Below are 60,948 nucleotides of genomic sequence, written 5' to 3' on the forward strand. Positions count from 1 at the left end.
AAGCCTAACGACAAATTCCACAAAAATGTGTATCTGCTACTCAAGCCTCACGACAAGTTCCACAAAAATGTGCATCTGCTACTCAAGCCTCACGAAAAATTCCACAAAAATGTGTATCTGCTACTCAAGCCTAACGACAAATTCCACAAAAATGTGTATCTGCTACTCTAGCCTAACGACAAATTCCACAAAAATGTGTATCTGCTACTCAAGCCTAACGAAAAATTCCACAAAAATGTGTATCTGCTACTCAAGCCTCACGACAAATTTAACAAAAATGTGTATCTGCTACTCAAGCCTCACGACAAGCTCCACGAAAATGTGTATCTGCTACTCAAGCCTCACGACAAGTTCCACAAAAATGTGTATCTGCTACTCAAGCCTCACGACAAATTCCACAAAAATGTGTATCTGCTACTCAAGCCTCAGGACAAATTCCACAAAAATGTGTATCTGCTACTCCAGCCTCACGACAAGTTCCACAAAAATGTGTATCTGCTACTCCAGCCTCACGACAAGTTCCACAAAAATGTGTATCTGCTACTCAAGCCTCACGACAAGTTCCACAAAAATGTGTATCTGCTACTCAAGCCTCACGACAAGTTCCACAAAAATGTGCATCTGCTACTCAAGCCTCACGACAAATTCCACAAAAATGTGTATCTGCTACTCAAGCCTCACGACAAATTCCACAAAAATGTTTATCTGCTACTCTAGCCTAACGACAAATTCTACGAAAATGTGTATCTGCTACTCTAGCATAACGACAAATTCCACAAAAATGTGTATCTGCTACTCTAGCCTAACGACAAAATCGACGCAGCCAACGGACTCGTTGAAGTAGTGTAATAGTATATATTTATATTAAACACGAAGACAAATAAAAGGTGTAGATGCTATAAAATGACATTTAACGATGATAATTAAAAAAAATCATAAGAGAAATACAAAATGATGAAAATTGGTTGATAACAAGTAATAGTTAAAGCTGCCCTCTCACTGATTGACTTCTTTTATTTTTTGTCTCAGAATCAGCTGATATATATTTATTTATATATATATATATATAAGCAAATGATAAAAGATTCATATGATAATATATTTACAAAGATTTGCAAAATCGATATAAATAGATTGTGTTAACACGAATACTCTTTGTTGTTTTCAAAACCATAATGTGTGTACACTGCTGCGAGTTTTTGTGATACACACGCAGTTCCTGATCTTAAAACGTTTAGGTTTTACTGTTTAAATATTAAATGTAAATAATTATGATATCGTTTTTTTACATTATTCTATTACCTCAGTGATAAAAACTTGGTTACAAACCAAGAGATTGTGACAAATATTGTACCATATTGGAAGGTTTTTCTTTGCTCGTGTTTATACATTACATTTATACATTATGCTTTATATCAGAATGGTTATTAATAGTAAAGAGCGATTTGATAAATAACAACGTTATTCCAAATATATACAATACACACAGATTATGAAATACTTCATGCATAGTTTGATACTAAGATTTAAAGTTAAACTTTAATGACAAAAATGGATAAAGATTTCATCACAATAACATAAGATTTTTTTGGGATTAATATAGGCATTAACATGAAATTCCATTTAATGTTGGTCTCACAGAAACTGAGATTATTTTTTTTATTTTTCATTATTATTATTATTATTATTATTATTGTTGATAAACGTTTCATATTACTATCTTAAAACTATAAAGTGTGAAAAATAATTACATTGACATCTTGTAATAATTTCAACTACAAAGAAGAAGAAACATACAAATCAGCAACAGATGTTACACATTTGTTTTCAGATGTTCATCCGCGTTGTACACCTTTACGTAGATGTTTTCGATCGACGTGCAAACATCTCTCAGCTGCAGGATTTCCCCTTCCAAAGCCTCTGATAAAAAACAACAAAAAAACATTTGATTATAGTGGGTAACTATTAATAGAAAAATGACGGTATTGTAAGGCTTATGCTGACTGTACGGTTCTGGTAACTGTGCATTGAAAACGCATCATAACTAGGGCCATTCTTCTTTATTATAGGTACCAAATTTCATGGAAAACATGGTACAAGTGTCAAAACTCTCTGAGCTTGCGTTTTTCCTCTGTTCAAAATAAAACTGTGAGCCAAGGCGCAGGCATAATTTGAATCATTTTGATAGAGGATTATTATCCTATGATACATATCAAATGCTTTATTTATGAGGCCTCGTATTTATTGCAAGTTTCGAACTCGAAAATTCCCAGTCAGTTTATACATGAATCTGCATTTTCCTCATTGATCAATATTTGTATACATTTAGCTAAAATATGATATACAGATAATAATTGCTTGACCTAAATATTTTTTACCTGGTAAGCACCAAAAGATATACTTTACGATGGACGTTTTCACTTTTGGTGCAATTAAATTTAACAAACAAACATTTATTATTTTTAATTCGTATGTATATTAAAATGGTAAGTGTACAACTACTGATTAATATTATTTTGGCTGACAAATTTGCTCAGTCTATTATGGACAATTTTAAACTGTTATGGACCTCTTGCCATACAATGCTCATTTATCATTATTGTGCCATTCTCGTACGCTATACAAATACCATATGGCAGCATGTGTGACATTGATATTGGTAACTTGAGAGCAGAATGTGTGACATTCTGTTTCGACAGGGTTGACAATACCAATGTCACACATGCTGCCGTATGATATTTATATAGCATGTTTCTTACATTTTGTTCAAATGTACAATATAAGTACAAAATATGTGCATGAAACCTTTGCATAAACTTGTGTTCTATGTCTTTGGCGTTTGCCCATTGCCACTAAACCGGGTTTATGTTTAAATTTTTTGCTACTGAACATGTTTCTGTAGCTTTTTGCATAAATATTGCAAGTCATAGCCGTTTAAGTTCACAATGACGGACATGTTTAAAGTAAACTGTTGCTATGGTGAAATTAAACGACCATCTTGGCCGCCATCATGAATAAAAACACAATTACCAAAGGTGACGCGAGGCCACCAATCGGAATTTGATAAACTACCATATCAGTATGGGCTAAAAACATTTGGCTGCCGGACTACATCAATTTGTGGTTGGAAATTGCGATATTAATTGTTATGGCATCCGTCAATGTTAATGCGGGAAGTGGCATACAAGAGGGTGCAGTAAATGTTACATAAAGATCAGATATCATAAGGTTTTTGTAGCCGTGACGGTTCTTGGATATTAGGACGACATAACTATATACATTTTTCATTTAAGCCCATCGCTTTAGAAGAAAAGATCTACAAACATGTATTATTAAATAGTTTACTGTGAACACAACACGAACTATTTCGCTCATATAGATTCTAAACGCAAACCAATATTCATATCGAATCGAAACATTTAATTTACGTACTTATCATTTCGAGTTTTTCCTTTATTTGATCATTTGCTCTCCGAAGCTCGTCTTCTTTTCGTATTTTTTCTTCGTGTAAACCTAGGCCCTCCTTTTGAACTCCAAAGGCACTCTGATATAAGATTGTTGCCGCTTTTCTACAATCCTCAGCACTCTGATATTGAGTCCATGCGTATGCACCTACACCGGCGGCCATAGGAGCAGTCAGCGCGAGGCTTACTCCTACTAAAATATAATGTGCTTGTCGGTATTTCTGAATTTTAAGTGTTTGTCTGTAACCCAAATTGTAGATAAAAACTTATTAAGCTAATATCATTCAATTAATTTAAAAGTAGTTGAACTCACTTATATTGATAATGTAAACCATCTGGCTCTTTGTCAGAAAACGAATGTTAATTAAATTCCATGACTTTATTGCCTCCTTAATTTGAGATTGGAATGGCGAAAATAAAATGGAAAGTACAGAAGCAAAACACTTCTACAATAAAACATACATGGTAAGTACAATAAATGTATATACATAAAAGGTAATACATATTATAAGGAACACAGTCAGGGTAATCAAACATGTGCAAAGAAAAAAAACATGTTCAAAAAATTAAGTAAACAAATAAATGTATTGCATCATAAACAGCTAAGGATAAAATAATGATGGTTGAATCCGTACTATTTAAGAGTTTATTGTAGTTTTATTGTTAAACCTAACATAGTCCAACAGTGACAGCGTGATTATTGCGCATGTACACATTAATTAACATCTTTCGACTCCAATCAAGCTTGCCCTATTATTGAGTGTAACTAATATAACCATCTATATAAGGCCCACAATATATCCGGAATTTGCGTACCAAAGAAGATGATATTATAACATCCAAAATGTCAACAGAGTCATATTTTACAGTATTATTTCACTAGATGATATTATAATAACATATAATATCAAATGGTAGAAAATTCGAGGTATAACAACAAATCCTATGTTTTACGCTCTTTGGAAATTTCCCATGTGTGTTTTAGATTTAGAAATGATTGAAAATACGACTAAACGAGCAACAATTCTCTATACCTTTGTCATCACTCATAAATCAATACAAAAATACATAAAAAAATAATGACTTAAGGATTGAACACATGGTCGGACCCCGTTCGCACGAACCCACAGAGACCGGAATATACATCGAGCCTCGGGAAATTCGAGCCAAGCGAAAATGCTTACATACAGTAAAATAAATCGGTCCTTTACATCCAGATCGAGCCAACGAGGAAATTTTGCCAAGCGATGTCGAGCCAACAAGGTTCGACTGTATTAAAAACAATTGAGGTAATAATTATGTGACTTCGGCACAATGATTCTGAATATAATGCTTGCTAAAAGTAACTATGGGCATACTTACACGTTGGAGCGGCTACCAACACACCTAGTCCAATTGTGCCACCAGCAACAATACTCTGTAAAGCGTTTCTTTCATGTCTGTTTTTCTTCTTATCCATATCTTGAGCTTGAAGTTCAAGCTTATTCACTTCGATAAATTTACTCTTATAATCGTTTTCTTTATCTTTTATTAATTGAGGAAGGATGCGGATTCGCTGCTCCGTTTCTTTGATAGTTCCTTCCGCCCTACTGATATCACCTTTATATCGTATAACCTTTCTCTGCCAATCGTCTAATAATGTAGCCAGTCCTGTTTTTGCATAAGCGACATCAGACTGAATCCCTCTTAGAAGATCTTGTTGCTGGGCCATCTTATATCACGATATTTTCAAACTATTTCAATATGAACTGAAACATATTATATTTAAAATAAGTGCAATATACAATTTGAGGAAAAACATATTTAAATTGCAATGGCATCCGAAATCCATTTTAAAAGTAGATATATGTAAATCATATATATTTATCAAGTCCATTGAATTACGTTGGAGCGGTGAGGGTATATACTCCCGTTGAACAATGTGGCAGAAAATGATAATGACAAAGAAATTTGAAACATCTTAAATACACCATTACGTTTAATGTTGATAGAGGCCAAGACGGATATTAAACTGGATCTTTGCATATATCAAAAGGTATTAATTCAAAAGCTTCATTCCCCCCCCCACCCCGGATTATGTCTTGCGAACATACTAGAAACAATATAAGTGGTCCAATAATTATGAAACTTAATGATAATCCAAACCCAATAATTGTATTGAATGGTCAGACTTTGTTTAAACTTTGCTCAGAAGGTTACCCTTTATGTAGTCTTGGTAGACTTTAAAAATAGGTAAAATGGGGTCAAAAAAACTAGGTCAAAAGGTCAACATTAAGTGTAAAATTGGGATCACATAGAAGCAATATATCTCTTTCTATCTTCATGAAAGTTTACCAGCGTAGTTGCCAAAATAAAATCTTTGATAAGTTTGAAACAAGGTCACAAAAGGTGAAAAAACTAGGTTACTACGTCCAATCTTAAAACAAACATCATTGTCATCCCTCGTAGAGGCCAAATTTTTCGTGTTTTTGGTCCAATTGTTATAAAACTTCATCACAAGGTTTGCTGTGGTGAATTATTTCATAATTTAAAAACTGGTTATTGATAAGTTTTCCAAGTAAAGTCTAAATGATGCACTATCAACACTATTTTTAAAATTGTGAATTAAACTTATTCAAAACACTCAAGTTTATAAAATACTCGTGCAAACACTATCACTATGTCAGAAACTGACCTCCTAACTGATGCAAATTTCGAATAACAAAGAAGCAACAATTCCAATAAATGCATACAACATGATAATCCCCTACTTAAAGTATGTTATATTATAATATACTATATATTAACGAACTTTTCCAGAAATTCCCAATTTCAATTATTTCTTTCAATTCTTTTACCCAAAAAACTTTCATAAAATTACATTGCTTAAATACTTAAGTTATATTATACTGTACAATAATACCTATTAAATAAGTTATTTCTGGTAATTTTATTGCAAAATTTGGTAAAGTTACGATAATTTATTACAACAATCAGATTTTGCACTATGTGATTGTTCTGTACTTTTAAGTATACTTAATGCGGCTAATATGCACAAATTCTCAAAACAAAATCCTTTTTTTAACTCAAATTTTATTTTTATTTTCCATGAATTAAAAACATTCCTGTATAATAATTTTATTGCTTGAAATCGGTGCTATTTTATTAAAAAAGTACCTCAAAAGTTCAAAATTAAGATGGAACTTACTTCTTCGCTTAAACTTGTATTCGTGTGAGGTAGATACCCATTGAAATACATATCATATGATTATTTCCACACTTTCAATACGTACATAAACTTTGATATATGAATTTATACTATTATTAACTCAATCATACCTTAAAATTATCAAGCAGTAGAAAAATGAAAAAAAAAACGTATTTCAAATGTTTATACCTTAACAAACTCAAACTGTCCTTAAACAAAACTCTTTTAGTGCACAAACTACTTTTAATATTGGAAAATTAAATGAATACGTGATCTGGGACCATGTTTACAAACAGTCTCAAGGTTGAATTCAGGATCGAGCTCTTCATGTCATCGTTTTAATGATAAGACATTCTAAATTGTATCATGTTTTGAACATGTAAACCTATTAACATTTGTTTTTGTTAAAGGAATGGAAATATTCGTGGCTTTTTGTTGACTATCAAGTTGTAGAAAGTGAACTATTTTATTTTGAGACATATATTACTCAAACTAAAAATAAGTCCTACTCCGTGTCAACGTTAACCTCTTTCTGAATAATTATTTAATGTTTTAACTAGCAAATAACCCTTTTAATAATATTATACAGTGGGGCTTCTTAGAAAGACATGTTTGAAAAATATCATCCATTTTGTTTTCTTTGCTGTATTGCAGAAGTTTCTGCTTATTCATGTTCAATCAATAACGTGCCAAATGTTGAGCATATTTGTAAGGCCTTACTTTCATCTCCATGTGTGAATACGCATTCCGGACGTTTTTCATGTAATGTGCTACATTACCTTGTAGAAATGTTGAGAGCATGCGCATCTTATTAACAAAACCAATGTAAATTGCATTACATATGTCGACCGTATGGCAGATTACTCAATAATAAATCACGTTTCGTATCGACATTATATATATACAGTGTGGAGAAATTAATGTTCTCGTCTAGATAGCAATAAATAGTTATTCAATAATTGATAAAATAGGCGAACAAGTATAAGTTGATAAAGTATTATACCCTACCTGTTTCAATCTGTACACATTTACTGTTGAAAAAAGAACAATTCAACATCTGAAAATGAATATGAAGACCAATAATCGTTTATTCAAATGGCGTATAAATGAAATACTGAAGGGAGTTTATAATTTCGTCGACTGTTTATAAAATGAATTTCTATTTTTACTTGTAATTATACAAACACGCACAAATCAATTAACCATGAACGAAGTAGTAAACAGCACTTAGATTGACTCTATCTAATCACCTCTGACTGTTACAATTCAACGTTTGAAATATATGAACACGTGAAATGTGTGTTTTACACGACATCTGGCTTTATACTAAGTTATCGGATTCTCGAAAAACGGATATATCGAAAGATAATTTCAAACAATCATTACAAATAAGTATAATGTATTTTATAGGAATATTTAAGACATAATTTATTGATTGTAATTGTATGAAAAAGTTTGAATTCCAGGGCGTACGTTTGCAGTTATGCCTAATCGAAAGAATTAAACGACGTAGAAGATTCAGTAGCCAGTAATGTCATACACAAAACTAAAGGATATGCAGGAAGTGACCGCTTAGGAATATGTTTAAAAGACAGGCTGTCGTATAGAAACCGAAAGTCGCTGTTTGATGGCTGATTAAAACTGAGGAATTCCATTTCTGTATTGATAATAATTGTATTATTGTATTGTCTTTTATATATTTGTAAAATATGAAAAAGCAGGAGTTAATGCTATTGTAGAATAAAACTAAACCTATTACAGAAATTATAGTGTCTCGTAGTTTTTTTAACATTTTACCTCACCGTACTTTCAAAAGCATTGTAAGAATGTATGCAGTTCGGGCAAATGATACATATCACGCTATTTAAATGGTATTGTCATACGTTTGTTATCTTAATGACGAGAGAAAGCTTTAACGTGATTTTTTTATATCTTACAGAGACCATTTGTACGACAAAAGTATGAACATGTGCCAACATATAGATATTCTCTGAAAGGACCTCTAGGAAGAGAGATGAAGAAAGGGAAGATGCATCTCTTCAAAGATTCCAAAACATATAAGGACATTATAACATTATCCTTTTCGGTAATTCAAAGCTTTTTCTTGCACTTTCAATCATCGGTCAAAGCTGCACTCTCACAGATTTACCCTTTTTACAACTTTTTTATTTGTTTTCTTGGAAAGAGCAGTTTTTTGCGTAGATACCTGCAAACCAATGATATAAGATTGCTGACAAAAGCTCAGATCGCAGATTTTCATACTTCCGTTCGAAAATAAATGTTTTATGACTTAAACCGTTACTTACGGTTTATGAAAAATGCATAAAACATCAATTTTAACTTCAATCATTTAGATAACAAACATAGTGTTTTATTGAAAACTTCTTTGCAATATGTGTGTATGTCATTAATGTAAACATATATATCTTCTAATATCAAATATTAAATATGATAAATATGGAAAAATATATCAGACGTATATCATTTTATATTGTTTGTATTTTTCAAAACATTTACGGGAATTAAAAACTGCACTCTAACATCAATACCTCCTTATCTGTCACACTAGAATCAATACCTCATTATCTGTCACACTAACATCAATTCCTCATTATCTGTCACACTAACATCAATACCTCATTATCTGTCACACTAACATCAATACCTCATTATCTGTCACACTAACATCAATACCTCATTATCTGTCATCGCCTAGTGTCATTCATCCACTCTAACTAAACGATTGAACAACGTCATCTTTTTATAACCGACTAATTGGTCGAATCCAAATATAAACAAATCAAAGTAGCAAATTACAGATGTAATCACTTTGAATCAGAACAAAATCAGAAAGCTGTTTCATTAGGTAAAGTATCCGAAATTGTCATGAAAAAGTAAGCCTACTTTATACACTTATTTTAGTTCGCCTTATTTATCCATTCTTCATTATTTATTTTCTTCTACTTATGTTTAAACCTTAGCTAATGTAAACTTTTCTGTACACCTTTTAGATATCTTGTCGGTATGCATGTTGAAGTATACTTCACATTCAGGATGAAAAACAAATCGTTTCGCCAATTTTACCATACTAATGTAATATATGCTCTAAATTGGAGGTTTACTGCAAAGTGATCACATCAAAAACAATTATAACCAGATGTGGATAAAATGGGCCCAAACATATGAGCATTATAATTTGACACACTTCACTTTTAACTTTATCTTAACAAATAGCATTTCATTACCGGCCGTGTGTAATGAGAACCAAGACAATTAAGGTGGATTTTAAGACGGCCGCAATAAAAAATTAATTGGGTATTTTCTTTTTATATGGCACACATTTAAATTAATAGGGATAAATAGTCATTGAATATTGCTCATGTTTCTACTATGACTAAAATTAACGTGTTTCATAGCTGCATAAACGTTTCAAGCTCAAGGTACAAAAATGCAACACTATTTTCTTTAAATCATTTCTAGTATTTGAAGTTTGAACATCAGCTTACCATGTAATGCATTGTAAATATTATTTTAGTAACTACTTGGGTTATGGTAAGGTAAAGACCTTCTCATGATATATTGCCACCAAATCCAGTATGGAGCTTAATTATAATGCTGAAAATGGGCTTGCATGGCTCTGAATGGGCATAATGGTTGCCGGAAAGTGTTGGATAAGAGTGAGGTTTGTGTACTTAAACTGGTTTAAACCCCCAGTAAATTTACAGTTTACTGACCGTTCAAAGGCGGTACCTAACAATCCTTGATAAACAAACCTAGTTTTTTTATATATAGTGTGTATGTACTGTGCTGTTTGTGGAGTTTTGTGCTGTTCTTCCATTTTTCTTGTTTGTGATTTTATGTTCTATGTCTTTGGCGTTTACCCAATGCCATTACACAGGGTTTATGTTTAAATGTGTTGCTACGGAGCTTGTTTCTGTAGCTTTTAGCATAAATATTTAATTTTGCAATGAGAAGGTCTTATCTAAGAATCACTTTTGGTTATTTGACTCTGACTCGGCTTAATTGATGCAGAAATATGGCTATTTGTAAACTGAACTAGAGATGCACAATTTATTTTGAACTCTTAATGGGCTTTATGGTTAGCAAAATTTGATCTATTTGACTCCGAGCAAACAAATATACAGCAGCTTATTTGTGTTTTTTTTTTGCATTTCAATGATCTTTATGTTTGCAAAATGTAGTCAATTTAGCGCTGGATATGCTCAATAAAAGCTGTCTGCATATTGATATTCTGGCTTTTAATAGACCTAATGGTTGCCAAAATGTGGTCAGGCACTGAATGGGTGTATGTTTGGGGGGTACAACTGTTATCAGACATAATTTTAATTAGATTTAGTTCGGTGCGTTTCATTATTATACAATAATGAGATAATGATACACGTACACATTGTAATTTGGACAGGATTACTAATAAGATAATGCCGAATCAATCACAAGAAATGATACAAGTACAAACCTACTTAACTTACAAATATTTGAGCTTGATATTCAAGATTTAAATTTATGTATTGAAGCGCTCGTATCGCTTAATATTGAGCTGACACTCATGCAATAAAGATATTAACGAAATATTTGAATGTCGATACTACAAAATGAACTGCCACATGCAAATTGTCACGTATTCATTGCTTTTATCTGTTATGAAGATATCCAAGTTTGATTGAGTCTAATCAATTTGATTTATGCAATGTGAATGCATTGACCTGAACTGATAGCAATCCGCAAACTTTATTTCGATGTTTAAAGAGAGAGAGATTAAAATGAAATGGACTTAAGTAAATAAGTTGATTAAAAGACCCCCTTTTCTTACCCCCCCCCTTATTTTGTCCCGTCTGTTATGAAAACTGTTGTCAATAATTATTGAGATTCATTAACGGCTTGACACTTTATTCGTTGAAACTATTTTAATAAAAACACTTTAAAATGTAAAATTGTTCACAACAATGATACAAACCTCAAACTAGATTTCGTAAGATACCTGACTCGGAAATGGCATGTCAATGATGCGGCGGCTACAGTTACATTGGCTCGTTATGAAACTATGCACATTTGAACATCCTGCATACCTTCGGTGTTTTAAGCGATAACAAAACAATGGTGTCTGTCAAAACTGTACGATAAACCATCCGGTACAAAGAAAAAGAAAGCGTAAAACATACACATAAAACGTGACTTTGAAAGATTGAGTAAACTGAACAAAAGTAACTTAGAAGCTAAAGTGTATAATCAGAATGAAGCAAAGCACAAAAGCACAGTTTAAACACGATTTAATGAGGTTTGAGTTAAACATTTCAGTTTTGTTATGAAACAGTCGATCGTTACAACTTCCAATATATAGACAAAGGTATGCATACGCTTTACTTGTAATTTGCGGTTACTAGGGAGCTAAAGCATTATTCATTCTTCATGTTAATAACATCAGCGTACATTATACATACGCGTTATACTGTCTTTATTCTCATCAACTTGGTCATTATCTAATGATTATCAGTAATGCATGTGCTCAAATGACGATAAAGTGATAACAAAGTAGCGATTTGTCAACGTAATATTATCATGTACACAGTTGATTCAAGAACATTTCCTTTCATCAAAATAGTCTTTTTGGCTTCAATTGATATAAAATAACATTATGAGTGAAGAAAATAACGAAAATCAAAAGGTCACTAAGCGGGATATTACAGAAGAAAAATGCAAACAGCATCCGACAGAGAGCGCTATATTTCTTTGCAAAAAACACGAGTCCATGATTTGTGGCAGATGCCTTCATTCAGGACATCTTCCCTGTGGTAAACTTGTCGTGGATTTACTGCATGAAACAGTTACCATTGATGTCGAGAAAGTCAAAACGATGAAGTCAGCTCTAAATGAGCTTAATGATGAAATTCTGCTTTTGCATGATGAATCAAAAAATAAGAAAATAGGCTCTAAGAATAATGCTGAAAAATGTGTGCAAGAATGCATGGAATTAGGAAATAAAATTAAACAACGTGTTGATGAAATGACAAGTGATATAAGAGACGGAATAACAAAGACACATGACGAAAACGTAAGAAAACATGCCCGCATAGCTGAGACATGTGATGGGAAAACCAAATGGTGTGACAATGAAAAAAGTAAAATTGATGAATTTGTTGACAATAATATGGCTGGGTACTTGTACCTTATGTGTAGACATTTTGATAAAGAGGTTTCGGACGTTAGATCCCATCTTAAAGAAGTAAAGCACAAACAAACGTTTAACGAGTTTTACTTCAAACAAAACAAAGTTGTTTTGAAATGTGTGTTTGAAGATTTGGAGGAAGTTTGTGAACTACAAAAAGACACTACAGGGAGCGACGATGGAAATGTCAACGGCGTTGTCGTATCCAACGCAGATATAAACAAGGTATGGCGTATGTTGTTGGTTGTTGAAGCGTTAAATACAGTAATACTTCCCACCAGCATGATGTCGGGTTGCATCTTCATAGCAAGTTTGCCCCAAACAGTATTTTGAATTGCTTCACCAATATGGTATTACTATATAGTTTAAAAATTAAATTTGTATACTTAACAGTATTTTTCCGGCATGGCTTTTATTATAAGGTTTGGCTGCCAAATTTACAAATCGACAAAGCTTTACCAATTGAAAAATCATTACATCAACTTGCATCCGTTCTAAAAGCACATATTCTGCTGTACGCTTGCATCTGTTCTAAACGCACATATTTTGCTGTAGGCTTGCATCTGTTCTAAAATCACATATTCTGCTGAAGGCTTGCATCAGTTCTAAAAGCACATATTCTGCTGTAGGCTTACATCTGTTCTGAAAGCACATATTCTGCTGTAGGTATGCATCTGTTCTAAAATCATATATTCTGCTGTAGGCTTGCATATATTCTGTTTTAGGCTTGCATCTATTCTTAAAGCACATTCTGTTTTAGGCTTGCATCTGTTCTAAAAGCACATAATCTGCAGTAGGCTTGTTTCTGTTTTAAAAGCACATATTCTGATGTAGGCTTGCATCTCTTCTAAAAGCAAATACTCTACTATGGGCTTGCATATATTCTTAAAGCACATATTCTGCTGTAGGTTTGCATCTGTTCTAAAAGCACATATTCTGCTGTAGGCTTGCATCTGTTCTTAAAGCAAAAAAATAGCTGTTGGCTTACATCTGTTCTAAAAACACATATTCAGCTGTAGGATTACATCTGTTCTAAAGCACATATTCTGCTGTAGGCTTGCATCTGTTCTAAAAGAACATATTGTCTGCTGTAGGCTTGCATCTGTTCTTAAAGCAAAAAAATAGCTGTTGGCTTACATCTGTTCTAAAAACACATATTCAGCTGTAGGATTACATCTGTTCTAAAGCACATATTCTGCTGTAGGCTTGCATCTGTTCTAAAAGAACATATTTGCTGTAGGATTGCATCTGCCTTAGATGCATATATTCTGCTATAGGCTTGCATCTGTTCTAAAAGCACATATTCTGCTGTAGGCTTGTATCTGTTCTAAATGCAAATATTCTGGTGTAGGCTTGCATAGATCTGTTCTGAAAGCACAAGTTCAGCTGTAGGAATGCAATCTGTTCTAAAGCACATATTCAGCTGTAGGATTGCATCTGTTCTAAAGCACATACTCTGCTGTAGACTTGCATCTGTTCTAAAGCACATATTCTTTGTAGGCTTGCAACTGTTCTTAAGCACATATTATGCTGTAGGCTTGCATCTGTTCTAAAAGCAAAAATTTAGCTGAAGGCTTGCATCCGTTCTAAATGAACATATTCAGCTGTAGGCTTGCATCCGTTCTAAATGAACATATTCAGCTGTAGGCTTGCATCCGTTCTAAATGAACATATTCTGCTGTAAGCTTGCATCTGTTCTAAAAGCACATATTCTGCTGTAGGCTTGCATCTGTTCTAAAAGAACATATTCTGCTGAAGGCTTGCATCTGTTCTAAAAGAACATACTCTGCTGAAGGCTTGCATCTGTTTTTAAAGCACATATTTTGCTGAAGGCTTGCATCTGTTCTAAAAGAACATATTCTGCTGAAGGCTTGCATCTGTTTTTAAAGCACATATTTTGCTGAAGGCTTGCATCTGTTCTGAAAGCACATATTCTGCTGTAGGCTTGCATACTATCTGTAATGTGTTTGCTGAAACAGGTTATAAGAGATATGCACATACCGATGACTACATATTCTGTATCTTCAGTATCTTCTATTGAAAATCTTCAGTTTTAAAGTTGTATTCGTACAACACACATGCTTTTAATATTCCTAATTTTAGTAAAATCTTTCATCTGCATTAAATTAATACTAGCTAAAAACAGATGGGAATATTACAATATAGTGCGTTTGTTAAAATACTTTCAGACGCGGCGGGAGCTTGCTGCACTGTTTAATCAGGCCAAACAAGACTTAGATAACACAGAACTGGTTTGTAGACGACTGATTGCTTACATTTTAGTAACGCACGTACTCTTTTACTTTTTCACAAAGTATTTATAGTATCATCTTTTTTAATTTTATAACTGAATTTGTGAAATTATGTTTAGGTTATGACCTTGGAAAATATTGTCACATACTTATTTGTTTTTAGTTGTTTCGTTGGTACTGTCGAACCTCGTTGGCTCAAACTCGCTTGACTCGAGTTCCTCGTTGGCTCGATCTGGATTTAAAGGACCAATATTTAGATACTAAATGTATGCAATTCAGCTTGGCTCGAATTTTTAGAGGCTCGAATTATTTTCGCCGTCCCTAGGAGTTCGAGCCAACGAGTTTCGACTGTATATAGTTCTACTATAATAATCGTCATGTTACATGGCCTTGACATATTTCCAGGCAAGGCAGAAACTGAGTAATGAGCTGAAACAAGTGAACCAAGATCTAGCTCATTCAGAAAAGGTGAGACCTCACACAAACAATTAATTGAATCCCAGGATCAAAGGAAAGAAAAACATCGTAAACCATGAAAATCAGGCTGTAAATAAACACCATACATTGGGCTAGTGCAATATAATATAATATAATAATATTTAGTAAATTTATATAAATGTAATTCGATAAACGCCTATATTTAATAAGTCTATGTGTACTGAAAGTATAATTAAAAATGCTATAATTAAAATTTCGCTTTGATGCTTTCAGTCAAGAAAAACAAACGGACAAGAGTTACACAAAGCGAAACAGGACATAGAGAAATCAGAACAGGTAGAGTAAAATGCTATTACAAACTTATGTATAATCTGTTTGAGGTTATATTCAATTAAATGATGCACAAACCATTTATGATGCCAAAGAAACTTTAGTAGAACGGACAATATAAACTCAATTAAATATTAAATAAAGTATTTAAATAATGATCTTATACGAAATTATTGTTTAATCTTAAACACAGGTATGAATGGTTTAGCCAGATAATATCCGTCTTTATTTTAGCGAGTTTAACAGCGAAAAACTATATATGAATAGGCTTAATTGTCATGTATATTATATTCATGTAGGCAATTTCAGCAAATTTGTATATAATCGACTTTTCTAGCACACCGGATAGGTATTTCCGGTGAATTCAGCCGTGCTGAAAAACTCCATCTGGCATTCCCCCATGTCAGATGAGTCACGCGCTGTGACGTAATAATTTCAATTTCTTTTATAATACAAGTTATGTAATCATAATTATGAAATTTAAATATATGAGTTCCATTAACATTAACTTTACAAAAATAAACTTTAAAAAACAAAACAAAATAACCCTTAAAAGACGTAATGTCAAAGGAACTTATTGACGTATGCAGTGAATACAAATTACTGCGCGTCATGACGTCAGTAAATATCATCGCTCGCGCTTTTTGGTGATATGTACAAAAATGCGCCTTTTTTATATATTTTCTTCACAAAATATGTTATTTAATGTATGCTAGCAAAAAAAAATATATCATGTGTGTCCGTTTCGGATAGAAAAATCCGACCCTCGGGCACGCTGCGTTGCCGGTTACTCGGCAAGCCTCGTTACCTGGCAACACAGGTGCCCTCGGGTCAGATCTATTCTATCCGGAACGGAAACACATGACAGATATTGTTAGTACTAGGTCTAAATACTGATTCTATGTTTCACAAGCAGTAATTCTTCATTCAGGTTCCTGTTTGAATAGGTTTATGTTATGTTATATAGGACCTAAACAACATAAATATGTGAAGTGTTTTATTTACTTTACATATTAATCAGTACTTAAATCGAACATCCGAACCAAATTTTTAGAATGTTCATAGAAGATCTATTTTACAACATATATCTGGATCGTTTTTGTCAGTTACAGCTATAATGTGAAAACAATTAGACCACCGATGTGCATATAATAAGTATAAGCGTGGGCGGGCAACACTTTAAATGATGAGATATATGTTGCTATGTATTATTGCACGATGCTCCTACCTTAAACATACGCTCTGTGTAAGGTCTAAAAAACATTTGGTTCGGTAACCCAACCCTTTCAACGAAATGGGCGCCGAACCTACCGTTTTTATAGTCAGTTTAAAAAAAAAATGAAATACTAAAAATTAAGTGCCTTTCAATATGTATTTTATACCTTGAATGCATTATACAGAAGATGACTTTAACATTGGTCTCAACAAATAATGAAATCAAAATTCTTTTTTAAAGCCAAATAATAAAACTTAAAGCCTACCCTGCCTACATGTTTTTGAAAAAGATGTAACCCTTACCAAACAATTTGTAAGGCCCACACGGGTGTGAAAACGTCCGAAGGCAGAAGTCGTGCAAAAATCTGCTCCGTGGTTTTACTTGAAAAAGTTAGGCTTATACAAAGCAACAACGGATATATTTATATGTGGATGAAGTGTTTTGTGTGGACTATTGGAACATATAACTTAAATACTAGAAATGTGGAATATAAGTGTTTTAATTAACATTTTTGGTGTTTTTCTTTGTTTAAAAATTTAGTTTGAAAGTGTAAGTTTACGTGATAAGTGTTCACTATTTAATGGATTATAACACATTAGACGCCATGGACAATACCAGTACCCAATTATCGGATATTGCTCCAGGACAGTGTGATCAGTCGATTGTTCAGTCTGACACCGAGACAGTTATATCATTTAATGAGGGTCAGTGGTCAGACGATCATGCATCACGTGTTTTAGACAACGGTACCGGTCATGCACGTGATCACAACAGTTGTCATGGTGATTCTGATGACCATGATGGATTGAATGACTTGGAAGACGCTGACTTCCGGGTCGTCGAAGAATACCGGGTGCTTGTGAAACTTTACCGGGAGTACCCAAAAGATATGTGTGTCCAACGCATAGTACGAGAATACGCATCTTGTGAGAGTGACCTAGACCGAATCAGATGCCAGTATTTTGAACACTTAAAACAAACAAGTGAGGATTTTCCATTTGACCAGAATGCAGAGTTGAAACGCCGGATGACATCGCGCACAAGTGAACCAGTTGCTGTTCGGCTAGCCCAAGATATTTTTTACATTCTTGAAGTGACTGAGGGCTGGGACTTTAGTGTGTTGAAAAATATGATTAGTGCTGGGAAAGTGCGTCGTGCATCCGTTGCCCAGCAGCGAAACAAGAGTTGTTCGACTACAAACCAACAAAAAGAGAAGTGCACATGTGCAAATGAGTTAGCTTTACTCAAAGACACTGTTTCGTCACTACAAGCTGGTTTACTTCTTTTAAAGCAAACTACATATGCTAATGACAAACTGAGATCAGAGCAAGTTATCTCTTCTAAATGTAGCACTGAGAAAATTAAGGCGGACTTGATTGAGTGTAGTAGCTCAATTCGATTGTTTACATCTTCGACACTTGATGCCATGAGACATCTTACGAGTTCCCTGGTTGGAAGGATAACAGAATTTGAGGATAGGGTGAGACATTTGGAGGTGTTCCTAGACACCGAAGATATAGTGACCGTGGCACCACTTTCAGATGGACGCGACGTCAACTTGCAGCAAAATGACATAGATTCTTACCACTGTTCAACGGTATGTAATGACCAGGCTTGGGATACCGAAAATATTGTGATTGATTCAAACACAGATACCGGAAGTGACGTACATATGTTTTATGATGTAGGAGTTTCTGACAAACGTGGGTTTACAACTGACAGTAACCCTATTCCAGTTATCGTGACTAAACGTGAAAATGATGGATTTCAATTCGTTCATCGCAAGCGCACGGAGCGGTTCTGTATCCAAGGTCTCAGTGCGAGCGTGAATACGGAAGTGTTAAGTTCCGTTGTCGATAGCAAAGGACCTACAGTTAAGTCCTTACGAGTTTTCCCACTACGGAGAAACCGCCATAGGGTATTGATTAAATTAACGTTGATTGCTGATGACTGTTCAGATCTTGTTCTAACTGAGGGATTCTGGCCTGATTACGTAACGTGCGAGCCATGGCGATCACGTGAAACGCTACGCCACTCTGGACGCCAGATGACATCACATCGTAGTAGGGTCGATAGCCTGCCGACAACGCGGGGAAACAGAGCGCCAGTGAACACACCGGTACGAACGCACCGGGAGGTCCCTCCTAGGTTCCAGATTGCGGCTCGACGACAGGCGGAGGAGCGACTGGCGGTACGGAAACGGGCGACCGGACGGCAGGCGGATATGGTACTGACGTTTGACAGCGGGCAATTCGTCGAGGAGCTACCCGGGAACCGCTTTAGTATGCTGTCAGTGAATGTAGATTAATTGGTGACAATGTATAGAGAAATGTTATCATAATAGAATTGAAAATGGCAGTTACACATTGTGCTTTTCTTCTCATGGCTGCGTTATGTTTAAACATGCTGACGTGGAATATCACTGGTATTATTCTAGTGCCGCCCATCTAAGTGATATCTTGACAGAAGGTGGTATTGACATCTGTGGAATATCAGAACATTGGCTAACGTCAAACAATTTACATTTCATGGATTCAATCTCATGTGACTATAAACACTATACAATATGTGAAAATACCCCCTTACACAAAAGAGAGGTGGAGTGTCTATTTTATGGCATAAACGTCTGGACAATTTCGTTGTACCTTTAAATATTGGTGATGATAGAATTATAGGAATTCAGTTGCAAATTATGCCAGGAAAATATTTATTTATTTTTCAGGTATATCTCCCTTGTATAAATCACCCGATTGAATTTTATTATGGGTATTTAGATAAGATGTATGATTTGTATAACATGTACTGTGACAAAGGTATGCCTATATTTATGGGTGACTTTAATGCCAAACTAAATGCACAAATGTTTAGAACTAGAGACCGTAGGTTATATAATTTTGTTTCTGACTGTAATCTGTGTGCCGTGAATTTGCTTGATACATGTTTTGGGTCTATTGATACTTATGTGTCTTATGACGACTGCGCTTCGTCAACCCTTGACTACATTTGTATACCAGTTGAATTTGTTGATTGCCTCATACATTGCGAAGTGGCTGATGATTGTTGTCTAAACATGTCAAGGCATAGACCTATTTTATGTTGTGTGAGTATTACGTGTGATGATAGCCCCTATGATAATAATGCAGATTCAACGAATCGTATTAATTGGAAAAAGGTGAATAACGATGTTAATATGTTATATTTGTATAATAGTGCATTAAGAAATGATATTGAAGTACTTAACAACTCATTATCAGATATAACGGACGTTGATCGCTTCTATGAATCGTTATGTGAATCGTTGCGTCAAAATGCATTTGATAGTTTGCCTGTCAAAAAGTTTCGAACATTCTTAAAACCGTACTGGTGTGAAGAACTTACAAAAATCCATGACCATATGAAATTAACACATGATTTGTGGTGTCAAGCTGGACGGCCTCGGAACCCCCAGGATCCAATAACGGCGCGTTATAAAACCGAGAAAACATTGTTCAGACGAAGACATAGATTTCACGCTGAACAGTATTTAATACTCCTGAACAATAGACTAGAACATTCGGCGGAAACAGATTCCGTCTATTTCTGGAAAACGGTAAAAGCTAGGAAAGAACAATCAAAGATGAAAGTAGGAGACGGAATTATATTTAACGGTGTTACATATCGAAACCGTGAGGATATTGTGAAACAATGGGGCGAGTATTTTAAAACACTTTACATGCCGTCTGAAATAGCAGACTTCGAAAACGACTGGAAACAAATAGTTGAAGATACTGTTCATCAAGCAATAACAGATATTACTCTTGACCCTGACGTTAGTGTATCACCGGAAGTAGTTGCTGAGTGTATAAAAGCTTTACCACCTGGAAAAGCCTGTGGTCCCGATGGAATTAGTCATGAACACTTATTATATGAACATTACATCTATTGAAGTACTTATCGATTGTAAAAAACTTCAATTTTTCGGTCAAATGTGCAGACTTCCGTGTCAATATTTAGCGAAGATCATCTTCAACAATAGACTAATACGCTACATCAACTTTGATAGACAAACTGTAGGTTTTGTACCTGACATTTATCGCTTGTGCCAAAAATACCTTTTAGTCGATTATATAACGCAATATATAAATACTGGGCAATTTCCATCCAAATATGAATGGAAAAAAACTATTCATAAAAGCGTGTTACTCCCAGCTAGACAAACTCATTTTGAACGAACCGTGAACGAAAATCGAGCAATGCAAAATATGATATCTTTTAATAATTGTTCGCCACTATGGATTATTGCAAGAAATAAACCCAAACTGCGATCAATCTGTAAGCAGATTCTGAGTGATTTTGGTCTATTTGTGTCACGCTCATATTTAGAAATTTGTAAATGCTCTAATTTAAGGACAGACAATATTATTGTTCATCTCTTACTTTATTGTCATGCTAAAGAAGAGTACCGTAATTCCCTTTGGGATACAATTTACGAACAGTGTGGGATCGACATTTTTAAGTCGATAATGACAATGACATGTACTGATCAATGTGTGTATCTATTTTCACTTAGTACCGATATTCATGATGAAAGTTTTGTCAACTATCCTGTCACAGTTGCAATAGCCAGACTCTTGCGGAGGGTGTAACTTTAGATTACTAAATAGCTTCAAAAACGGTTTTCACTATAAACTGTCTTAATTTTCGTTTTGTGTAAGGCAACCTTAGTGTTTACTTTGCTTGGCTATTACTAATCTGGACAAATGTGCTTTACTTGTATTTTACACAGAAAGCGCCATGTAGAGATTGTCTGTAATACATCTTGAGTAGATAACTCTGAATAATTATCGTTCATATATTTTGCCAATTTACATCTGACTATCTATACATAGTTGTATGTGCATGGAAGATGTTGGTTGTGTAAATGATTACTGGAAATGTTTAATGTTCGTAATGTCCATCTATATTATATCACAATGTTCTTTTGATATTCGTGTATATCATATCATCGATGTGTGTATATATTTTTTGTTAATCTGTATATATGTTACTCTCTTCACTTATGGAGGAATAAAAAGTATCTATCTATCTATCTATCTATCCGTTCTAAATGAACATATTCAGCTGTAGGCTTGCATCCGTTCTAAATGAACATATTCTGCTGTAAGCTTGCATCTGTTCTAAAAGCACATATTCTGCTGTAGGCTTGCATCTGTTCTAAAAGAACATATTCTGCTGAAGGCTTGCATCTGTTCTAAAAGAACATATTCTGCTGAAGGCTTGCATCTGTTTTTAAAGCACATATTTTGCTGAAGGCTTGCATCTGTTCTAAAAGAACATATTCTGCTGAAGGCTTGCATCTGTTTTTAAAGCACATATTTTGCTGAAGGCTTGCATCTGTTCTGAAAGCACATATTCTGCTGTAGGCTTGCATACTATCTGTAATGTGTTTGCTGAAACAGGTTATAAGAGATATGCACATACCGATGACTACATATTCTGTATCTTCAGTATCTTCTATTGAAAATCTTCAGTTTTAAAGTTGTATTCGTACAACACACATGCTTTTAATATTCCTAATTTTAGTAAAATCTTTCATCTGCATTAAATTAATACTAGCTAAAAACAGATGGGAATATTACAATATAGTGCGTTTGTTAAAATACTTTCAGACGCGGCGGGAGCTTGCTGCACTGTTTAATCAGGCCAAACAAGACTTAGATAACACAGAACTGGTTTGTAGACGACTGATTGCTTACATTTTAGTAACGCACGTACTCTTTTACTTTTTCACAAAGTATTTATAGTATCATCTTTTTTAATTTTATAACTGAATTTGTGAAATTATGTTTAGGTTATGACCTTGGAAAATATTGTCACATACTTATTTGTTTTTAGTTGTTTCGTTGGTACTGTCGAACCTCGTTGGCTCAAACTCGCTTGACTCGTGTTCCTCGTTGGCTCGATCTGGATTTAAAGGACCAATATTTAGATACTAAATGTATGCAATTCAGCTTGGCTCGAATTTTTAGAGGCTCGAATTATTTTCGCCGTCCCTAGGAGTTCGAGCCAACGAGTTTCGACTGTATATAGTTCTACTATAATAATCGTCATGTTACATGGCCTTGACATATTTCCAGGCAAGGCAGAAACTGAGTAATGAGCTGAAACAAGTGAACCAAGATCTAGCTCATTCAGAAAAGGTGAGACCTCACACAAACAATTAATTGAATCCCAGGATCAAAGGAAAGAAAAACATCTGAAAAATGCCATGAAAATCAGTCTGTAAATAAACACCATACATTGGGCTAGTGCAATATAATATAATATAATAATATTTAGTAAATTTATATAAATGTAATTCGATAAACGCCTATATTTAATAAGTCTATGTGTACTGAAAGTATAATTAAAAATGCTATAATTAAAATTTCGCTTTGATGCTTTCAGTCAAGAAAAACGAACGGACAAGAGTTACACAAAGCGAAACAGGACATAGAGAAATCAGAACAGGTAGAGTAAAATGCTATTACAAACTTATGTATAATCTGTTTGAGGTTATATTCAATTAAATGATGCACAAACCATTTATGATGCCAAAGAAACTTTAGTAGAACGGACAATATAAACTCAATTAAATATTAAATAAAGTATTTAAATAATGATCTTATACGAAATTATTGTTTAATCTTAAACACAGGTATGAATGGTTTAGCCAGATAATATCCGTCTTTATTTTAGCGAGTTTAACAGCGAAAAACTATATATGAATAGGCTTAATTGTCATGTATATTATATTCATGTAGGCAATTTCAGCAAATTTGTATATAATCGACTTTTCTAGCACACCGGATAGGTATTTCCGGTGAATTCAGCCGTGCTGAAAAACTCCATCTGGCATTCCCCCATGTCAGATGAGTCACGCGCTGTGACGTAATAATTTCAATTTCTTTTATAATACAAGTTATGTAATCATAATTATGAAATTTAAATATATGAGTTCCATTAACATTAACTTTACAAAAATAAACTTTAAAAAACAAAACAAAATAACCCTTAAAAGACGTAATGTCAAAGGAACTTATTGACGTATGCAGTGAATACAAATTACTGCGCGTCATGACGTCAGTAAATATCATCGCTCGCGCTTTTTGGTGATATGTACAAAAATGCGCCTTTTTTATATATTTTCTTCACAAAATATGTTATTTAATGTATGCTAGCAAAAAAAAATATATCATGTGTGTCCGTTTCGGATAGAAAAATCCGACCCTCGGGCACGCTGCGTTGCCGGTTACTCGGCAAGCCTCGTTACCTGGCAACACAGGTGCCCTCGGGTCAGATCTATTCTATCCGGAACGGAAACACATGACAGATATTGTTAGTACTAGGTCTAAATACTGATTCTATGTTTCACAAGCAGTAATTCTTCATTCAGGTTCCTGTTTGAATAGGTTTATGTTATGTTATATAGGACCTAAACAACATAAATATGTGAAGTGTTTTATTTACTTTACATATTAATCAGTACTTAAATCGAACATCCGAACCAAATTTTTAGAATGTTCATAGAAGATCTATTTTACAACATATATCTGGATCGTTTTTGTCAGTTACAGCTATAATGTGAAAACAATTAGACCACCGATGTGCATATAATAAGTATAAGCGTGGGCGGGCAACACTTTAAATGATGAGATATATGTTGCTATGTATTATTGCACGATGCTCCTACCTTAAACATACGCTCTGTGTAAGGTCTAAAAAACATTTGGTTCGGTAACCCAACCCTTTCAACGAAATGGGCGCCGAACCTACCGTTTTTATAGTCAGTTTAAAAAAAAAATGAAATACTAAAAATTAAGTGCCTTTCAATATGTATTTTATACCTTGAATGCATTATACAGAAGATGACTTTAACATTGGTCTCAACAAATAATGAAATCAAAATTCTTTTTTAAAGCCAAATAATAAAACTTAAAGCCTACCCTGCCTACATGTTTTTGAAAAAGATGTAACCCTTACCAAACAATTTGTAAGGCCCAGGCAAAAATTTATTTTCACTGTATGACTTTGTTAACCCTATAATGCTTTGTCTAGATGCTATTGGACACTGAGACGGTCTTAACACAGACGAGTGACGAATTGGGGAGAGTACAAATGGTAGGCAACATTTGCCAAAATACAAAAGATATTTTAAAGAGAAGACAGTTTTATCTGTGTAAATAGTCATTGCTTTCATGTATATACTTTTAAGTATGTTGATGTTTACTTAATGTACTTTGTGATATTCTAATAGGTCACACAAATGATATTGGATCCTTGTTATTAGATGTTCCTCCTATATAATGGTCGGTAAATCCAATTTCAATTGCTTGTTTTAGTGTTTCTGGGAGCAAGTATTCAGTCGTTTGTTTTACCTTTTTCTATGGGCTTTTAAAGCAAATCTTATGCTCATTGATGGACGAAAATTGTTTGTGTGGCATATTAGTGTTTATTTCAGTTGTTGTTGTTGTTGTTGTTGTTTTACCAGTCAGTACCAGTCACATATTTTATAGCAATTCAGTATTTTATTTTGTATTAATATGTTTCGTGTATTTGTCAAAAAGTCTCTTGTAATTCTGTATAGAATGGCCATATTTGTTTTATGTGTTGTATGTAACTTTTAGTATGTATATGGACGAGACTCTAATAAAGATATAAACCACTTATGCTGAATTGAAGGACAATACTTAAATTCCTTAATTGATAGACAATTCTTGTTAAATATATGCTTAATTGAAGGACAATTCTTGTTCAACATATGCTTAATGGAAGGACAATACTTGTTAAATTCCTGAATTAAAGGTCAATACTTGTTAAATATATGCTTAATTGAAGGTCGATATTTATTAAATATATGCTTAATTGAAGGACAATACTTGTTAAACATATGCTTAATTGAAGAACAATACTTGTTAAATATATGCTTAATTGAAGGACAATTCTTGTTAAATATATGCTTAATTGAAAGTCAATATTTGTTAAATATATGCTTAATTAAAGGTCAATACTTGTTAAACAAATGCTTAAATGATGCAAAATACTTGTTAAATATATGTTTAATTAAAGGACAATACTCGTTAAATATATGCTTAATTGAAGGTCAATACTTGTTAAACAAATGCTTAATTGAAGGGCTATGCTTGTTTATCATATGCTTAATTGAAGGACTATACTTGTTAAATTAATGTTTAATTGAAGGACAATACTTGTTAAATATATGCTTAATTGAAGGTCAATACTTGTTAAACAAATGCTTAATTGAAGGGCTATACTTGTTTATCATATGCTTAATTGAAGGACTATACTTGTTAAATTAATGTTTAATTGAAGGACAATACTTGTTAAACATATGCTTAATTGAATGACAATTTTTGTTAAACATATGCTTAATTGAAGGACAATACTTGTTAAACAAATGCTTAATTGAAGGACTATACTTGTTAAACAAATGCTTAAATGAAGGACAATACTTGTTAAATATATGTTTAATTGAAGGACAATACTTGTTAATGTGTGCTTAATTTAAGGACAATACTTGTTAAATATATGCTTAATTGAAGGACAATACTTGTTAAATATATGCTTACTTGAAGGACAATACTTGTTAAATTCCTTAATTGAAGGACAATTCTTGTTAAATATATGCTTAATTGAAGGACAATACTTGTTAAATATATGCTTGATTGAAGGACAGTACTTGTTAAATTCCTTAATAAAGGACAATACTTGTTAAATATATGCTTAATTGAAGGACACTACTTGTAAAATATATGCTTATTTGAACGACAGTACTAGTTAAAAGTAAATGTTTGCAGACTTTAAAGTAACGATAAACGATAAACGATATATTAATATATATTTACACTGATTATTGTCTTGTTCGAAACTCGTTATGTAGTCCAATCATGAATAATTCTAGTTATTGATATATTGTCTGTTTTCAGGAAAGAGCAAAATTACAGAAACAGTTTCTACACATCCAGCAATACCTCAACTGTATGTTATCCTTACAAACGTATTATACAGAATCAGTTATAGACAACGCATGTTTATGTCCGCATTTTACAGTTATTTTTAATGTTATGAATTACATACCTAGTAATGTTTATGAATATAAATTCGAAAAAACTGCGATTAAAAATTAATTGTAAACTACGCGGTACACTAAAAAGTTTGAATATTTAAGCTGTATACCTAACTTGAAAATATCACGTGATTACATCGACTAGCCAATCACGCAAAAAGAATTAATTATACTAGGTAGACATACCTAGTAATCTTTTTTAATGAAAACATACGAAAAAATGCGATTAATTGTAAACTATGCGGCACTTTATTTAGTTAGTTTCAATGCATTGTTCACTTCAATACCAAGGTTATGTCAGTTTTCGACAATTTTCTTTTTTTCTCGCTTTTTCATCATATGGAGTACAGTCCCTTTAAATTCATATTTTGTATCAAAGGGACTCAGCCAACTGGGACATTTGAGATCAAGACCGAAACACACCCGTCTATCGAGATGGTTTTTACATTCCCGGATGGCATTCAGACGGTAATTATTTGTTGTAAAAATCTTTACTTTCTTACATACGTTTTAAATGACAAATAAAATTCAACAAAAAAATAAAATAATTGGTTTAAATTAACACCGTATGTCGTGAAGATGTCTAGTCAATGTCAGGGTAAATCAATACAACGTAGAGCGTCATGTGATAAATATTGCAATACACTAGTCAATGCCCATCATGAAAGTAAAGATTTATTGCGATATGCTTTGTTTGTTTATTTGAGATTATCAATGTCTACCTACGCCTTTTGGCTGCATTATGGCTTGATCCCGCCGTGACGTCGTCTGGGCTTATATTGGATCAGTGATCTTAATTAAGTCTAAGAAAAATATAGCTAATTGAATAACTTATTATTAAAAACTTAACTAGTTAATGATTAAATAAACTTAAGTTGCATGTCGAATTCTAACCTAGTAGTTAAATTGTGTTGAAAATGTTATGAGAGTGGAGTGAATGTTATACCTAGTCAAATCCAGAAATAATAAGACTGGTCGAAACATAGTAAAAAAATAGATATCAAGGTGCGATACCCTAGCTGTTTTCGAAGGGACCTCTTTGTTCTCTAACGTGATCGATGTAAATCAGTGATACACGGGATACAACTTTCCTTGGTTAAACCAATACTGAGTTCACATTTTCAAGACCACTATTCTTTTAATGCCGAGCGCTAGACATAGGAGCTAATGGTAAGATTATTCAAACATCTTTTGGTTTGACGTGGCCGGTTTTTGACTCCATGGTCTATATCGCACACAAAACAAACATCTTAGCTTTCATTTTTTTGCAATCATTTATGCAATACGCTTGTTAAATATTCAATAGATTGCATTTAAATGCCATTTAGCTACTATTCTAATGTGTTAATTTAGACGTAAACGATACGCCCGAAGACATTTCGCAATTTAAATAAAAATATAAATGTATTTTGACATATTGAGATATGTAGCATTGTGTTCTTTGACGTTTCTTTTACCAATGTGTAAATTCTATATTAAAGGGGCTGTACACCAGCTTGGCACCATTTTTTTCTGGATCGAATCTCAGTGTGAAGAAACCTACCGAAGCTTATCCCATGATGCAATTTGTCAATCTTAAGACCATTTATTTCAATATGTGAGCAAAGCTATGTTCGATCAAGACTAAAAACAGTTACATAAAAAAATCTGCGCTTAAATGACCCTTGCCATTTCGTGTTAATTATTTAAATTTCTCTGCAGAATAAATGATTAATTAAACTCGAATAATGGTTGTAAACTTCACGTTTAAGATTACATGTAACAAGTATTTACACTATATTTAAACGGAATGATGCATTATATAAGAGTACATTAATTTGTTCATGATCAAATCAATTAATGGATTTCACAATTTATTATTAAAATTAGAATGGTGTTTTTCATTGCTGTTATTAAAGCTTTAAAACCAATGTTTCAAGGGGATTTACTGTCGTGTTGATTCGTTATAAGATGCCATGAAAGAGCTGTTTAACATCTTGAACAGCTTGCTTTGTGTAATCATGAAACTTGGTAAGCAAAAACAAAATCAATTTAACAATGTATTTGCTGTGTAAAAACATATTCACTTGACTGTTACAAAAGGGATGTGGGATTTATTAAAATAGTTTGTATTGGTAATTCGGCTTTTACATGCAGTTCCAAACCAGCAAAACAAACAGAGCCCTTCGTTTCCACGAAAAGCCAACAAACTCATCCTGAATCTTCAAATCAAGAGTTTGATAACTTTTCCCTACTCCTGATCTAATACAGTCGCATCTGCGTGACTCCATTGTTACATTAAGAAACATGTTGATCGTGTCAGGTGTAAACCACACACACACACACACACACACACACACACACTCACACGCACACACACAGACGAATACACACCCAACCCCAACACACAAATACACACACACAGGCGAACACGAAATTATGCACGCACAAATACATGCACGTACGCACTACAACTTATATGTGATGTTAAATGGCAATGGAAAATGTCCAATATAATGCATGGTATTTTTATACAAAGTTGTTATATCCATGTCATCATGTTCGACATCGCGCTTCTGTACCCTAATTGCAGAGGCACCATCCTTCACACGGTAAACCGTACAAAGGCGGCACATTCGTAGGAAATTTGGACGGCGGCAAGGAGGGTATGGCCTTATGTATGATGTTGAAGGCGGCGTTCAAGGGTGGACAGATGTTCGCTGTGGGGATAAACGGGAACGTTGTTCTGAATGGCATCTCGCTGTATAAGGATCGAACGTGTAAACGTTATGGGTTCGTATTACTAATTAGTCTTTAATCAGAAATGATTTGCAGCATGTTCAAAGAATGTTAAAAGCGATAGTCAGAAGAAGGAATGTATAGTGTATAGACATGGAAAAGAATTCGTATTTCTGGTTAGTCTACAGTAATAATATGCAGCATCTATACAGCCAGTTAAGGGCGGTAGTAAATAGAGACATTTATGAATGGCGTATAACATGGTACTATAGTTTTGGTAAACATGTTTAGTTTTACATGATGTATATATTCATATTTTAGTAGAGTTAGTGTTAACACTTGAAGTAAACGGGAAATAATATTTTCTCTTTTACAATTTGGCAGCCGTGATTGCTGTCCTTGTTTTGTGTTTCATTCGAATATTACAGTCCTTATTTACTCCTAGTGTAACGGTGATTTGTTGGAGGATGAAAGATAAATCCAGGCAATGTTATTTTAAATTATTCAAAGTTTTTTTGTAAATGAGGTCCATATTTGTAACGTTACCGCCATTTGGACTAAGTTCACAAACGTCAGTTGAAACATTTACCGTCTTGATTTTCCTGCACTGCCCGTCATGACGTGCTTCTCGCCAGATTATTTTTATGTGACAGAAAAAAACCAGTACCATACATAGGTTAGTTTATGCATGTTTAACAACACAGACACTGACATTCCATACATCGCCTTTTGCCTCCATAGCTGTTGATGTTGAGAAATAAGGCATATGAGATATAAATGATTTGTTATTAAAGTTCGATGAATTATTCTAATTTTCGTTTCTTGATTATTGTCTAGTATACATTGATAGGAAAGCCTTATCAGAATCATGTCAGAAATACATATTGGGCTAAATATTGATTGTCCAAATATATAAAAAAATAATCACAGGGTCTGGTACCCGATCTTATAACACAAGATGTGGGCACAGTGTATTTTTAAGACATGAGGACAAAGCAACATCACTGGGTCGAACTTAAGTATTCCATCCTATGATCCTCTATGGCACACTGTTGTTTTTTATGCTTAAAATTAATATTTATTGCAATGTAATGTTCACACTATCATATTTTCTTAACCAACGTTTGGCTGAAATGTTTTCGTTTGAATTTCAAATGCCTGAATGAGATGTTGTAAGTATCAGCAGTTAGTTTTATTTGTACATTATTAACGAAAATATTCAGTAAATGTGGCCCGCGAGTCATCCATTTGGCGGCCACAATTAGGTTACCACAGAAGTTTACTGTTCATGACTATACGCTACCTGTATAGCTGTATTTCAACTTTTATTTTTTGAAGGCTGCCAACTCCTTTGGCTTACATTGAATACAAAGAGAAGTTGAAAGCGGAACTGGCAGCCAAAGGCATCACAGAGGCGAACATAGATCAGACGGGGACACTAGAAGAGACTTTCACTATCGATGGTTAGTAACTTGCATACGTCTTATGCTATAGATATTCTATCCCCAAAGGGTTCTGTTCTATATTCAGATAATATGCATTTTGGTGTTGTAAATTACATGACATACCAGCCTGTGGTTTTTCTCCCTACCAGCTATTTCACCTTTGTGCCTTTATTGAGTTAAGTTTTGGACTGCTTGTTTACTAGGGGAATATAAAAAGTTATATTTAACTATTTATATAGGCATGTTTTGATTTCATTACGAATGATGAACTAATGGACCAGTTTACATCTATATAGGATAATTTAATATCTCGAAATCATTTTAAATTATAATGACTTAACTTACTTTAACATACCAACAATTCCCATTATATTGCATCTTTGAGTTATCAAATAAAAACATCCTTGAAAATGCAATTTACATGTAAAAAGAGCTGATTTAGGGCCTTTAACAGTGCAAAAATGGGTTCGGAATGCCACTGTTAAAATCGTATCAAATGTTTGTGCAAAAAAGATTGACAAACATCTACGAAAAAATATTTTATCACATTATGGACCAATAAGTTATTGCATCTCTTTTTGAAAAAAAAAATGACGACAATTTAACTAAGACTACCATATTAACAATGTATGGTTCTTGGTGATATCTTTTGAAAACTAGAATTAGCAAGTTATACAATATAATAACGAAAACTAGTGGATATTATCATATCTTGGTTACATAAATGCAAATATATTTCTGAATTGCTGAACTCACCAAAAAGCCAATGTACATTGTAGACTCTTTTGTCACAATATAAGATTCAGTTTGTACACATTCATATTCGGAATAATGCAAATGCTTTTTGATTGGATATCTGATAAAATCTTCTTTCGTTATATTTGCTCAACTCCTAACTACAGATACATTATGTTGCAACGGATATATAATTATGCTTGCTAAATATTGAACCTCATAACTAAATAACAATGATTTGTTTTTTAGTATATGTATACGTTGTGTTGATATATATTTATTTTTTCTCAATAATTATTAAAATCTTGATTCGATTTTTGAGTCCTGGTTGAATTTGTTTAATAATATTGTGTCACCAACAAAGTTGTATACTGCCATGTAACAGTAGTTAATAACAGATGTAGAAGATTTGTTTTATACCGTTTGGCAGTTGAAGAGAATGCCATGTAATAGTCATTAAGTGGATGATATAATGTTGATTTAACTCTATTTCATAGTCATGATTGCAGTACATAAAACATGGTTGATAACTTCAGGTTTGTCTTCGCTCGAAGCTGAATTTGGGGTCTTCAATGAGTTGACAGTGGATTTATATGTCAGACAATGACATTACAGTGGCGAATGAAGAACCTTAATGTATATTGCAAACAGACATACGTATATTGTCCGTGGAACACTGCTTTTGATATATGTCCCAATGATCTTGTGCTAGATCAAAATAAGCGTGTTGTATACAATGTTTTACGTTGTTGTTTTACTTATACTAAGAACATATGTTACAGTCGTTTATGTCTATGCCACATATATTAAATTGTTGTTCATCAGTGGTGTATTAAAACGTATAAAATCGTATATTTTTAGAATTTTATAGCTGCACATGCGTTGTGTAAGTGTGTGTGTGTGTGTGTGTGTGTGTGTGTGTGTGTGTGTGTGTGTGTGTGTGTGTGTGTGTGTGTACTTTTTTATTTTCATTTTGATATGTATTGGTGTTAGCAATCATTAATATATATTACAGTCGGATCGTTCCATTTAAAGAATGTGTAAGAGAGGATTACTGAAAGGTTTCCTGAAATGAAATGAAGTATTGTTTTAACAATTCTTGAGTGAAATAATGAACTATTGGTCTAAACATAAGTAATGAATTGCGGGTTTTACGTCATTACCGGGGTATGAACGCAATTGGGATGCTCAAAGTACTTGGACCAGCCTAACTGCGTTCATACCCCGAAAATGACATCAACCTCGCAATTCATTCCTTAGATGGATTTGTGTTAACAATAGCCTTATATCAACCCACGTAGAAGATTTAATTACACACAAACATATCGGACATGTTAAGATTGTTCTGTTTGGAATGCTCACATTGTGAAAAGCTATTATCTTTCAAAAAAAGGATACAAGGAAACTACAGTCCGACATTAGAAGCTGTCAATACCTCAACTAAGACCTTGTCCGAAGACACAATACATAAAACTAAAAACATCATCCACGACATAAAGATAGCGCCACAATACAATAAAACAGACATGTTTACATAAATATTTTAATATCAATTCATGATGGGGTCACGTCTGGTTAGGGTTCAGTGAAAAAATAATTTTATCTTAGGGTTTAAGCCAAATTTTGAAACCACACGATCTCAAACATAATGTGTTAGTTTGCTTTTTAACGATAGTATTATAATGTGGAAGGTCCCAGTTCAATGCACATCCAAGTCATACATAACGTTTTAACATCTTTGGTACCATAAACACCTTTGCCTGGCGCATGACATTAATATGATTTTTTTAGGATATATGTTGTCCCGATTGAAAGGTTGTGCGCACATTAAATAGCTTACAACCCCACTCAGCTCGTCTTTCACTGACCGTTATTTAGTTGTAAATTTGTCATGTTTAAATAAGGCTTTTAATCCATAAGTTATCGAACTGTTATGTTTGTACGATATTTGTACCTCGATTGATGTACTTAAGGCCCTAGCCATTTGCCTGTTTAGTCAGTTGTTTACTAAGTGTTTGACTACTTGGCTTGACCCTCAGTTTGCATTGTATCATCACAATTTTATTAAAAGTTATTTCGTGGTGAGCGCAACCTAATGTAATAAAACACCACAAGCAACATTGTAAATTTGCTTAGTTACATGAGAGCTTAGAGCGAAAATAGTTTATACCACTCCATTATTATGTTTTCCTTATTTGTTCCCAGTTTTAGTACAATGATGCTTTTTATTATGAAACTCTATGATCACACAGTTTTAAACCTTTTTATTTTATTAGGCAGACTGTGTGTGATGTTTATAGTTTCAAACAATGACTGCATCGTATCTTTGAAAGGTTTTGCATTAGGTGCTCTGAATTGTATTCCTCCGTCTGCAGGTAGAGTTGGGATCTCTAATCATAGAAGTACTTGGAGTTTACCTATACGTATATTATTATTTGTTTTATTGATAAGTTAATGCATACTTTGATAAGATTGAACTTTTGCGTTTTATCTTTATTAAGGTTTTTTGGGATTAGGGTGAGGTTTGTGCACATTCACTGGTTTAAACCCCCAGTAAGTTAACATTTTACTAACCGTTCCAAGGCGGTACCTAACAATTCGTAAAAAACATACTTAGTTTTGTATATGTAGTATGTATGCACTGTGTTGTTTGTGGAAATTTGTGCTGTTCTTCTATGTTTCTTGTTTGTGATTTTATGTGCATTGTCTTTGGCCTTTACCCAGTGCCATTAAACCGGGTTAATGTTTAAACTGTTTGCTACTGAACTTGTTTCTGAAGCTTTTTGCATACATAATCAGATATATTTGTTTTACAATATATTGTTGAGGTGTATTAAAATATTATTTGTGATACTAATCCAATACAGTAATGAATGTGTATATTACTTTTACTACATACGTTAATTCTCAAAGTACTAATCACTTATACATTTGGAATGTTAAACTTAAGATACATGATACCTGTATTATCTACGTCAAATCATAGTACTGCAATAGGTGGTAAAGTTAAGAAGTGAAACTAGTAAATAATTGCCAAGTAATTTTTAAAAAAAACGTGACAGAATATGTGAAACAAACAAGCATACTTGTATGCTGTTTATTTCGATATAAGTCAATTGGATAGAGGATAGATACTATGTTGTATTATCTTATCTTACATACTACACTTTTGTTTCGACAGCGCTGCAAGTATATGTTATTGCAATCGTAAACTAATTATCCTGATGTTGTGTTCAATATATTGTAATAATTTCATAATATAATCCATGAATGTAGTAATTGCCATAATTGGTTTGCAAAAATGGATGTGAATTATAAATATGCTTTGTATTACTCGAACTCATATCTGTATTCCATATCAAAATATTAATCGGAAAATAAAGACGCACATATAAAACATGCTTAGTTTCTAACCTGACCTTGAATTTTCATAACACCTACTTTTTCAAAGATATTTTGCCAATGCTTTACTCGATTTATCTGTATCTTCACTGATTAACATGTACCACTCCTGTTCCTTATATACAAGTGTATATGCAATTATTTGACGCCATATACTTCCGTTGTAAGGCGTCAAATACCGGAGTTTTTTTCCCGATAAAAAGCGGGTCGTATCAATAACAGTGTAAAACTACATTTATTTTGGCGTGGAAGCAACGTACTAAATCTGGGCGAGCTAAGTATTAGACAGGACTAGAGCATTGATTTACACTGTTTTTGGTGCATTATTCTAGTAATATCAAGGATTTAAAAAGGCTATGGTAATCGCACCTATTATTCCTGAAAGTCGTACCACACTCTTTGTGTATCGAGCAGAATCAAATCCAAACATATATTCACATTTGTAAGAGCAGAGGCGGTTCAAAGCTTAGATTTAGAGGGGGCGTAAATTGGGGAAACAACCCAGAGTGAGCGTGCTATTTAATAGCCGGATCAACATTTTCACTTTTTAAACAGAGAAGACGTTAATTTTAATTAAATGGGTAAAGACGCAATCGGACCCTAATAAGAAACTGCAAAATAAATGACCAGTGCTTTTTTATGTTAAAAAAAGGGCAAACACAGATAACATATTACTCTGTTCTATGGTTGTCGCCTCGTTAAATTCACTTGATAAACGCGGACGCGGAAAAATATATTAAATTAGAGCCAATGTATTTTATGTGCTTGCACTGCTACACAAAACACGGCGTACGTCCATACATTGTTTCTTTAAATTAGCGAAAAATATGTTTTATGCACTTTCCATTTGTAACCAAAGCAAAAAACTCCTCAATCATAATAGTCTTTTAAACAATAATACGTTGCAAATGCATTCAAAAGTATTTTTTAAAAATAAGAAAATGCCTGTAATATGTATAAATATAAAACGACTATTCAAAGATTAATATTCAATCGTCGTAAAATCGTTTATGATAACGACATTTCTCTAAATACACCTTCCTCCTGTGATCGCCTAAGCTCTCAAAAATTCTGCAACAATGCTGTTCCATATTATTACTTGAGTCTTTAACATTATGGAAAATAATTTGCTGAGGAATCTGTAAAACAAAGGTCCTAAATATACCGAATATTATCTAATATTAGTTTGATACATGTATAATTGAACTGACAGATGCTTTACTCAAATTATGTTCTTGTCGGAGCAATATTGAGGTGTTAGATTTTATTACTCCTTAAATAAGTGCAGATATCAAATATTTACACTAAAACACATGTACATACTCTCATTTATAATTTATAATCTTCTCGTACTTACAATCCTACTCAACTTGATGACACAAGTATAATAAAAAAACACAATGAGACCAGTGTACAATTAGTTCCAAGTAGTGTTTCATGAAGATCATAAAATTATCAAACACTTCACTGGATCCCTTAAATTCATAAACGCCATACAAATCGCGGTTAATTGTAAGTTCACTCTCTCCTTCAACTTTTCAACACCTTATACCTGTATCCCTAAGATCTACTTATGAAGAAAGCAACACTTTTTGAACAAAAGAAAACCACAACATCTACACGAGAAAAGACTACATATAGAGCTGTAAATGGTAAAAAAAGCATTTTGACTAAACCTGAATTTGACACATAAATTTACTGGACACGCTCTTATGTTCATGAAATGTTTAACTGGACACGCTCTTATGTTTGTGAAATATTTAACTGGACACGCTCTTATGTTTGTGAAGTGTTTAACTGGACACGCTCTTATGTTTGTGAAGTGTTTAACTGGACACCCGCTTATGTTTGTGAAGTGTTTAACTGGACACGCTCTTATGTTTGTGAGTTTTTTAACTGGACACGCTCTGATGTTTGTGAAGTGTTTAACTGGACACGCTGTTATGTTTGTGAAGTGTTTAACTGGACACGCTCTGATGTTTGTGATGTGTTTAACTGGACACGCTGTTATGCTTGTGAAGTGTTTAACTGGACACGCTCTGATGTTTGTGAAGTGTTTAACTGGACATGCTCTGATGTTTGTGAAGTGTTTTGTATTGTAAACTTTGATCAATCAAACACGTCCGATTTAAATGCTGTTTTTAGATATTCATCCTTTAAAATGGTAAATTATATGTCTTTGGATGGCGATGTTCCGATGTTCTTGTCTTTTCATGTTGTTTTTTCATTTCGTAATTAGATTCGCTAGAGTTCAGATTAACGAGTGCAAATTGTTAAAACAAGGATTTAAATAGTATTAATTGAGGAGAACCTTTTCTGCGTTCTTTATTAAGCATGACGACATGCTTTCCTCTCTAAATACAATTACTGTCTTAAATCTCTAATTTTTAAATGTTATTGCACATAATTCCTATAGCGACATTCTCAAAAAGTAACGTAAAATTAAAATGCTTTCTTCAGAAATACTTACTAGATGATACATGTCTTTTATTATTCGAAAAATGTTTTTCAAGAAGATCAAATCCATGTTGTTCTCAATTCCTTACTACGACATTAATTGGCACAAGTTTATAACAATTCAATTGTTTATTAGCAAAAACATTCAAGTGCATCGCTTTAGCAAATTTAAAACTTAAAACATATTTGTTTTAGGTTTCGCAAGTGGTGCTCTTATTATCTTACTCTAAGGCAATGATTAAATTTCACTTAAGCTTCAATTGATCTATACCTCATTTTGTTTTCGATATCATACTATTTCTTAAACCGTTGCAGATCGCGAATGGTTTTCTTAAAGATTAAAAGTTTTCTTTAATACCAATTTTGGCTGACGTTATTTTGCTCACGCTTCTGTCTCGTATATAAAAGACATTTCGTATGTTTTATTCATTTCGTTTTTACATCTCGAATGATATTACACATTCATATATAAAGATATGTTCAAATGCTAGTAAATAAATAAAAAATATATCACAATTATGTTTAATGAATTACAATACTCCATAATGCATATTATACGAATCCAATAAAAGTTTAAAAGTTACATCAATTTCAACACAGTCACAATGAGCCACTTGACGCACACCCGAAATGTAAACGACGTCAAATAGCGTCACACGTCATCCATGTTCAATGAACGGCGCACGTTTTCTACGTAGTCACCGCACAAGGCTACATATTTCTGATGTCTCGCAGTCCACTTGGTAAATGTCTCCCGGCACCAGTCTGCCTTAAGTTGTGAAACTTTTCGACGGGTTACCAATGTCAGATCAGCAACGTCCTGGAAGCGTTGTCCACGGAGGGTTGTCTTCATCTCGGGAAAGATCCTAAAATCCATGGGGGCTGAGTAAAGGCTATACGAAGGGTGGTCTAAGACTTCAACTCCCGGTAATGTAATCTCTAACTGGTCTAGTCTCTAGTTGGCCCTATGTGCAGGAGCATTATCTTGGTGCAAGATGACCCGATCCAGGTCCAAAGCCGGCCGTTCCCTCTTCAGATCATTGACGAGATCCCTTGTCAATACAAGAATATCAACTTGCAGGCGGTATTTTTTTATGTAAACAAGAATTGTAATATAAAAAAAATCAATTGCTACATTTTCTATTACTGATAGTCGAGCTATGTCTGACAGTTGTTTTTAAACGAATTAATTGAACCTCCTTATCAGCTAGCACTGTTGGTCTGGTTTGATCGTTAAAGGCCTAGTTTAAGCCTTTTATAAGTGACCCCTCCTCCCAAACCGTGTATTTGTACACAACTTCTGTTAATTGATCTTGATCTTATTGCCTATTTGTCTTCACAGATCTCCTGAGTATCCTGCTGTGCAGTTTTGGATGTTTAATTATAAAAATAGACCCTAAATGGCCCTGAGCCAATAAACGAAACACAGGAAATGGTTCCTACTGTGACACCGGTGCAATTAGCAGGATATGCACAGCAGGGAATTATCATGCCAAACATCATCATCATCATCATCATCATCATCATCATTGTATCACTTAGTTTCCATCGATAAATGATGGGACATACTAGTGTAAACCCCAGTAGACTCAAATTTCAGTATATTATTGTTTCACTGACCGTAACAAAGCGGTAATCCCATTATTTAACGTTAAAGCAATTGTGATGAGGGTATGGTTTGTTTCTAGTGGTTGTGTTTGTGTATGTAGTGTAAGTTAGTTTTTTGGTGATTGTTTTAAGTATGTGATTTTATATGTTTGTCCATATGGGGCCGCCCACATGACAAGAAAAAATGCATTCTTAAGATATGAAAATCTTATTATTGACGGCGGGGAATTCATCCCCTCGCTTATAAACGACAGTGGCCACTAAGATCAGGCCGGGAATGGCATAAGTCTTCTTTCCTGGAATGTTGAAAGTTTGACAAAAGCAAAAAAATATTGTAGTGATTTTTCAGACTTTATTGCACAATATAAAAGCATCTGCCTTCAAGAAACGTGGACGAATAGTATTTCGGATATACGATTAAAGGGTTATATCAACCCAATACATTCATTTAGAAGGTTTCAACATCGACGAGCAAAAAGGTCCAGTGGGGGTATTATTATTTACACCGATGACCGAATAAGGCGTAAAATTAAACAAAAACGATATTGACTGTGTTGTTTGGATAAAGTTAGATAAACCTTTTTTCCTTAATGACCAAGACTGGTAGATAGCAGTGGCGTATATTCCCACTAAAAATTCACCAGATCATGCTTTGTATGATACAGATGTTTTAAGTAAGATTGAAGACGAATTGACCATTTTGCACAGCGCGGAAGAACCCTATTAATTGGTGGTCTTAACTATAGAATAGGTCTAAAAAGGGACTATATTGAAAATAAAAAAGATCACTGACCGTGATTTGTATGATACCTTAAATGATGTACGACCGAGACGGTTATCAATGGATTATTGGAAAAATAGGTTCGGAGATCAACTGATTGACATTTGTAAATAAATTAATATTTGTATATTGAATGGTCGTTCAAGCGGAAACAAAGATAATGGTCCTAACCTTGTTATACACACAACGGTGAAAGCGCCATTGACTTTGCATTAACAAAGTACAGCAATTTTAAATATATTAATCACTTTAAAGTGCATTCGTATATCAAATTCTCTAATCACGCCCTTATTTCTTTACAAGTGAGTACTGTTACGGGAATTGACAGAAACAGTAATGATCATATTGAATTTTGCAAATGGAGGGACTCTGATAAAATGGATTTTGCAAATGATATATTCTGTGAAGTAAACTTATTGACTGAAACCATGAAAAGAAAATATTTTACTATACGTGGTGATGAACAATCTGTGTCATACTTTACGGAGTATATCGTTTCAAGGGCAAATAAAAACATTAAAAAGAAAGTACGTTCGATGAACCAAACATTTCTGGATGGAGATACCAAGAACGAAAACGATGGTTTAACGATGAATGTAAAGATAACCTTTAAAGTTATAAGAAATTGAATAAGAATAAGATTGAGCGTTTTTATTGCACGCGTAATGATGCTAATTTTAAAATTATGAAAGAGTGTAGAAAGGACTACAAATATTGTGTAAGACGAACGAAGCGTACCTATGCTATGAATAGGGTTCAACAAATGCATGACATAAGGCGATCTCAACCTAGGGTTTTCTAGGTAAAATTCAAATCAGAAACAAATTTCAGCGTTTCTTTAAATGCTTTTGTTGAACATTTCAAGCAACTCCAAGACAAAGCTCAGGTCGAGGATGCCGAGGAAATTGAGTCTTTCATGAATAACTTCGATGAACAACAACAAACACATGAGACTATGTACAGTGAACTAAACTCTGCATTTACTGTTATTAAGATTCATAACGGCATAAAACACTTAAATGAAAATAAATCTGCCGGTATTGACAATGTTTTGAACGAATACTTTATTGAATGTGCTGACCATCTAGTTCGGTCGCTAGAAATACTGTTTAATAATATTTTTGACTCTGGGGCTTTTCCAAATGTATGGTCTAAAGGAATAATTGTGCCGATTTAAAACAAAGCCCCTTCAGATGATGTAAATAATTATCGAGCTGTGACACTAATTAGATGCTAAGCTGTTTACAAGCGTGTAAAATAAGATAATTAAATCTTGGGCATTGAAATACGAACAGCTAACAGACGCCCAATTTGGGTTTAAAGCAAACCATAGCACCCCCGATGCGATATTTGTGCTGCATTATGCAGTACAAATGCATTTGGACGATGCGAATAAACTAACAGACTTCTTCTTGAATGGCATCGGCTCATTTCAAGGGGAGATCACCTCGCCGATTCTTTTCAACCTTTTCGTTAACAATATTGAGACAAAGTTACATGAAAATATAAATTCCGGCTTAACATAAGACCATTTGTCAATATTCTTTATATTGTTTGCAGACGACTATGTTCTGTTAAGCGAAACGGCCGAAGGATTTCAATATCACCATAACATGTTACAACGGTACTGTGAACAATGAAAACTTAACGCAAACGTAGACAACCCTAAAGTGATTGGTTTTCGAAAGGGCGGTCAATTATGACAAAACGGACGTTTTCACATTTAACGGTATAAATATAGAGGTTGTGGACAGTCTTATTTACGTGGGATTCGTCATGAGCTCTGGAGGGTCGTTTCGTAAAGGAATTGATAATATAGCGAATGGAGAAATGAAACAAATAATGTCACTTCGGAATATGACAAATGATTTACATTTACCATTAAATATATCGTATGATTTGTTTAATGGCTATGTTTCAACGGTTCTTAATTACTGTGCTGAAATATGGGGAGTTCAATGGCCGATAACAGAGACTATATCGGAAAATTTTAAAGACAATGCTTAATGTAAAGATGTCTACAAATAATTTAGCATTATACGATGACCACGGACGTTTTCCATTCTTTGTAAATAGAAAAGTTAAGACCATAAATATTGGTTTAAAATCATGAATTGTTGCAATACAAACTATATATTGTACACTATGTTTAGCGCTTTATTACTAAAATGCAGTCAGGGCAAACGTAACTGGATCTCAAATGTAAAGGATATGTTACAATTGACAGGTTTTGGTGATGTGTGGACATTTAGAGACTCTGTAATCAATGTTCCTTTTTTCATTGAACAATTCAAACTAATATTGAAGGATCTTTTCATTACACAATGGCGTGAGGGGGTTCAGACACTAGTTAAACTTTATATGTTCATATTACCATTGTTGTGTAGCTTTTGATGTGGTATGTTTGTGTTGATTTGAACTTTCAAAGTCATAGAATGTGGAATGTGTTTTTGTATTCCAGGAAAGAGTTGAAAATGTACATATTGTTGCTTGTTGAGTACTGACAGATTTCATTCAAGATTTCATACAGTGTCACAGTAGAAGATTGCTTACAGGAATCACAGAACCAACAGCTATTGTAAGGGCCTGATGCAGTGTAGGTGACAGAATCAACGCGTTGACACATTGAAAATACCAAGTTATCATTAAGGAAAGCACATAGGCGAAAGAGAGCGAAACTAATTCTTTTCTTACCTTCGGGGTGGCAAAAAACGGATCAGCTGTATTTATTCAAGCATATTCATTATACACATTCATAACAATAGACACATGCAGAATAAATGTTAACTTTACTAATGTAGACAAATATAAATCGGAAACGTTTTGTAAAATACTTGACCTATTTAAATTAGGACATGCATAATTTTTGTGTAGTAAATTGATAGTGTGCGTTTGCGTTTGGTTATTGGCTTACCTTATACACGATTATTAGTCTGACTGAATCATGTATGGGTTATATTAAGTGTGTGTGATTATTGAGGCCGCAAGACGCGCCAACAGTCTTCCATCCTAGTGGGAAGTGGCACATCACCCACGCTTTTTTCAGTTTAATCAGAAGATCACAAGAATGTTTAAGCTATTTTTCAACATATATTAAGAGCTAAATATTCCTTCGAACCGCAGCTATTTAATGCAGTCGAAGATTTAGCCAGACTACTCGACCAGAGGCCCTCCATCGACCTCATAATTTCTATCTTCAGTAAGGCCTCAACCTATCCACTCGCCGACCAACTTACAAGCTACATCACTACAGAATCTCCGAAACATCTCACTGATGGATCGAGTCCTGGTTTTGTAAACAACAATATATAATGGTATGGGATAGATTTACATCTACATATTCACTAGTCTTTTCAGGAACCCCTAAACCTCTAACGGAACGGTGCTAGGTCCCCTGATGTTTTACTATGTATTAACAACACCGCTGACAATATCTCACCAACAACTAGAAGCAAACAATTCGCTGACGATTGACGTATGTACAGAGTTATCAACCTTGTCACTGACCACATACAACACCAACAAGGTTTGTATACAGTTCTGTACTAGTCATGCACACGGTTTATGAAATTTAAGGCATCAAGGTGCAACCTCCTCAAAATTACCAGACAATTAATGACATCCATACGCGGTTCTCAATTAGTAATACACCACTCCAGAGAGTTTTACATAACCCGTACCTCTGAGACGAAATAACATTAAATTAAAACTGGAAAACTGATATCAGCAACATTACAGGAAAAGCTAAAAGAACTTATAACTTATAATTGCAACCAAGAAGTGAATGAAAAGGTATTCAGCTCTTTCATACGTCCACCTCTTGAATACTCTTTTTTAGTCTGGGGTAAGTTCCGATACTTTAAACAGAATATTCAATCCCTTGATAAAAGTCCAGCGCAAGGAAGCCCGGGAACTTCTCGTATCAAGACTGCGTAACATCTATTCTCAACGACTTGAAATGGCAACCACTTCAACACAGACGCAGGAATACGAGACTCACCCATATCCATAAAGCATTTAACACCCTCGTCCCAGTTGAAGTACCGGACTTTGCTGCTCCATCGCATTACAATGGTACCAGGACAAAAAGCCTATATGAATCTTAAGGCCGCCTACGAACAATAAAAGAACGGCTTCTTCCTCGGACTATACCATACGTGAACTCCCTCCTACCAGACCTGGTGCAGATCACCTTTGTAGACTGCTTCCGCATTGCTCTGCATTGCGTTGCAGTGCAGGCATACACGGCCTCAACAACAAATATTGTTTTAACTTGCTTGTACATATAAGTAAAAGTAGAAGTGGAGCTGTCACACCTTGTGCTAGACAAAGTCAAGTCAAGAACAAACGCTTTTTTATGTCTGAGAAATTAAATCTACACATAGCAATATACAGTATACAATTCAAATAAACAAATCCACGCGGTACTCCAATGACAATGTAAAATAGTCATGCTTACTTATTGTAATAATTTAATTCACATATTACTCGAACAGCAATGTTCAATATTAATATTTACATACAATAATTGTGATAACCAGAACCAGAATGACAATGTTCAAAACACATATTTACTTATGATAATACATAAATCCACATTGTATTTGAAAGTTATTGTGAACACATTTGCTTTTACCATTATTGTCAACAAATAAACACGATACACCAATGATAATGTTAAAAATATATGATTACTTATTAAAATCACAAAATGTACATGATGTTCATTTTCAAAAAAAATGTTGTTAGATCACTACTTCGAATATAATTTGTAGCAGTGACCCAACCACTTGTCGAAAGTGATAATAAGATGTATTTTGATTTAAATATTAGTTTATTCATTTGCGAAGATGACAAACATAAAAGCAAATATGAGCATGCTTTATATAAAGGTTATAACATGCTTGCAACCATAAATAGTACAACAATGACATATACATCAAAATTAAGTAAGACTAATATTATATCTTACAGCGACTTAAAACACACACTTTTATATTGTCAAATATTTTATACCAACACCTGGCGAAACATCATCCTTGTTTCACGAAGGGTTGTGCGCCAAGGATATTGGTAGCTATAGTCAAATATTGAGGAAATGTAGGGTCCGTTTAAATTTTTAGTTGCACAGTTATTATACCACCAGCCTCCAAAGTATGCTTGCGCACAGAAGCTACTACTATTATCCATGTCCTTGTCTTTTGCACTAAACGGCATACCATTTTCGCCAAACGTTGTGTCAACCATGGTAAAGTTTCCAGAGGCTATAAGGAACATTTTACATGCTCAGTATCGGTGATGTTTAATCAGTGCTGTTTGTATGATACTGAATTTAAGGTAAACAATGAACGATTTTCAGATGTGTTGTATTCTAATGTGAAGCTACATGTAAAATAATAATAATAATAAGTAATATCCACTGCATTATATATGCTTATTTAGTGTATTAAGTTATGACCTATGCATAAAGAAGTCTAAAACAAATTATTAAACAAGCATTGTGGAGGGAACGTGCCAAATACGACCAAACGCCTCGTTTGACAGAAAGCCATTGATATATTGGACAAGGTTTGCAGCCTTATGTTTATATTTTATTTTCATGACGATCTTCTAACACATCATTTTTGAAATATTGATCGTTAACACTTTAAAGCAAAATATGAAAAGAAGTTTACTGGTAAATGGAATGGATTAAATTTGCGTCTGAATAAATGTAATTGTTGGGCATTGCTAAACATGTATTTATTTGTACATATTGCTAAGAAAGGAGTTTAGAGTAAAACCTAAAGTAGAGCAATTGGTGTAAAAATATGTTAAAGGAAATGAAGAAACAAACCTATACTTACACTGAATAACTTTTGATTAAATGATGCATAAAAATGACTTTAATAGTATTATCAATATGGGTCTTCCGCTCCTCACAACTAACCTACATATCCTGATGATGGTCCCTGGCTCTAAGCGTTGTTTAGTTACTGATCGAATACGGATTTTAAGCTAAACATTACCACGACCTTGACCTTTGACCATCTGATCTCAATACAGGGTTTATATGTTGTCTTGATACACCAGCTAGCTAGATTGAGCTCCCTTGACTAAAACGCTTGCTAATAATAATCGAGGTCACGGACATACTGACGGACGAGCAGGTGATCTTATTGCTTTTTTCAGTTCTTCGGGAGCATCAACAGATGCAACAACTTAATACTTACTTGCATTATATAGCGTTCTAGCTCCTAGATGAAGTGTATAATGTGAGCCCTGTCCAACTTGAAAATCGGAATAAACTTCAAAAGCCTTCGTGCCATTTACATCCATTATGTCAATTCGAAGTTCATGTGTTCCAACGGTTGTCAACTCATTTACGGTTATCAAGCCTACAGTGACATATAGAGAGCATGCTATACAGGGTACATACTAAATATATAAAGCATGGTTTATAGAGGACATGTTGCTACGATCAACGGCAACAAACTTCAACAACAACACAATCGATTTCATTCCACTTTTAGAACATAACATTCATATATTCAGAAGTATGTCCAAAGGATCACCCTATATCTTAACTGATCCTGGTATATGCTCTTTATGTCCGACCAGACTTCCAGAATTATTTCTACAAAAGGTTGAAATATTATCCTCGCTTAATAATTAAGTTTAAGAAATGTTGCTGATAAAACTTTTGTAAGGAATTAACTTTTATGAAATAGTTCCTGAACATACTAGACAAAACTTCATGAACTTTCTCTCTAATGCTATAAAACTTATTTTTAACTTAAAATATACATGAAATAAATAGAGACTTTTAGAGCATTCTGAACAAATCCTGATCTATACAAATTATTACTATCTGGGAGGATAAAGATTTCTTTCTTGAAAATATGGCCCCTTAACATAGAATTCATTTCTAAGAAATGATAATTTAATAGATGTTCATGCGAAATTTCTTTGCTTTATTGTTAAGCAGTACAGTATTGTTCATATTTAAAGGTGAAAAAGTTTAGGTTTAAGTGAATGCATGATTTACCTAACCAGAGTTCTCCATCGACGAAACCAAACCCATTTTCATAGGCTAGAAAGCTTTTGTTGAAATCAAGAGACCCATTGAACCGTCTTTGGAAAACCTAAACAAAAACACAATTTTTATGTACGTACATTTTAACTTATATAAATTAGTTAAATTTAACGCAATACTATTCATCGGATACTCTTTGAAACAGTGGATCAAAACTGGAAGGGACTTTTTAAAAAACATTAGTAACAGTTCGTACCTGTTTTTTAATGTTTATTAATTATCAATTGCACTTTTAAAGTTCAGTAAAAATCCATACATGTATTAGTGAATGTAATGCTGATTGTTGAAATTGAATGTAATATTAATTTGCAATTCGACCGTACTACACCTTCCGAATCTAGAAAGATCAGGTACGACAATAATAAGAAAACAAGCAATTTACAGTCCAGCCACCGCCAGCAGTATCCATATCGCAGTAGACTTGTATGGAAGTCCTAGTCACAGGTGTTGAAATGGTATACACTCCCGATGAAGCTCCGGTCATCGTATCCCGGATGTCAAGACAGTTTTCAACTACCAATTGATTGGGATTTAATGTTTTAACGTATGTTTAAATGTTTTAACCTGTTGAAACAACGTTTCGTTAAATACAAAATACTTCAGCATTTTACGAATATTTTAAAGTACCGCTAGGACGTCTTCCTAGTCAAAAAAGTAATAAACCATATAATTAAGTAATTACTTGGACAATTTCGCCGTCTACAACTCCGCCAATCTCTATCGTGTCCATCACATTGTTGACCTAACAAAGATGGCGCGGGATTGTTGCATTTTCTGTCACGTGATGTAACACCAAACCCACACGTGACCGGACATGGCGCCCATTGTTCCCATGCAGACCACATGCCATCTAAATGTACCAAACAAACCAAATACACAAAATGTATATGAAAGGTATCATGCATAAAGGCAATTTACCAAAATGGTGGTTAAATATTGCATACATTAAGCTAGTATTAATAAATTGATGAGACGATTCTTGGTGATATTTTATAAAAGTATGTACACAAATTTAATTCAATTTGAATTTGAATGACCACGGGTTTGATGATTTATGATCATGAGTTTGATGATGTATATTGCTAGTATGTATATAACGTTGTTTAATATCTCTTATATATTTATTACGTCACTCCAAACTTTGTAACACCAGATATATAAAAGTCATATTTTACTAGTTTAGTACGATTGCAAAATCATTTTGCACGAAACAGTATTGAGTAACTTTTAAAGGTTTTGGCCTTGTTGGAAAACGGTTTCAAACCTAGTATTGACAACAACAAATGTAGTTAACATGTTTCGTATCAAATTCATCTAACGAAATAACAAGGTTACTACCATCTTAATATTCGTTAGTAAATCATATTCTTAAAGCAAAAAACTGATATTCATACTTGTACATGGGCGGGGAGTGCAAAGCAGTGGTCACCAAATCGTTCCGGTTTTGGATTAGTGCACGTCCTATCTCGACTGTCAATGCCAATTCCACAGGACACCGAACACGATCCCCATGACAGCCACGTACTCCAACCGCCGTGAACTTTAAACAGATACTATTTTTTCTACCATAATGATACTTTAATGCTTAATAAGTCAGTTAGTTCATATTTTTATTCATTTCAGGAACCATTTAAGAGAAGAAATGTTCTTGTCTATTAGACGAAAGTCATGATTTATGCATAGAACAATCGAGTACATTTTTAAGCGCATTTTTGCTATAACAATGAAATACCTGATTAAGATAATACATTACGATATTGTATTGAAGAATGCAATTGGGTCAAAACATCCAAGAGATAAAGTCATTCCAGACCGCTATGTGGTTAACGAGTCAATGTATTGACCGTTGGTAAATTGAATACTTTTGCGAAACTGAGGCAATTCTGTTGCACTTTTACACACAATTACCTAAATATCAGTGAGGTACATTGTTCTATAAAAGAGAATATAGGTATTGTTAGATATCAAAACATACCAGGGCAAGGTTCGCGGTCGCAACGTTTATATTCATTGGCATCGCCTACACAGTCACTGCCGTTGTTCTTTGGTTCCGGGTTGGTACATGTTCTCATGCGTGTGTTGTTGCCTTGGTCGCATGTGACGTCACATGCAGTCCATTCACTCCAGTTTGTCCACTGACCATCTGGAAGTAACAAAAAAATCAAATTTAAGCCAATATGGGTTTCTTGTTTCTAATGATTGCCGATTATCTGAGGCTTTAGTTTCCTTTGAAAACATAGTGACGCAGTGGAGTCTGTACATTCCATTACGAAGGCTTATGTTCTCTTAATTCACGGACTGTTTTGTTCAAAACATTACCATTACCCGTATTATAATTTCTTTATACATATGTAAAATTAACATTTGCAAAATATTTGGACTTACCAACTGGGCAAATTCCACAAAAGTTCGGACATATCTTCTTTGCCTCGTCGATATTATTGCAAATTCCAAAATGAGTGTTAGCCCGCGGGCAATCAAACGATTCGTCGTCTTGACAAGCAGAGGCTGAAAATGTATCATGATTAAATATAACCTGTTCTCACAAACAAACTTGAGTATACTTTATGTATACAACATATGCAACGATATATCTAACAAAATCGTATAATAGTACGTATATTCATGGGGTAGTTTATCATACTTTGATAAAATTTACCTTTTGCGTTTTACCTTTATTAAGGATTGTTGGGATAAGAGTGAGGTTTGTGCATATAAACTGGTTTAAACTCCCAGTCAATATACATTTTACTGACAGTTCCAAGGCGGTACCTAACAATTCTTGATAAACATAACTATTTTTTATATAAAGTATGTATGCACTGTGCTGTTTGTGGAGTTTTGTGCTGTTCTTCTAGGTTTCTTGTTTGTGATTTTGTGTTATATATCTTTGGCTTTTGCCCAGTGCCACTTAACAGGGTTTATGTTTAAACTTTTTGCCACTGAGGTTGTTTCTGTAGTTTTTTTCATAAATATTGTATTTAAAATGTTTTTTTTTTTGTAAATAAACAGAGGTACAATTATTTACGTGGCAGGTAAGAACACAAACGGATGTTACACAAATCGCTGGCACAACATTCGTAGCATGCCATGGTTTGACGTTTGCCGATTATACCGGGATCTCTTTGACATAACTGAAAAGAGGACAGTTGTAATTACAGGAGTACAGTCAAACCTCGTTGGCTCGACGCGCTTTGCTTTATTGCTTCCATGGCTCGATCATATAGAAGAACACCTAACTCTAATCATTACTAAGCAGACAATTTTTTCAATATTTATTTTAAATTAGAAGTGTATGCAAGGCTTCCGTTGACATATCAGGGAATAATATTATTGGGCAATCTTACAAATACAGATCTCGTGTTCTGAGTAGTTAGACTATCTAATGAGTATTTTATTGTGAATGAGAAGAATTCAGTTTTTGACGGTTCGTAAACATTTATATGAGTTTCTTGCTCATTCTTTTTTTGTCGAAAGCTTATTGAATCGATTGTCCGATATGCGTTGACATGTATTAATTGATATTGATATTTATGATAATTGCATTTTAAAATCGATGACTTATAAGACCAGCATGGTATTATTGATACGATCTAGTATTATGTGTTCTTGTTTAGTAATAACAATAAATAATCTTACTTACCGCAAGGACACCTTACAAGTATATTCTCATTAAAGCTGCACTCTCACAGACTCAACATTTTGACAATTTGTTGTATTTTTTTGTCTTGGAATGAGCCAATTTTTGCGAAAATCCATGGAAACCAGTGATATAAGACTGCTGACAATAAAAAATAGATCGCACATTTTTATATTTGATTTCAAAAATGATGTTTTCTGCATTTTTCTTAAACCGTTAGTAATGGTTTAAGCTATAAAACATTACTTTTCGTACGGAAATATGAAAATCTACGATCTAATTGTTTGTCAGCAATCTTATATCATTGGTTTGTAGATATTGACGCAAAAATTTTCTCTTTCCAAAACAAAAATATAAAACAGTTGTAAAAATGGTAAATCTGTGAGAGTGCAACTTTAATAAAAATACTCTTGTAAAGAGTGGTATTTGAAATAAGGTTTGAGACAGCTGTTTCAGCTGTACTTGTTTGATATAATATATGAATCCATCAAAACATACTCCACGTTTAAAATATAACAATAATGCAGCGATGAAGTTTTTAACGCTGTTACTTCAACAAAGGTCCTAACAATCGGCGAATCATGTTGCAGAATATTTTACATGTACTATGAAAAAAAATACTTGTAATGTTTTAAATAGTATGATATTTGGGTTTGTCATAGAATAATAATTGTTATAAATTAATTGATCGTAACCGTCGATTTCCATCAAAGCAAATGCAAGTAGATTGGATATATACCTGATTATCCATACATGCCAGTGTAAACGTCTTCGTTGGTCCTTGTGAAACAAACGTGGAGCAGGACTGAAAAAAGACATATCATCATTCCGTGATCATATTACAGTCGAACCTCGTCAGTCCAAACTCGTTTGGCTCGCTCGAAGAATTATACTTTAGCTCAAACTGGCAGCAAGTGGCAGCATTTCTGTTACTGAAAGTAACCATTTCTGCTTGGCTGGACTTTTCCGGGACTCGTAGTATTAACACCGGTCCCTGGGAGATCGAAAGGACGGGTTCGACTGTATGTTCTTCTCCTTTAGACATATATATTAAACAACGATTGTGAAGAAAGTTACGATTTCTTAAACCAGGTCATTCTTGCTGGCACGATGTTGTAAGAGAGTGTGGACTTGTGTTGTCAGGGAAACTGGCGTATCTGGAGAAAACCCATTTATCTGGCTCGGTGACCTTTGGAATCAAACCCAGGTCGCCTTGATGAGAAAGGTGGCGCTATTCACTGCGCGTACCGGACAACTTCTCATTTCTTAGTTGCTAATTGTTAATGACGGTATAGAGTTGAATTGGTATTGTTAACGTACCTTATCTTGGTTGCACTGCATGGTTTAGTAATGCACTCCGATCAGATAAGCGAAACGCCATTTACAGGTGAGGAACGTTCGAATACCGACTGATAAGATTTACAGACGAAAAATGCCAGATCTCGGTCATCAAAAAAACGTTTAACAAAGAAGTGTGAGTTATGGTTATTTAATTTTAACTATTCTGTACGCAGTTTTTGACCTATTGCACTTTTCCAATACTACATGCGACATTAAATGCAATAATGTTAGTACAGAAAAGTTGGGTGTAAAATATATTTTGTACCTGATGTTGTTTGCACGTAACCGTATGATTGCAATCCGTTATGTTCGGTGCGTTGTCGCAGGAATGACATTGCAAGGCACCTATAAAATTGAACATTATTATGCACTTAATACATTGTCATGATATCTCAAGTGTCATTTATAGTAAATGTCAGCACGGAAGGCTAAGGTTATATATTATGATCAGCTACTGTGCGTCGAGCGAGCTCGTGTTACTTATTACTTAATAATACAATGGAAATACAGAGACAGTCCAAATAGTCAAAATACAGAAAAAAAACCTGTTAAAAGGCGCAATGCCCAAACGGCAATAAAGTTGAGATATAGACTTTTAACATAACAAACACAGGTAAAAGCACTACAGACAGGCAACAGGCGCTTCAAATTAGACGATAAATTAGTGGATTGCCGCCTAGGAAAGGTCCGTGAAACACGAGTTCAATGTAACACGATTCTACTTAGTGCTTTAAATAGTTTCTCGGTCATGAACCGCACCCCAACATTTAAAAGTCATTTCAAAGTTAAAAATTATAATCCTTATCAAGGCCACCATTAACATGAAAAAATGACGAATGAAAAAAATAAAATAAATTGATGAAGTGATTTCAATATATCAACGGCCTGATACAAACGTACCCTTGAATAGATCAAGCCGAAACAAAGGCGCTAGCTCTTAAAAGGTACAACAAAATAGTTCAAAGACAGACATCTTACATACTTTCACTTTGTTACATTAAATTACATCGGGAGTAAGAGGTCTTTGGCCTAACTGTGTGCACCACTCTATCATTAACAATGCTCGCAAACCAACAACCTTCACTGAGTTGGAATCTCAAAAGACTTACCAACATTCTTCGCACATATCCATATAATGGTTATTCCCACCAGTATTGCTGTCATATTCTAAGGCTCAGTTATTACTTCTGAAAAATATGCACGATTAGAAGAAGGAAAAACAGCCTGATCAAAAAACATTTTAGGCTTGGCCATTTTGGAGCTAAGCAAACTTTAATAAAAGTATTCACATTACCCGTGTTTTCAAATTTGTTGAAATATTTCGTGTATATCCGCGGTTTAGCGTTTAGGAAACACACACACAGCTTTGCTGCATAATTAATATAAAATGACGAATACAGATAAGAGTTCTACATGTGATGACGACCATATCGCCGGTCTTTGATAAACTATACAGTTTGCAAGGCACTAGCATCGTGTTCTATTTTAATGTGCAATTCATGTAATGACACAATACATCGTTTTGCAAACATTTATGTCGTGACATCCGATCATTTCAAATGTGATGTAAATGTAAATAGGAAAGCATATGTACACCAGATATTTCCCTTTAGGGTTATATGTTCGTTTATCGTACTGTCGACATAAGTGTCATATTTGTTAAATGCATACAACTATCTAATCTTTGTTTGAAAAAAGACCAAAAAAATTCTCATTTGAACTGATTTAAGACTGAATCCTACGTTTACAGACGCTTTATTGAGATAAAGCCTTTTTTCCCCATTTTCATATATTTATGTACAATATATCTTCATTGAAACCATCGATTTGGTTTATTGTAGAATTGTTCATCGACAAAACATTGAGGGAGAAGCCCTAAAGTAAACAATTCAAATATAAGCCCTGTTTAAAGGCACGATGCAATTTGAATTTCAGTACGTGGATGGGGTATTTGTTATGTACCTTTTTTGTTCCTTGAAGGTTGTAATATATTTAATTCGGTTTGCTTATTCTGCTTAATATTTGCTCAAAGCTACACAGAGCTGGAGGCGATAGTGGAGTTAGCCGACGATAACATCACAGGGACGAATGCATGTACTGTAGGAATGTTGAAAACAGACGTTCACATTTTCCGTGTTTTATCATTGGTCAACTATTTTGAATAGTATCCATCCCAATGGCTTCGTGTTTTGCGTGTTGTAAATTACGTTTTATATATTTAATACACTTTGAAATATCAACGATACATAGTGTTTACTGTTATTTCTATTGATGACAAATTCCTACATGCTATAATTATTTTTTGTAGACAAGTGAACGTTCCAATAAGTAATAAACCATAACAAGATCAAATGTAAGTCGAAGATATTTGTTAAAGAAAGCGGAACAAGAATGAACTACTCATGCATTGTTAATAATACATTCTAAACGTGTATTCATACACTTTTAGTATGTATAAGACGAAATATGCTACGTAAATGTAAATTATTAATTAAAATGATTTTTTAAGCCATTATAACTCAGCATTTTTTATTAAGACAATTGTTCTGATTCGTTGGTAGCTGTTCCTATGATGTTCTGTTTGCAATCCTTCGTTTAGTGTCAGTAAGGCATTCATCGTGTGCATTCACGGGATTTATTGTTTTATGTTGTTTGTTGACTGGACATGTCCATATAGTTTCCATAGTATTATTGATATGTTAATACATTATGAAAATGTTAAATCTTTTCTTTATAATTAATAATATTTGATTGTTTTTGTGTTGTCGTTGATACTTATGTTCAATAATATTTCGTTTTAACATAGTATTATGTAATTATGGAATGCTATAATAGTCCATGCGTTAAGTATAGTACATAAAAAACCGCTTAGAAGATATAAATACAAACGGAGATAATTCATCAGAAATATATGTTTAGATTGTCCTAATTAGATGCATACATAATGCGAAAGGTAAAATGATTTGTAAAAAAGATACAATCGAAACTTCAGGCACATGACAGGCAGACAAAACCTCAACTATGACATTGTTTAAAGTTACATTACTGACAGAATCTCAACGAGAGATACATAATGCCAAAAGACGACAATAAACAAATATTCGCAAACACAATGTGTTAATTTTTGTTATTCAACGCCTAAGTATACTAAAATACATTAACATATTTTGTGCAATTAGCTCACTTGCCAGGCAATCCGCATTCAAAGGGTTATATTGGGATAAAAGCTGTTCAGTGTGAAGATGAGTTCGTACCCTAACATCCCAGTTAACTAGTCTTTCGTTGACTCCTACTTGTTTTAATACCGAGGTTACTTCTAAACCTTTCATTGTATTATTAAAATTTCAGCAGAATAAAGTTCGTGTTATGTGCAAATAGCAGTAAAATACACAATACGCCAAGTTGCAGATTTTATAGGTTACAAATCAGTAACGAGCCATATTTACATGTACAATCACATAGCGATTAGCTGCAAATTTTGTGTATTCATTTACCAATACTTTACCTGTTATCTTATTCTTAGTTATTAACTTGTTTTACTTTTTTAGCTCTTATTGTATCAGTTAGCTCGATAAATATTCATAACTTATACATTCGGAATGTTTTAAACACAACAAATATAACACTTTAGTTATTAACATTTTTACTAAGTGTTATAGTGTAGCAATAAACGATAAGTAAATAGTTTATATTTGCAAATATGTAAATAAAAAGGGAAAAACTCGGCATAAAAATAACATATTGCAATGCCGTCTATTAAATTAAGAATTCATTAGTTAAAAGTCAAACGAAACATGTATTCCGATATTGTTTAGTAATTTGTACAATTTTGTTTTGGACGCACTGTTAGTGTAGCTGTTTAATAAAACAATCCTTGAATGTAGTCATTGCCTTAAGTTAATTGCAAAGATGAATATGGTTTTATTGAATTTATATTATGTTTATAGTGTAATTTAACATATTGAGTCAGAACACAAAGACGGTTATGCGGAACATGTTTGTATTCCAACTACTGATATGTGTCCAATGTGTAAATGTATTGATCAGTTTTTATGCGGTTTGACATGTGTTCTGATATACACTACATGTAAATTACAACCGTCAAACATTTAATGTAAAGCATAGGATACCGGTGGTAAAGGTTTTATATCCTTAACAACTTGCGTCGTATCAATGGCAGTGTTAAACTGTAGCAGTTAGACTCATTTTGGTTTACAGGCAAATGTGTTTATTATATGCCTTTCAATTTCTTTTTCCATATCCAACAATACAAATACAGTTTGCCGTACTTTCACTTTGTTAAAAAATAGCGTGACAAAAAACACGGTAAAAACTGTCAATATTTGAATACATAAAATTATCTTACTTTATTCACGCTCCAGAAGCATGTAAAATTCAGGAACATGGTTCTTCAACAAAACATGAGTATAAGCACGAAAGAGAACACTTCCAATCTATCTAGACAACTAGATGTAAGCCATTTCGGAGCTCATACATTAGAATTAGCATAAACATGAACAGCTCGCCAATACAAGGAAGAATGTGAATTCGCGTCATCGATAAAAATAGCGGCTGACTCACGAAGTTCCCTCAATTCTGCATATCATGATTGTCAAGAAATGGCCGCGTTACGTCTACAGGAAATGACGATTAGTGTATATTCGTAAAGTACCGTTTATTGTTGTTGTTTTTTATGCTGTGAAATTGATTATTTTCGTATTAGCAATTGGTTAATTTTGCTAAGATATATAAATATTGTTTTCTTATTTTGCTCAATAATGTGAATTCTGTAACTTCTGAATTCGTTTCGCTGTAATAGCCTCCCTTGACTTCAATACACAAAAGTACGCCACACAATTATTCACGCAAGCCATTCCATGTTTTGACAGTTTGCGGTAAATTTAAATCAAACTGAAACCGAAAAATAAAAAGTAATACTTAGATAAACAGGTATATAATAAATGGAATATTACGATAAAATCATTTTCTGGTAACGTGCATCACGTCTCGTTCGATGAGTAAACATGTATCCGTCTCGAACTGCAGTCTCGAAGGATATGTGTTTACACACAGAACTCGACGTCATACAGGTCACCAGAAAAGTGTCCTGTCATAAAATCCGCTATGTAACTAAGCAAATGTTCTCCCTTGTTTTGGTTCATTATACAGGAAATGTGAAGGAATCAAGCGGTACATATCACAATGCTAGGTTATCGCCTGAACTCACCCTGTTAGTCGTACCCCACACTTTTTGTGTCGGACTGAATCAAATAAAGACACGTGTGAGATTTTGCAGGGGCGAGTCCAGGATTTTGCGTAAGTGGGGGCGTTACGTGGGGTCTCAACTCATGGTTAAAGTCATAATTAATTGCTGGGTCAGCAATAAGCTATATTTAAATAGGATAATATAACAAATGCTATAAACAAGAATTAGAGCTTACATGTGTAATGCAGGCGTCAATAATGTTCTTGTTGATATTGGAAAACAGTTTATTTGTCATGGTATATTATTTTGTGGAAAAGACGTTGTTTCCGCCGAATTCTTACAAACAAGAATTCAGTGTTCATCACTCCGAGATTTCATTTATTGCCTAACAGCCAAAGACACGCACGAAATTTTGCAACGACGACGTGCCCATTGCATTTGATATCACTGTTTTTTACAATGCATTAAGGGCCGGCAGCGATGCAAAAGTGGGTGGGGAAGGTCCAAAATTAAAACGTTTAAAAACATGTTTTATTAAGTTTTGAGGAACGATTTTTTTGGGAGTGAATTAAATATTCTTTGTGACATGTGTTTGGTTCGTTAGGAGTTAATCACATTTTACAAAAGAAGATTTCAACAGATTTTAGATCAAAAAGCTTTCACATTGTTACGGAAAAGACTGTCGACATTAGTACTTCGTTTTTAAATTGTTAATTTTTAAATTGTTAATTCACTACGCTCACTTCCCCCATTCTTAATCATGCAGATTTAAATTTATGTCATCTAACTATTGCCTAATTATTGAATAAATGTTTATTTTTTTTTGCTTTAGTTTGTCTACCTTCAACGTTAACCTCAATGAGCTGTATACAATTGATTGATAGATGTGACCCAAAATGTTCTATTGATCAGATACATGTCATGCTATTAATTACTCGACGCTTATTACCTGTGCACAGATATATCTGGTAGAGACAAATGGAATAAAGCATGTTAACATCTAATCAAATGAAATAATTTGTGATTTATTTACCGTTGATTTTTTCTATAAGGTAAGGTTAATATAAACAGATGGTTATTTAGCTTATGATAAGGATCACTCTGTATTGTTTTATGTGTACGTATTAAATTTCTTTAGAAAAAGTAACGTTAACATTGAATTACACGCAAGGTTAAATTACTTTTTTTATTTTTATATTGCCCAATGATTAGAGCAGCGCGGCGCAATGTAAAAATGATATATGATATAATAGAAGATTTTACGAGTTTTTAATATGAAATTAATTTTTATTACTGATTGACTCCAACTTTTCATTTCCGTCTAATGTTCGCTAAAATCACTCGTCCTATGAAAACATTTTTTATCACTTTCATAAAATGACTGTTACGTTAATCATTATAATTTGAAGATTTGTTATTGTATTCTTTCGAAAACAAGCTATAATATTACACCAATAATCATGGATTAACACATTTAAATATTATATTCTCTACAGCTTAATTTGGACTCGTGATATTGATATTAGATGCAAAGACAATGCACACTTGCTTTGTATATTGAATATCTCATGGTTCATGTTTCATTTGAGATTGACTGTATTTGTATTTTGTATTTTTGGTGTATGGCGTGTATGAAATCATTTGATCAGCGCGCTGTTTGTAAAAAATTAACCGTGCACGGGACAAGTGTTTCATAAACAAATGAACCGCATTAATGTAATAGTCAATGATCAATTATACACTTAATTTGCAACATTTTAATGTGCATAATCAACAAAGTCATTAACGTTTCGAGGACATCTAAATGTCTCATATATTCGGCTGTTTTGCACAGCGGCGTGGTGTCCAAAATGGCATTTTATCAAGTTCAATAGATTTCAGCGCAATAAAACGTCATTGAAACTATCACAATCGTAATCCGAAGATGTTGCTTAAATCGTATAAAGTTTAAAGGATATGCGTGCATCTAAGCAAGTGCACCAGCTGTATAGGTGGTTATGTAAACGAAATAACTTAAGATCTGAATGAAATGATTTTTTTTGTATTCATAGACGTTTTAATTTGTGATAAAGTAATACGAACGAAATCTCATAGCAATGAGCATGCTCTGATAGTTTATCATTGTGTTCAACGAAATTGTTTCACGAAGTGGCCGACAACAGTTCTGAAATATAAGCCCCGGTTACATACTACCAATATCAATTGCGCTCAACTATAGGTACGTGAAATATATTTTCTTCAGATGGTTCTCCCAACATTGACTGAATGTAATAAATCAATCAATAAATTATTTAAAGTAAAAACCTTTAAGTGAAAACGAAGTTTTTATTGTTGAAATGTTATATAAATGTTTGAATTTACAATTGAACCATTATCATTTACCTTCTATTTATATTTTGATAGATATTCCAAACTTACCTGCCTGCTTTTAGATTTTTACCGTACACACTAATGTATTCAAATCTTAAACTAACTCAGCTTAATAGGATTTCCTACTGCAAAATTATAATTGATATAAAGATACACAAATGTATATGCCTTAAACACACAATGCAATAATTATTACAAAACATCATTTTCCAGAATATAATATATGAAGAACAAAAAACTAGACAACTATAATACAACTATAATATACCATACTATTCTTGTACCTGGTTTATACATTACATACTCAAAAAACCAATCTCTCAACATCTATAAGCTGTAGCACATGCACTTTTAAAACCGTCTGTACAACAGATCGTTTTAAATGCTAGATGTGGAAGCATATCTAGTTAGCTATACAAACACACCAATGAGCCAGTTCCAAATGTATAATGTCAAGTATATGCTAGCCATATATATAAATAAATGCAAAGTTTTATGCAGTTATTTGACAAATGTATATCGCAAGCACTTATTTCAATCGTGATTCCTCTCAACTGTACACATCCTGTAATTAAACAATTATAAAGAAGTCAAATTATGAATAATCAAATAATGGATCAGATGGCATATATGACGTTTACAAAGCCTATAATACATATATATTTTGATAAGTATTTTGCACAAAACATATCTCATCAAATATCATTCGCCAGCAATGCAATATCTGGTTGTCTTTATGCCTTGTAATCAAGTTTGAAAAGCTTTATATACAAATATTAAACAATTAAGAACAATACGTTGATTAATTTTATTACTAATCAATATTAACATACAAATAAACGTCTTCTCTGTATTGCTATCTTCTGCTAGTTAAATTGATGTATTGTACTGAATTGTAATACTCCAATCAAATTAATGTTAACTTGTGTTCATAATTGAACGAGGAGTATTGTACCTTTTAAAGAAGTTCAATATTTTAGACCCTTAATTATTC

At 33.6% G+C, this 60,948-nt stretch overlaps 2 protein-coding genes and 1 long non-coding RNA gene across 3 annotated transcripts; 1 reads left to right on the top strand and 2 right to left on the bottom strand.

Annotated features, from left to right (window-relative positions):
• Positions 1-12,260: 12,260 nt before the first annotated feature.
• Positions 12,261-35,451, top strand: LOC128221813 (uncharacterized). Its single transcript, XM_052930415.1, has 13 exons — positions 12,261-13,060; positions 15,025-15,087; positions 15,493-15,555; positions 15,799-15,861; positions 22,720-22,782; positions 23,188-23,250; positions 23,498-23,560; positions 25,148-25,210; positions 27,037-27,088; positions 27,556-27,644; positions 29,749-29,948; positions 31,233-31,357; positions 32,611-35,451. Exons 1-13 carry the CDS (start codon positions 12,305-12,307, stop codon positions 32,679-32,681), a joined length of 1,734 nt encoding a protein of 577 aa, XP_052786375.1. The 5' UTR covers positions 12,261-12,304; the 3' UTR covers positions 32,682-35,451.
• A 9,815-nt stretch (positions 35,452-45,266) lies between these two features.
• LOC128221820 (ficolin-2-like) lies at positions 45,267-49,807 on the bottom strand. The gene is made up of 8 exons (XM_052930424.1): positions 49,783-49,807; positions 49,373-49,540; positions 48,792-48,937; positions 48,080-48,247; positions 47,780-47,910; positions 47,350-47,446; positions 46,535-46,699; positions 45,267-45,586 (listed from the first exon to the last, which is right to left on the bottom strand). The coding sequence occupies exons 4-8, from the start codon at positions 48,240-48,242 to the stop codon at positions 45,333-45,335; spliced, it is 810 nt and encodes a 269-aa protein (XP_052786384.1). The 5' UTR covers positions 48,243-48,247; positions 48,792-48,937; positions 49,373-49,540; positions 49,783-49,807; the 3' UTR covers positions 45,267-45,332.
• Positions 49,808-49,809: 2 nt separating this feature from the next.
• LOC128221826 (uncharacterized) lies at positions 49,810-51,846 on the bottom strand. The gene is made up of 3 exons (XR_008258993.1): positions 51,777-51,846; positions 50,426-50,531; positions 49,810-49,905 (listed from the first exon to the last, which is right to left on the bottom strand). It is a non-coding gene; the product is annotated as an uncharacterized LOC128221826 (long non-coding RNA).
• Positions 51,847-60,948: the final 9,102 nt, after the last annotated feature.

This window comes from Mya arenaria, chromosome 16 (assembly GCF_026914265.1).
Source record: "Mya arenaria isolate MELC-2E11 chromosome 16, ASM2691426v1".
Classification (NCBI taxonomy): Eukaryota; Metazoa; Mollusca; class Bivalvia; order Myida; family Myidae; genus Mya; species Mya arenaria.

What these genes read in the sequence shown, in the direction of transcription:
- LOC128221813 (XM_052930415.1), top strand. Translation starts at nt 12,305, where the DNA reads ATGAGTGAAGAAAATAACGAAAATCAAAAGGTCACTAAGCGGGATATT. An exon ending in ACATAGAGAAATCAGAACAG is followed by an intron (nt 15,862 to 22,719) that starts GTAGAGTAAAAT and finishes AAATACTTTCAG; the next exon opens with ACGCGGCGGGAGCTTGCTGC. An exon ending in AGAGACTTTCACTATCGATG is followed by an intron (nt 31,358 to 32,610) that starts GTTAGTAACTTG and finishes TGATAACTTCAG; the next exon opens with GTTTGTCTTCGCTCGAAGCT.
- LOC128221820 (XM_052930424.1), bottom strand. Translation starts at nt 48,242, where the DNA reads ATGTGGTCTGCATGGGAACAATGGGCGCCATGTCCGGTCACGTGTGGG. An exon ending in CTGCTGGCGGTGGCTGGACT is followed by an intron (nt 47,447 to 47,779) that starts GTAAATTGCTTG and finishes GTTTTTGTTTAG; the next exon opens with GTTTTCCAAAGACGGTTCAA. An exon ending in CGATGGAGAACTCTGGTTAG is followed by an intron (nt 46,700 to 47,349) that starts GTAAATCATGCA and finishes ATGTCACTGTAG; the next exon opens with GCTTGATAACCGTAAATGAG.